The 70,942-nt window shown below is 41.8% G+C and overlaps 1 protein-coding gene across 1 annotated transcript; it reads left to right on the forward strand.

The window, feature by feature from the left end:
* Nucleotides 1-12,079: 12,079 nt before the first annotated feature.
* On the forward strand, nt 12,080-56,344 carry TXNRD3 (thioredoxin reductase 3). The gene is made up of 16 exons (XM_053720841.1): nt 12,080-12,262; nt 15,321-15,381; nt 26,305-26,414; nt 26,983-27,090; nt 32,687-32,759; nt 32,999-33,118; nt 34,439-34,581; nt 34,668-34,783; nt 41,567-41,792; nt 43,377-43,469; nt 43,691-43,767; nt 47,661-47,817; nt 48,601-48,708; nt 48,842-48,937; nt 49,065-49,199; nt 55,455-56,344. The coding sequence occupies exons 1-16, from the start codon at nt 12,158-12,160 to the stop codon at nt 55,515-55,517; spliced, it is 1,791 nt and encodes a 596-aa protein (XP_053576816.1). The 5' UTR covers nt 12,080-12,157; the 3' UTR covers nt 55,518-56,344.
* Nucleotides 56,345-70,942: the final 14,598 nt, after the last annotated feature.

A 70,942-nucleotide genomic window follows, 5' to 3' on the forward strand; every position in this document is an offset into this window, starting at 1 on the left:
CGATGCAGCTGGGATTCACGCGCCTCTCCGCGGTGGAGAGGGCCTTTAGGAGGAGGGAGGGGCTCTGCCTCTATTGTGGGTTACAGGGCCACCTTTCGAAGTCTTGTCCTACACAGCCGGGAAACGCTCACACCTAAGGTCCTGTCGGGGGCAGACCTTGGGTGGTTTATCCTCGTCCCCGGAACTGCTTAAGGAGAAATCTTTGGTCACGGTTGTCCTTTCCTGGGTGGACTCCTCCATAGTCGCCCAGGCTCTTGTTGACTCCAGTGCTGCAGGCTATTTCATTGACAGTGCTTTTGTATCAAAGCACTCCATTCCTGTTTTGCCTCGGTCCGTTCCACTTGCTATTGAGGCCATTGATGGCAGGCCCCTTCAACCTGCACTCGTTACTCACAAAACTGCTCTGTTGTCCATGGCTGTTGGGGCTCTCCATTTTGAAACCCTCCAGTTCCAGGTGATAAACTCTCTGCATTTTCCAGTTGTTCTGGGTTATCTAAAAGCACAATCCCAGTCTCGACAGGCACAGGTCCAAAATTTTGTCGTGGTCCCCGCAATGTATTTCCACTTGTCTTCGGAAACCAGTTAAGGTCTTGTGCACTTCTTTGGTTTCTCAATTGCCAGAGGAGTACCGAGAGTTCCTAGACGTGTTTGACAAGGTGCGTGCTGGTACGTTGCCTCCTCACCGGTCTTACGATTGTGCCATAGACCTGCAACCCTGAGCCATTCCTACTCGGGGCCGGGTGTACCCTATGTCTGTTGCAGAGAATTGTGCTATGGAGGAGTATGTTGCCGATGCTTTGTCGTGTGGGATCATCCGCAAATCCTGCTCTCCTGCAGGGGCTGGCTTCTTCTTTGTGAAGGAAAAGGGTGGCGAGTTAAGACCATGTATCGATTATAGGGGACTTAATCGTCTTACCATTAAGAATGCTTACCCTATTCCGCTTATTACGGAACTCTTTGACCGCCTCAAGGGAGCTACGGTCTTTACTAAACTTGATTTGAGAGGAGCATACAATCTCGTTAGGATTAAGGAGTGCCACGAATGGAAAACAGCATTTAACACCAGGAGCGGGCATTATGAGTATCTTGTAATGCCCTTTGGCCTATGTAATGCTCCTGCTATTTTTCAAGAATTTATTAATGATATCCTACGAGATATGTTGCAACAGTGTGTTGTGGTGTACTTAGACAACATCCTCATACACTCACCCACACTTGAGGCTCATCGTTCTGATGTTACACAGGTTCTTCAGAGACTACGTGAGAATGGCCTGTTTTGTAAACTCGAGAAATGTGAGTTCGATCAGACTCAAGTAACCTTCCTAGGTTATGTTATCTCCGTTGCAGGGTTCTCCATGGATCCTGACAAGTTATCTGCAGTTCTGCAGTGGCCTCGCCCAGTTGGTCTTCGGTCTATTCAACGTTTTTTGGGGTTCGCCAATTACTATAGAAAGTTTATTAAAAACTTTTTTTCCTTGGTCAAACCTATCACAGACATGACCCGTAAAGAGAATGATCCACTCCATTGATCACCTACTGCCATTAAGGCCTTTGATAGTCTTAAGACTGCCTTTGCTGCCGCTCCAGTTCTGGCTCATCCTAACCCTGTCCTGCCTTTCGTTCTTGAGGTTGATGCGTCTGAGACTGGAGTAGGTGCCCTCTTGTCTCAACGTCCTACGCCTGACGGTTCCTTGCATCCGTGTGGTTTCTTCTCTAAGAAATTGTCTCCAGCGGATTGCAATTATGAAATTGGCGACAGGGAATTACTGGCCATAATTTTGGCACTTATGGAATGAAGGCATCTTCTCGAGGGTACTAACGTACCAGTGCTCATTCTTACTGACCACAAGAATTTAACTTATCTATCTGAAGCAAAACATTTGTCGCCCCAACAGGCCAGATGGGCGCTATTTTTGTCTTGGTTTAATTATGTGGTCTCTTACCTGCCTGGTAGTAAGAATGTTAGGGCTGATGCCCTCTCTCGACAATTTTCACCTCTGTCCAAGGAGGAGTCTGTACCTACTCCTGTTATACCTCCTGACCATATTTTGGCTACCATACATACTAATTTGACTTCTCCCTTGGGGGAGGAGATCCTGGCTGCACAAACCAATGCACCACCTGAGAAACCTAGTGGTAAGTGTTTTGTTCCTGAGAATCTTCGAACTAAACTTTTGTACACTTACCACTATCCTAAAGCCGCAGGTCACCCAGGCAAGAAACAAATGATTTGGTCTGTCACTTGACAATTCTGGTGGCCAGGTTTCGTTCTGATGTTGCTGCGTATGTTGCCTCCTGCTCAGTTTGTGCACAAAATAAGACTCCTCAACGTCTTCCTGTGGGTCTTCTTCAACCTATTGCTAATGGTGAGCGTCCTTGGACACATCTTTCCATGGACTTCATTGTCGAGCTCCCTGTTTCCAATGGCAATACTGTTATACTTATGGTGGTTGATTGTTTTTCTAAAATGTCACATTGCATTCCCTTGATGAAGCTGCCTACCGCTCAGAAGCTTGCTTCAATTTTTGCCCGGGAGGTCTTCCGTTTACATAGGTTACCCAAGGAGATAGTGTCGGACCGGGGTAGCCAGTTTGTCTCCAGATTTTGGCGTTCCTTTTGTGCTCAAATAGGGATCCAGCTTTCCTTCTCCTCGGCATATCACCCTCAATCCAAAGGGGCTGCGGAACGGTCTAATCAAGCTCTGGAACAGTTCCTCCGTTGCTATGTCTCAGATCACCACAATAATTAGTCTGAACTGTTACCTTGGGCAGAGTTTGCTCGTAATAGTGCTATTAATGCTTCCTCCAAGATATCCCCGTTCATGGCGAATTATGGGTTTCAACCATCCTTCTTGCCCGATTCATTCATGTCTCAGGGTATTCCGGCTTTGGAGGAGCATCTCCGGCAACTCCGTTCCACGTGGGTGCAGATTCAGGATTGCCTTCATCGTTCTATGCAGCGCCAAAAGTTCCAGGCTGATCGTAGGCGTTTGCCCGCACCTTCTTACCAGGTTGGTGAGAGAGTTTGGCTGTCCTCCCGCAACTTGAACCTTTGTGTGCCTTCTAATAAATTGGCTCACCGTTATGTTGGTCCTTTTCGAATACTCCGACGAGTTAATCCTGTGGCCTACGCTCTTGACCTTCCTCCTGCTATGCGCATCTCCAATATTTTTCATGTCTCCCTCTTGAAACCATTGGTTTGTAATCAGTTTACCACTGTGTTGCCTCGTCCCCGTCCTATCTTTGTTGACAACCATGAGGAGTATGAGGTCAGCAGCATTATTGACTCTCGTATGTCCAGGGGCCGTGTACAGTATTTGGTTCACTGGAGAGGCTACAGTCCGGAGGAGCGTTCTTGGGTTCCCTCCTCTTATGTTCATGCTCCTGCCCTCCTCTGTGCCTTCCATACTCGTTTCCCCAATAAGCCTTTTGTCCTCCAGCTGGGGAGGGGTCGTTGAGGGGAGGGTACTGTCAGGATTTTTTCCCTGTTGTGTTTGCCATGTGCTGCTGGCAGCCATTTTACTCACCTCTCTTCCTGACTATGGTGCATTGTGTGGGATGCTGCTCAATTCCTGCACTTCCTTTTATGGCCAGACTGGTGTGCATCATCCATGTGAGACAGGATGCAGTCTCAGAATTGTGATGTCATCACTTATTATTTAAAGGGCCTCTGTTCAGTATGCTTTGCCTTTGTGTTGTCTCAGACCTGTTTGTGAGAGTTCCTGTGTATTACCTGGCTGCCTGACGTCCTTCCTGGTTCCTGATCCCTGGCTTGTTCCTGACTCTGCTGTTTTCCTTGTTCCTGATTCTGGCTGGTCTGACTATTCGCTTTGGCTCCTGACTCGGCTCGTCTGACTACCAGCTCTGGTTTTGATTCCTGGCTTGTTATTTTACTTGTGGACTTTTTATTAATTTTTGCTATTAATAAAAGTGTGATTATTTTTGCACTTCTCGTCTCAGTCTGATTCCTGGCAACCTGACTGTACATTTATTCTGAATTTCTGGTCTGACATCGTCTCTGCTAACCCCTACCTGCCTGATTACACGTTGCTGGACATTGCTTGCTTGATTACTCTGTTGGTTAACCCCTACCTCCCTGATTACACGTTGCTGGACATTGCTTGCTTGATTACTCTGTTGATTAACCCCTACCTGCCTGATTACATGTTGCTGGACATTGTCTGCTTGATTACTATGTTGGTTAACCCCTACCTGCCTGATTACACGTTGCTGGACATTGCTTGCTTGATTACTTGGTTGGTTAACCCCTACCTGCCTGATTACATGTTGCTGGACATTGCCTGCTTGATTACTCAGTTGGTTAACCCCTACCTGCCTGATTACACGTTGCTGAACATTGCTTGCTTGATTACTCTGTTGGTTAACCACTACCTGCCTGATTACACGTTGCTGGACATTACTTGCTTGACTACTCTTTTGGTTAACCCCTACCTGCCTGAATACTCGTTGCCTGATCCTGCTGTGCCTACTACCATCCTATATCAGTGAGTACTGTGTTGTATTCTTTCATTGAAGCTGTCGTAGGATCAGGTCATGGTTTACACTCAGAGTGCTAGGGTGTAATTAGGTTCATTCTAGCATTTGGGTCTGATTCTGGACTTTTCCTAACCTGACATTACACGGGCCAATATGGACCCTGATGAGTTATCCAGGACTGTGGCTCTACAGGGACAGCTTCTTGGAACCCACTCTGCACACCTGCAATCTCTGGATTCAAAATTAGATCAAATTACAGCTCTTTTCCATAACCTCTCTCCTTCTGCTCAAGCTTCAGCAACTCCTATCGTGCCTGCGGCCAGTTCTAATATTGCATACAATCCGCCACAACCTGCAGAACATTGAATTCCTAGAATTCCACTACCTGACAAATATGATGGCAATCCTGAAGACTGCCGAGGATTCCTTAACCAATGCCATCTTCACTTCAGAAATAACCCTCAGATGTTTATTTCCTCCTCTTCCAAGATCACCTTTTTAATTTCTCTCATGAAAGGTAAAGCCTTAGCCTGGGTTTCTCCTCTGTTGGAAAAAGATGATCCTTTGCTCAATGATATTGATTCTTTTGTATCCATTTTTTCTTCTGTGTTTGATAAACCTGGAAGGTCTGCGGCAGCCGAGGCTGGGCTGTTGTATTTAAGACAGGGTTCTCTTTCTGTAGCTCAATACACTATAGAATTCCGGACTTTAGCTGCTGAAACTATGTGGAATCATTGGGCCCTGTGTGCAGCCTTCCGCAAAGGTCTTTGTGAACGTTTAAAAGATGAGCTGGTCTATAGGGATCTTCCTGATTCTCTGGAAGAACTCATCAACTTATGTATCAAACTGGATGCCTGCTATTCTGAGCGTCTACATGAAAGAGACTGTAACAGGAGATCTTTTACCAAACCAACTTTTCGTCTGATGACCCGTTCTCCTAATCTTCCTGGTCCTAGCTCTTCTGTTTCTGAATCAGTAGAACCCATGGAAGTTGGAGCCATTAAGCTAACTGAAGCTGAATGCCTCAGAAGGCGCAATCTTGGACTGTGTCTTTACTGTGGTACTAAGGGACATTTGTTGAAAGATTGCCCAACACGTCCAGTAAAGGCCAGGGCTTAACTTCTGAAAGAGGGACTAAGTTAAGCCAAAACCCCTTGTCAACCCTCAATCCTAAACTGTTTGTTCCGGTCACTCTTAGATGTGGTAACACGGTCTAACACCAAGTTTCAAGCTCAAGCACTGTCAGGGTTTCTTGTCACTCATCACCTATATCCCTTTAAGGATTCTCTGGAGTCAGATTCCAAGCTTATATTAACCTGGTCACGCCCCTTCCACCTTGCTTCAGTATTGTTTTGAGGTTACTAGAACAAGTTCCTATTCTCTGCAGCTGAACCTTTCCAGGCTCTCTGTATTATTCTAAGTCACGGACTACCACCATTACCCACAGAACAGGATTGTTTGTGTTTGAAAGGATTTCCCCAACTGGTTCTACACTTAACCGCTACAGAAATCAATACCTCTTACAGCAGCACCTCCTAACAACAAGTGAGACCGGAGCTATAAACTACCTACTTCATCTTCTCTCTGAATAATCCTTCCTCCTTGTCTCTGACCTCCGGTTTATGTAATAAGCCTCCTGAACCATTTCAACATGTACCCAGCACTAGAGCTCTCCTTACCTGCTCTCACCAAATCACCTCTGCCATTTTCAGAACGCAGCTCCTGCACGCTGCACACGCTACTCACAGCGTGTCCATTCCTCTGCAGCACACACGCCTGTCAACACAGGCAGAACTGACTCACCGCTAACACAGACTTGCACTGAACTCAGTTACACAGGTGCCTGTTACCTTGCATCAGAAGCCAAGTTACGCTCTGCTAATAATTATTAATTCAAGTTAAGCAATATCTCTGGGAACTTCCTTATTTACTCATTATCCTGATTCAGAAATACTGATCAGGATAGACACTTAACAGCAACTTTCTTTTGCCTTGTTGGGAATACTTAGCAACAATTAGCTTTGTATTTAACCCTCACTGGCATACATTCAAACGTATTAGCTCCGCAGCTGAGATCCACAATCTAGCTAACTGTGATCCTTACAAGCACTTTTTGACTCTGGAGCTGCAGGAATATTTATGGATTCAGATTGTGTCAACTCACTCCAGATTCCACTTCTTTCCAAGAGTTAAATGATTAAAGTTACTACTGTCAGTGGTCAACCTCTGGGTTCTGGAATCATCCAAAATTCCACGATAGCGCTTCTTATGTCTGTAGGTATTCTTCACTCTGAAACCATCAGTTTTGATATCATCTCCTCTCCTCAGTTTCCTTTGATTTTGGGACTTCCTTGGTTACAACTTCATGATCCGTTTTTCTCTTGGTCTAAAGGGGAACTTGTTGCTTGGGGTAGTTCTTGTTTCAAACAATGTCTGCAGAGTCCTCACAAACCTACAAGTTCTGTTTTGGCTGTTTTGGACATTCCTGATTCTTTACCTGTACAATATCACTCTTTTCTTGATGTCTTTTCTAAAAAGGATGCTGAAATTCTACCCCCTCATCTGACTTTTGATTGTCCTATTGATCTATTACCTGGAGCACCTCTTCCTAGAGGTAAAACTTATCCTCTTTCATGTCAAGAAAATGTCTCTCTCGAAGAATACATCAAGGATAATTTGGCCAGAGGTTTTATTCGTCCTTCATCCTCATCTGTAGGAGCAGGTTTTTTCTTTGTTGAAAAAAAAGATGGGGGTCTTCGACCGTGCATCGATTATCCTGCTCTTAACCAAATAAACATCAAGAATTGTTATCCTCTTCCGCTCATCCCTGAGTTGTTTGATCGTCTTCAGGGTGCTTCCATTTTTACCAAATTGGATCTGCGTGGGGCATACAATTTGCTCAGAATTCGTAAGGGGGATGAGTGGAAAACTGCATTCAACACTAGATTTGGCCACTATGAATATCTAGTTATGCCTTTTGGGTTGTGCAATGCCCCTGCTGTTTTCAACACTTTGTTAATGAAATCTTCAGAGACTACCTTAATCAATTCGTCATCATCTATCTTGACGATATTCTGATATACTCCCAGACTTCGCAGGAACATCTTCACCATGTAAAGCTAGTACTCCAGAGATTATGTGAGAATTCTCTCTTCGCCAAACTTGAAAAGTGCTCTTTCCACCAAGATTCTATTCCCTTCTTGGGTTATATTATTTCACAGTGTGGTTTTGAGATGGATCCCGATAAGCTCTCGGCTATTAAAGAATGGCCTAGACCTACCTCCTTAAAATCTATTCAAAGGTTTCTTGGCTTTGAAAATTACTATCGAAAATTCATAAAAGACTTTGTTAACATCACTTCACCCCTTCTCTTACTAAGAAAGGTCAAGACTGCAGAAATTGGTCTAGTTCTAGTATATAGCCTTACAGGCCTTTGAAATCTTGAAATCAGCATTTTCTTCCTGTCTCATTCTATGTCATCCTGTTCCTGAACTCCAATTCATCCTAGAAGTGGATGCCTCTTCTATAGCTGCAGGAGCTGTGTTATCTCAACGGAATCCAGTCACTAGTAAAATTCATCCTGTAGGGTTCTTCTATAAGAAGTTTAATTCTGCAGAACAGAACTATGATGTTGGTAACAAAGAGTTGCTTGCCATAAAATTGGCTTTGGAAGAATGGAGACATTTGCTGGAAGGCACAGTTCAACCTTTTCTTAGTTTAACGGATCATAAGAATCTTCTGTATCTCCATACTGCTAAACGCCTCAACTCATGTCATGCCCAATGGGCTTTGTTCTTTTCCAGATTTAATTTTGTCCTCTCTTATGTTCCTGGTTCTAAGTACTCCAAGGCGGATGCTTTATCTAGACAATTTCAGTCCTCTGATTATGTATTGTTGGATTCTGAACCTATTCTACGTCCCATCAGTGTTCTTGCTCAGTTGTCCACTTTTCAGTTCAAGCTCTACGGTCTGCTCAAGCTAAGTTATTATCTTCCTACAAACTACCTCCTGGAATCCTCTATGTACCTCCTGAATTCCGTCTCAAACTTCTACGTTGGGCTCATGATAATATTTTGGCCAGACATCCTGGGGTGAACAATACGTTATGGAAACTCAAACAACATGTTTGGTGGTCCTCCATGATCAAGGACATTTAGGATTATATTGCTGCTTGTAATTCTTGTGCCTCTAATAAACAGACTTCTTGTTTACCTTTTGGGCTATTACAACCTCTTCCTGTACCATACTATCCCTGGTCTCATATTTCCATGGACTTTATTACTGACCTTCCTAATTCAGCTGGAAACAAGACCATATGGGTAGTGGTTGACAGATTCTCCAAATCAGCCCATTTTGTTCCATTACCTGGATTACTTTCTGCCCAGAGACTCTCTGAACTTTTTATCCTCCATATCACTAGATTACATGGATTTCCTTTGGACATAGTTTCTGACCGAGGAGTTCAATTCGTCTCAAGATTCTGGAGGTCTCTTTGCAAACAATTCAGAGTTACCATTTCTCTGTCTACTGCCCATCATCCTCAGTCTAACGGTCAAACTGAACGTGTAAACCAGTCTCTTGAGTCTTTTCTCAGGCACAATGTTAACCATCAGCACTCTAACTGGTCTCAACTTCTTCCTTTAGCAGAACTAGCCCACAATTCTCGCTTCAATTCTTCCTTACAGACTTCTTCCTTAAAGGCAGCCTATGGATTCAAACCTAGAACTTTTCCTGTGTCTACTAGTACTTCTGGAGTTCCTGGAGCTGATCATACCATGAAGAATCTTTGCAAACATTGGAAACGTATTCGGGAAATCCTTCTCCTTTCTTCTCAAAAGTATAAAAGGTTTGCTGATCGCAAACGCCGTAAGACTCCTTTATTCCGCACTGGAGACAAAGTTTGGATATCCACCAGATTCATTCGTCTTAAGCAACCTTGTGCTAAGTTGGGTCCCAAATACATTGGACCATTTAGGATTGTTTCCAAAGTCTGTTCTTCTGCTTACCGTGTGGCTTTACCCAAAATCCTGAAGATTCATCCTGTATTTCACGTATCTCTTCTCAAACCGGTAGTTACAAACCGATTTTCCATGAAATTCACAGTCCCTCCACCTTTTCTTATGGATGGTACTTCTGAATTTGAGATCAGTCAGATTCTTGACTCCAAATTGCGGGTTAACCGCTTGTATTATTTGGTTAATTGGAAGGGATATCCCATTACTGAAGTTCCTGGGAACCTGCTTCTCATGTCCGTGCCTCTGCTTTGATCAAATAATTCCACGTCCGGAATCCTTCTAAACCTGGTCGGGTCTCCCGGAGGAGTCCTTGAGGAGGGGGCATTGTCACGATCACTCAACTGATCGCTCTCTCTCTCCGCTGTTTTCTTTTTTCTTCTGCGCTTTTGCACTACGCTGCGTTGCCTAGAAACATCTTGGCACTGAAGCCGTCCCACTCTGCTGACGTCAGAGTGGCTTCTTATTCCGTTGTCTCCACTCCTCCGGTGCCTGTTTGTTTTTCCTTCTGTGGCTGCTGTGAGTACATTTATTCTAAATTTCTGGTTAACGATCTTTTGCCTGTCTGACATTGTCTCTTCAAACCCCAACCTGCCTGATTACACGTTGCTGGACATTGCTTGCTTGATTACTCTGTTGGTTAACCCCTACCTGCCTGATTACACGTTGCTGGACATTGCTTGTTTGATTACTCTGTTGGTTAACCCCTACCTGCCTGATTACACGTTGCTGGACATTGCTTGCTTGATTACTTTGTTGGTTAACCCCTACCTGCCTGATTACACATTGCTGGACATTGCCTGCTTGATTACTCTGTTGGTTAACCCCTACCTGCCTGATTACACGTTGCTGGACATTGCTTGCTTGATTACTCAGATTGGTTAACCCTTACCTGCCTGATTACACGTTGCTGGACATTGCTTGCTTGATTACTCTGTTGGTTAACCCCTACCTGCCTGATTGCATGTTGCTGGACATTACTTGCTTGACTACTCTTTTGGTTAACCCCTACCTGCCTGAATACTCGTTGCCTGATTCTGCTGTGCCTACTACCATCCTATATCAGTGAGTACTGTGTTGTATTCTTTCATTGAAGCTGTCGTAGGATCAGGTCCTGGTTTACATTCAGAGTGCTAGGGTGTAATTAAGTTCATTCTAGCATTTGGGTCTGATTCTGGACTTTTCCTAACCTGACAGTTTTTTTTAAGTTTTCGTGTTACTTTAATAAATTAGGATCATACTTTGTATATTTTTGTGTATATTTTACAAATTACATTGTACTTTGTATTTGCTCTGTTGTAAAATAAAACTGACAGCTTCAGAAAGTGGGATAGGGGAGTTCCTTCAGCTGAATAATGGAGTATATGCAGACTAATAGCACACAATTTAGCCATTGTCTTCCGTTTTATCAGCTCCATGGTGCTTCACCAAGTTCAAGTCAATAGTGACCTGATGGGAATAATACCGGACGACCTATAGGTGATAGGATACGGGACATAGCTGGGTTCACACAATGGGGCTGAATTATCAAACTCCGATTTTAGCTTGATGCCCCTGTTTCCGCTGCTCCATAACTTGTCCCCTGCTCTGAGGCCGCGGACATCAAGGCTGATTGACACCCCCTGCTAGCGGCCGATTGGCTGCGAATCTGCAGGGGGCGGCGTTGCACAAACAGTTCACCTGAACTGCTTGTGCAATGATAAATGTCAACAGTGTATGCTGTCTGCATTTATCGATGTGCAGCGGACATGATATACTACAGTGGATCATGTCCGCTCGCACTTTGGTAAATTGGCTCCAAAGTCTCCACAAAAGCTCAACCTTAGGCCCCAACCTTGATCCAACCACATATATTTTCACAACTAAGCAGTCATTTTATCCCCTTGGTTGTCAGTAACACATACACAGAGAAGTGATGTAAACCCCTTGTCTGCTAGAGGTACATACCCAGCAATGGGTTTTCTTTTTGATCCATATTTCTAATGCATAAAGGCCTAGAAGGCCCTTTACATTTAGCTGACAGGGGTCTTTAAAAATACAGGACATTTAATAGTATTTTTGTACAGATTTTACTAGACAGCCTGCTAAAATATTGGACTGCCTGGTTGAATACTAGACACCTGACAACCACCTTTTGACACCTGGTAATGGTATATCAGACCCTAGCCCCCCCATTTGTGGGGGGTATATATATGACCCTCCCAGACAGGGACCCTAGCACCCACATTGTGACCCTGTGCAGTGGTGTATAAGTTCCTACACCACATTGTGACTCTGAGCAGTGGTTTATTAGACCGTAACCCCTCGGGGAATTTAGTCACAGCAAGCGTGGGCCCGGTTAGTCAGTAATCACATACACTAAGCAAGCACTAATACATTGTTACTGATACATTGTTGCTATGACGGAGACACACGGGGTTGCTGGGGTCATACCCTGAGGTAACCGAGGAAAGGGTGCCTTTAAGGTCACGTGGTAGGACAGATAAAATCACGTGGTCAGATTTTGCCAGTTCACGGTTACTAGGCAAGATGACGTAGATCAGGGGCGTGTCTATTGTCACGTGGTTGCAAAACTCTCGGCGTTACAGGGCGGGAAGTCCCGGTGCAGTAGTATATGGTGTTAGCGCGTTCAGCACAGCTGCCATCATCATGCCGCCCCCCGGCCGCGAGCAGTGGCACAGCCTTGTCCGGGATCTAATCGACAGCAACGCGGTTATGGTCTTCAGCAAAAGTTACTGTCCGTATTGTATCCGGGTGCGTAATACCGCGCGTGTGTATATATGTGATTGGTGAGACCTAGAGGTCCCCCCCCCCTTGGTGTGTGACGGGAGAGACCTAGAGGTGCCCCCCTTGGTGTGCGACAGGAGAGACCTAGAGGTGCCCCCCCCCCTTGGTGTGTGACAGGAGAGACCTAGAGGTGCCCCCCCCCCCCCCCTTGGTGTGTGATAGGAGAGACCTAGAGGTGTTTCCTCCCCCTTGGTGTGTAACAGAAGAGACCTAGAGGTGTGTGTCCCCCTTGGTGTGTGACAGAAGAGACCTAGAGGTGTCCCCCCCCCCCCCTTGGTGTGTGATAGAAGAGACCTAGAGGTGTCCCCCCCCCCCCCTTGGTGTGTGACAGAAGAGACCTAGAGGTGTCCCCCCCCCCCCCTTGGTGTGTGTGACAGAGGAGACCTAGAGGTGTGTCCCCCCCTTGGTGTGTGACAGAGGAGACCTAGAGGTGTGCCCCCCCCCCTTGGTGTGTGACAGAGGAGACCTAGAGGTGTGTCCCCCCCCCCTTGGTGTGTGACAGAGGAGACCTAGAGGTGTGTCCCCCCCCCTTGGTGTGTGACAGAGGAGACCTAGAGGTGTGTCCCCCCCCCTTGGTGTGTGACAGAGGAGACCTAGAGGTGTGTCCCCCCCCCTTGGTGTGTGACAGAGGAGACCTAGAGGTGTGTCCCCCCCCCCTTGGTGTGTGACAGAGGAGACCTAGTGGTGTGTCCCCCCCCCCTTGGTGTGTGACAGAGGAGACCTAGAGGTGTGTCCCCCCCCCTTGGTGTGTGACAGAGGAGACCTAGAGGTGTGTCCCCCCCCCTTGGTGTGTGACAGAGGAGACCTAGAGGTGTGTGTCCCCCCCCCTTGGTGTGTGACAGAGGAGGCCTAGAGGTGTGTGTCCCCCCCCCTTGGTGTGTGACAGAGGAGGCCTAGAGGTGTCCCCCCCCCCCTTGGTGTGTGACAGAGGAGACCTAGAGGTGTCCCCCCCCCCTTGGTGTGTGACAGAGGAGACCTAGAGGTGTCCCCCCCCCCCTTGGTGTGTGACAGAGGAGACCTAGAGGTGTCCCCCCCCCCTTGGTGTGTGACAGAGGAGACCTAGAGGTGTCCCCCCCCCCTTGGTGTGTGACAGAGGAGACCTAGTGGTGTCCCCCCCCCCTTGGTGTGTGACAGAGGAGACCTAGAGGTGCCCCCCCCCCCCTTGGTGTGTGACAGAGGAGACCTAGAGGTGCCCCCCCCCCCTTGGTGTGTGACAGAGGAGACCTAGAGGTGTGTGTCCCCCCCCCCCCCTTGGTGTGTGACAGAGGAGACCTAGAGGTGTGTCCCCCCCCCCCCCCCCCCCCTTGGTGTGTGACAGAGGAGACCTAGAGGTGTGTGTCCCCCCCCCCCCCCCTTGGTGTGTGACAGAGGAGACCTAGAGGTGTGTGTCCCCCCCCCCTTGGTGTGTGACAGAGGAGACCTAGAGGTGTGTGTCCCCCCCCCCTTGGTGTGTGACAGAGGAGACCTAGAGGTGTGTGTCCCCCCCCCCCCCCCCCTTGGTGTGTGACAGAGGAGACCTAGAGGTGTGTGTCCCCCCCCCCCCCCCTTGGTGTGTGACAGAGGAGACCTAGAGGTGTGTGTCCCCCCCCCCTTGGTGTGTGACAGAGGAGACCTAGAGGTGTGTGTGTCTGTCCCCCTTGGTGTGTGACAGAGGAGACCTAGAGGTGTGTCCGTCCCCCCCCCCCCTTGGTGTGTGACAGAGGAGACCTAGAGGTGTGTGTCCCCCCCCCCCCCCCCTTGGTGTGTGACAGAGGAGACCTAGAGGTGTGTCCGTCCCCCCCCCCCCCCCTTGGTGTGTGACAGAGGAGACCTAGAGGTGTGTCCGTCCCCCCCCCCTTGGTGTGTGACAGAGGAGACCTAGAGGTGTCCCCCCCCTTGGTGTGTGACAGAGGAGACCTAGAGGTGTCCCCCCCCCCCCCTTGGTGTGTGACAGAGGAGACCTAGAGGTGTCCCCCCCCCCCCCCTTGGTGTGTGACAGAGGAGACCTAGAGGTGTCCCCCCCCCCCCCTTGGTGTGTGACAGAGGAGACCTAGAGGTGTCCGTCCCCCCCTCTTGGTGTGTGACAGGAGAGACCTAGAGGTGTCCCCCCCCTTGGTGTGTGACAGGAGAGACCTAGAGGTCCCCCCCCCCCCTGGTGTGACAGGAGACCTAAAGGTCCGCCCGTCCCCCCTTGGTGTGTGATTGGAGAGACCTAAAGCTCGTTCCCCCCCCCTGGGTTTGTGACTAAGCACTCATGTTAAAAAGCAAGAGTAAAAACACAAATTAACTGCTCCCTGTATGTGTTTAACAAGAAGCCTTAGGCTCTCCAAACTGTTTAGTGTAGAAACAAAATTTGTACTAGTAAGGCGATCCTAAATAAATATTTGTTTTTACTCTTGCTTTTTAACATGAGTGCTTAGTCACTTCTTATATTAATTAAATTCAGTAAAAGTTGAGTTTTAATTAATTAACCGGTCTTCCCATCCTCTTACTGTAAACATTTATTTTGAGCATTCACACTATCCTCATATAGTACAAGTGTGCAATTAAAGTGCTTTCTTTTTGTCTTTCTATCTCCCTTTTTTTTCTTTCCTAATATATTTAGCACTAGGCACTGCCCCCCAATATGTATATATTACTATAAGGGGGATCTTGGATGTGTGTTCAGTAACCCTCGCCCTCCCTGGTCTTCTTGTCAGGGAACTTTCTTTTCTCTCTTCAGTATTAGAGGAGAGACCTAGAGGTGCCCCCCCCCCTCGGTGTGTGACAGGAGAGAGCTAGAGGGCGCCCCCCCCTTGGTGTGTGACAGGAGAGACTTAGAGGTTCTCCCCCCCCCTTGGTGTGTGGCAGGAGAGACCTAGAGGTGTGTGCCTCCCCCCCTTGGTGTTTTTAGAGGTGTCGCCCCACCCCCTGTTGGTTTGACAGGAAAGCCTCTGGGCTTGCGCATTTCCTTATATCCCATAAATAACACGTTCTTGTAGCTTCTGAGAAAGTAAATAGTTTTTCAGTTGCATAAGGTCTTATGTTAATGTGTTTGCTTTTGCAGGTTAAAGACCTTTTTACCTCTCTGGGCAGAGAGTATAAAGCCCTTGAATTGGATCAGTGCGGTAAGGAACAAATTACTTTTGCTTAATGGTTTCACTGAAGTCACTGCTCTGTCATATACACTGTAAATGTTTCACACACTAACTTCCATACAGGAGTGAAAACTGAGTCATTTCTTAGTTTTATTCTGATATACAACAAACTTCGTACTCAAGTCATAGCTTGTGTAGATTTTTCTATAGGAATGTCTTGTTGGGGTTTAGGACATCGCTTCCCTAGATCCGTGTGCATGAAAGTATATTTTATATAAGAAACAATAAAACCGCCATGCTGTGTAGGAACACCCATATTGCCTCAGATTGTTTTCTGCCAGTAAAAGTTGTTACTGTGCTAGTATTTATATGTATGGGATCTATGAGCGAGCTGTGTGTAAGTAACATTGCACAAATAGAACTTTGCTCTTGTGACTGTGCTTAATTAAATAGCCTTTATGGGATGCCTCACAATATTGCTTCTGACTGTAGAAAAAAACTGTAGTTTTCTTGTACAATGAGCACTTGGGAGAACTTGAATAATTTTTGAGAATTTCTATTTGGCGCCTATTAATGCGCACACTATTGTAATCTCGTATTTATCATTCTAAAATGTTTGTGTGTAAAATGTTACCAGGCTCATTGTGCTTGCCTAGTTGCTTAAAGGGATATTCCAGCCAAAATTGGAAACCACATGTGGGTGCATTTCGGTATTGCTATAGCTGTTACAAGTGTGTATTTAAAGGGACACTGAACACAAATGTTTTCTTTTGTGATGATTCAGATAGAGCATGACATTTTAAGCAACTTTCTAATTTACTCCTATTATCAAATGTTCTTTATTTGAAATGCAAGAATGTAAGTTTAGATGCCGGCCCATTTTTAGTGAACAACCTAGGTTGTCCTTGCTGGTTGGTGGATAAATTCATCCACCAATCAAAAACTGCTGTCTACTACTGAATCAAGGAAAAAAACTTAGATGCATTTTTCATATAAAGATAGCTAGAGAACGAAGAAATATTGATAATAGGAGAAAATTAGAAAGTTGCTTAAAATTGCATGCTCTATCTCAATTACGAAAGAAAAAAAATGGGTTCCGTGTCCCTTTAAGTATGCACTGTGCACCAGCATTTTAAACACAGCACTTAATAAGAGAGCCTAAGGTTCTTGTACCATCTGTTAATGACTCAATTTGTTAGTTGCTGACATGATACAAGCTCCACTGATCTGAGCAGCTGCAATATTTAAAATGCGGGTGCAGTGACAATATCTAGCTATGCTTCACATGCACGTGCAGAGAAAAATGTTAACACTAAAACGGTGATAACTTTTACTAGAAGCATTTTCTAATACATGTACTGTATATTGCAAATATGTTTCTTTTCAGATGTAATTTAATCTGTACATTTATATTTTGACTGGAATGTCCCTTTTTAAAGGGACGTACACTAGATTTTTTTTTTTTTTTTTTTCTTAAATGTTTTGTAGACGATACATCTATATAGCCTATCTAGCAGTAATTTTCTTCTTAAAGACACGATGAGTCCACGTATCATCTTCATTACTTATGGGATATTCACCTCCTGGTCAGCAGGAGGAGGCAAAGAGCACCACAGCAGAGCTGTTAAATAGCTTCTCCCTTCCCTCCCACTCTAGTCATTCTCTTTGCCTACGTTAGTGATAGGAATAAGTAAAGTGAGGTATTAGATTCTTCTATCAAGAGTGACCTTTCTAGGGACCATCTTAGTCTGTCTATGAAGATTTTTCTGACAGGAGTCGGGAAATTAAAGATTACCGATAATGTCGAGCTATGCAATCTTCTCCTCGTCCTTCAGTGGTCTAGAGTTAATAGGTCTGATGGTAGCGGCAATGGACATTGTCCCGTTTGCTTGCTTTCATCTCAGAGCTTTGCAGTTGGACATGCTCAAACAACGGAACCCTCGACTTCTATTGGCACAGGAGACAAAGGAGTCTCTTCTTTGGTGGTCGTCTCTAGATCATCTCTCCCAGGGAACGTGTTTTCGCAGACCCTCCTGGGAGATTGTGACAACATATGCCAGCCTGCTGGGGAGCAGTTTGTGGCTCCCTAAGAGTTCAGGGGATATGGTCTCATAAACATTCTGGAACTGAGAGCGTTCTACAATGCTCTCCTGACCTGGCCTCATCTAGGTTCGGTTTATCAGGTTCCTGACGGACAACATAACTTCAGTGGCCTATATCAATCATCGGGGAGGAACAAGGAGTTCCTTGGCGATGATAGAGGTTTCCAAAATAATTCAGTGGGCGGAGGCCATTCTTGTCTGTCGACAATCCACATCCCAGGGGTGGACAACCGGGAGGTAGATTTTCTGAGCAGACCGACTTTTCATCCGGGGGAGTGGGAACTTCATCCAGATGTGTTCCACAGTCTGATCCTCAAATTGGGGTCAGCTGGAGTTGGATTTAATGGTATCCAGGCAGAATGCCAAACTTCCGAGCTATGGGTCGAGATCCAGAGATCCTCAGGCGGCGCTGATAGATGCTCTGGCGGCCCCTTGGTCCTTCAATCTAGCATATCTGTTTCCTCCGTTTGCTCTCCTTCCGTGAGTGATTGCCCGGATCAAACAGGAAAGGGCTTCAGTGATTCTCATAGCACTGGCCTGGCCTCACAGGATCTGGTATACAGACCTGGTAGAGATGTCGTCTCTACCTCCTTGGAGGCTTCTGTTTCGAAAGGATCTTCTGATACAGGGACCCTTCCTTCATCTAAATCTAGATTCTCTGAAGCTGTCTGGGGATTGAACGGCTGATTCTAGCCAAGCGAGGTTTTCAGACTCTTGTCAGACATTTTGCTTCAGGCTTGCAAGCCTTTTACTAGGGAAATTTATCACAAGCTTTGGTGTAGATACCTTTTTTATTGGTGTGAATCCAAGGGCTACTCTTGGAGTAGTTAGGATTCTTAGGATGTTGTCGTTTCTCCAGAAAGGATTGGAGAAAGGATTATCTTCAAGTTCTTTAAAGGGTCACATTTTCAGCATTTTCTATCCTGTTACACAAGCGTCTCACTGATGTTCAGTCTTTTTGTCAGGCCTTAACCAGAATCAGGCTTGGGTTTAGACCAGTTACTCCTCCATGGAGTCTTAATTTAGTTTTCAAAGTTCAAGGAGTTCCGTTTGAACCTATGCATTCCTTAGATATCAAGTTGTTATCTTGGAAGGTTTCGTTTCTGGTAACTTTATTCTGCTCTGTGTGTCTGAGCTTTCAGCGTTTCAATGTGAGCCCCCTTACCTTATTTTTCATGCGGATAAGGTTGTCTTACGTTCAAAATTTGGATTTATCTCCAAGGTTGTTACTGATAGGAACATTAATCAGGAGATTGTTGTAACTTCTTTGTGTCCTAATCCTCCTAAGAAGGAGAGGCTCTTACAGTTTGGATGTGGTTCGTGCTTTAAAGTTCTATTTACAGGCGACTAAAGACTTTCGCCAGTCTTCATGTTTGTGGTATTTTCAGGCAAACGTAGGGGGACAGAAAACTACAGCTGTTTCTCTTTTTGGCTGAAGATTATTATACGTTTGACGTACAAGACTGCTGGACAGCAGCCTCCTGAATGGATTGCGGTTCATTCCACTAGGGCTGTTGCTGCTTCATGGGCATTCAAAAATGAAGCTTCTGTGGAACAGATTTGCAAGGCTGCAACTTGGTCTTCTCTTCACACATTTTTTACAAATTTGATTCTTTTGCCTCGGCTGAGGCTGCTTTTGGGAGAGAGGTTCTTCATGCAGTGGTGCCTTTCGTTTAGGTATCCTGTATTGACCCTCCCGTATCATCTGTGTACTCTAGCTTGGGTATTGGATCCCATAAGTAATGAAGATGATCCGTGGACTCATCGTGTCTTTAAGAAGAAAAGAAAATTTATGCTTACCTGATAAATGTATTTCTTCTTAGACACGGCCCGCCCTGTCCTTTTTAAGACAGGATGTTACTTATTGTAAACTTCAGTCACCTCTGCACCTTGGCTTTTCCTTTCTCTTCCTAACTTCGGTCGAGTGACTGGAGTGGGAGGGAAGGGAGGAGCTATTTAACAGCTGTGCTGCTCTTTGTCTCCTTCTGCTGACCAGGAGGTGAATATCCCATAAGTAATGAAGATGATCTGTGGACTCGTGTCTAAGAAGAAATACATTTATCAGGTAAGCATAAATTTTCTTTTGTAAAAAATGTATAGTTTTGCTTATTTATAAATAATATTGTGCTGATTTTCAGACTCCTAACCAACCTCCAAAGTTTTAGATCTGTATTGATGTATACAGACATCTGTTTGTTTAATCTGTCTTTTCATATTGAGGGGGAGCAGAGAGTATCTGTCCCTGTTTCCCCAGCCCCTTTCACTGGGTGTCACAATCTCATTGACAGTGTTAACTGGGAGCTTCTAAGTTTTTTTTTTTTTTTTTTAAAAGGTTTTATACTGGATTTTTAGATTAGTATCTGTGCATATTCTTCTTTATAGTAGTGTCTATTACATGCAGTTATATAAATATTTGTGTATACTGTCACTTTAAGTGCGCCAAAAAAGTTTCTCCTGTTAGTCTATTATACGCTTTGTTTACTGACATAAAATTCACTTCCTCATGCATGCAAATAAGTTCTCCATAAATACTGTGTGGGACTGCAGTAGAAGTCATTTGTCTTGGAGCTTCTCTGGTGGTCACATCCTTATGGAATATTTCAGAATTTCTATTTCCTGCCGAGTGGAAAAGGGATAAGGAAATTAAAAAAACAAAGCATAAAATCCTGTAAACTTTAGCATTTTTCAACACAATTTTTAAGTTTAAAATATTATTAAACTAATCCCCCATTAGTCTCAAACAAGGTGCATATCAAAAATAAAAACAAACTTTTCTTTATAGCCTTGAAACAGGAGCAAACATTAAATGTTGTTGCTAGAGAAAAAGCCGACTTCTTCATTAGAAGTTAGGACAAAATAATTTAAATATCCAAACGGGCGCAATACATTATAATAAAGGAGTAGAGTTAAATTCGCTTGGATATATTTCTTTTCTTCGCCTGTTGAAAGGCAAATTTTTTTGGTTTTTTTGTTCTTGTTTTGTTTATCTAACCGAATTTTCTGGGTCTGAGATGTTATTTGAGTAGTGACCTAGCCGAACAATCATGTCTTGTCTTGGTCTTTGGACATTAAGGTCAGGTATATTTGCTATTAATCGCTGCTTTGCAAAAGATTTGCATAAAAAAGAAAATTTATGCTTACCTGATAAATTTATTTATTTTTTGACACGATGTATCCACGGATCATCTAATTTTTATTAGGGAATATCACTCCTGCCCAGCAGGAGGCGGCAAAGAGCACCACAGCAAAGCTGTTCAATATCACCTCCCTCAATCGACCGAAGTAAAGGAGAGAAAGGAAGTAACAAGGTGCAGAGGTGTCTGAAGTTTATAATAACCAACAACCTGTCTTTCAAAAACTGAGCGGGCCGTGAACTCATCATGTCAAAAAAGAAAAAAATTTATCAGGTAAGCATAACATTTCTTTTTAATGACATGAGTCCACGGATCATCTAATTACTATTGGGTATCAATACCCAAGCTAGAGTACACAGATGATACGGGATGGACAAGACAGAGAACCTAAACGGAAGGCACCACTGCTTGAAGAACCTTTCTCCCAAAAGCGGCCTCAGCCGAGGCAAAAGTGTCAAATTTGTCGAATTTTGAAAAAGTGTGAAGAGGACCAAGTTGCAGCCTTGCAAATCTGTTCCTCATGGGCATTCAAAAATGAAGCTTCTGTGGAAGCAACAGCTCGTGGAATGAACCGTAACTTTCTCTGGAGGCTGCTGGCCAGCAGTCTCATATGCAAAACATATGATACTTTTCAGCCAAAAAGGAAGTAGCCGTAGCTTTCTGTCACTTACGTTTTCCTGAAAAAATCACAAACAAAGCAGAACACTTTAAGAAGGCACGAACCACGTCCAAATTGTGCAGAAGCCGTTCCTTCTGAGAGGTAAGATTAGGATACAAGGAAGGAACAACAATCTCCTTATTAATGTTCCGATCAGAAACCACTTTAGGAAGAAATCCTAATTTAGTTCGTAAAACTACCTTATCTGAATGAAAAATAAGGTAAGGGGACTTGTACTGCAATGCCGAGAGCTCTGACACTCGAGACACTCTGCGAGCAGAAGAAATAGCAACAAGAAATAAAACTTTCCAAGATAACAACTTAATATCTAAGGAATGCATAGGCTCAAACGGAGCCCCTTGAAGAACTTTGAGAACTAAATTAATACTCCATGGAGGAGTAACTGGCTTGAACACAGGCCTGATCCTGACCAAAAAGATTGTACATCTGGAACATGTGCCAGACGTTTGTGTAACAAAATAGATAAGGCAGAAATTTGGCCCTTTAGGGAACTTGTCGATAATCCTTTCTCAAAACCCTCTTGGAGAAAGGACAACAATCTAGGAATACTAACTCTACTCCAGGAGTAGCCCTTGGATTCACACCAGTAGAGATATTTACGCCATATCTTATGGTAAATCCTTCTAGTTACATGTTTACGAACCTGAATCATGGTCTCTGACCAATTCTGAAAAGCCCCGCTTGGATAAAATTAAGCGTTCAATCTCCAAGCAGTCAGCTTCAGAGAAACTAGATTTGGGTGAAGGCAGGGCCCTTGAATTAGAAGGTTCTTCCTCAACGGAAGTCTCCAAGGTGGCAGAGATGACATGTCCACCAGATCTGCATACCAAATTCTGCGAGGCCAAGCCGGTGCAATGAGGATCACCGAGGCCCTCTCCTGCTTGATTCGAGCAATGACCCAAAGAAGAGCAAACAGAGGAAATAGGTATGCTAGACTGAAGGTCCAAGGTACCGCCAGGGCGTCTATCAGTACCGCCTGAGGGTCCCTGGACCTCGACCCGTACCTCGGAAGCTTGGCATTCTGCCGAGATGCCATGAGATCCAATTCCAGCTGACCCCATTTGAGAATCAGGCTGGAAAAGTCTTCCGGATGGAGTTCCCACTCCCCCGGATAAAAGGTCTGCCTGCTCAGGAAGTCCGCCTCCCAGTTGTCCACCCCTGGGATGTGGATCGCCGACAGACAGCAAGAGTGGGTTTCCGCACACTGAATTATTTTGGTTACCTCTGTCATCGCTCAGCTCCTGAATGTTTATAGGTAGAACAGACTCTGACTGAGTCAAAACTCCCTGAGCCTTTAGGGAGCCCCAGACTGCTCCCAATCCTAGAAGGCTGGTGTCTGTTGTCACAATAACCCAAGATGGTCTGTGAAAGCAGGTTCCCTGGGAGAGATGATCCAGAGACAACCAGCATTGAAGAGAATCCCTTGTCTCCTGCTCCAGTAGTATTCGAGGAGACAAGTCCGCATAATCTCCGTTCCATTGCCTGAGCATGTTTAACTGCAGAGGTCTGAGGTGGAACCGAGCAAACAGGATGATGTCCATTGCCGCCACCATCAGCCCGATTACCTCCATGCACTGAGCCACTGATGGCCGAGTAGTGGACTGCAGAACTAGACAAGTATCGAAAATCTTTGATTTCCTGACTTCTGTCAGAAGAATCTTCATTGATAGGGAATCTATTATTGTTCCTAAGAAAGATATCCTTGTATTTGGAACTAAGGAGCTCTTTTCCAAATTTACCTTCCAACCGTGAGATTATAGGAAGGATAACCTTTCCGTGTGGGATCTTGCTAGCTGTAAGGAACTATCACTCCCAGGTCAGAGAGGTCTCTTATACAGTGTAAGAACGCCTCTCTTTGTCTGGTCTACAGATAATCTTGAAAGCAGAAACCTGCCTCTGGGAGGTAAACTTTTGAACTCTAGTTTGTATCCCTGTGACACTGTCTACTGCCCAAGAATTTGGAACCTCTTGAACCCAAGCCTGAGCGAAGAAGAAAAGTCTGCTCCCTATAAGATCCGGTCTTGGATCAGGGGCATGCCCTTCATGCTGTCTTTGACTCAATAGCAGGCTTCTTGGATTGTTTACCCTTATTCCAAAACTGACTGGGTCTCCATTAAGGTTTAGACTGTTCCTGCTTGGAAGAGGAAGAATTTCCCTTGAAATTTCGAAAGGAAAGAAAATTGCTCTGACGTCCCTTTTTTGTTTCTCTTATCCTGAGGTAGATGATCCTTACCTCCTGTAATATCGGAGTTTATTTCCGTCAATCCAGGTCCAAACAAGGTCTTCCCCTTGTAAGGAATCTCTAAAACCTTAGACTCAGAGGATACATCCGCAGACCAAGTCTCTAACCATAAGGCTCTGCGAGCTAGAACAGAGAAACCTGAAATCTTTGCTCCCAGTTTGATAACTTGAAGGGAAGCATCCGTAATAAAGTAATTGGCTAATTTTAAGAGCTTTTATCCTATCCTGGATCTCATCCAGGGGAGTTTCTGTCCTAATAGCATCAGACAACGCATCAAACCAATATGCTGCCGCACTGGTGACGGTAGCAATGCACACAGCTGGTTGCCATTGTAAACCCTGGTGTACATCTTTTTGAGTAACCCCTCTAATTTTTTGTCCATAGGATCTTTAAAAGCACAACTATCCTCAGAGTATAGTAGTTCTCTTAGACAGAGTGGAAACCGCTCCTTCCATCTTGGGAACTGTTTGCCAAGCCTCCTTGACAGTCAGTCAGCTATGGGGAACATCTTTTTAAATATAGGAGATGGAGAAAAAGGGATACCCAGTCTCTCCCACTCCTTAGTAATGAGCTCTGTCTGGTACCGGAAAAACATCTATTGAGGAAGGAACCTCAAAATATTTGTTAAGCTTACTGGATTTCTTAGGATTAATAACGACCGTGGAGTAATTGCCGTCCAATGTAGCTAAAACCTCCTTTAGTAGCAGAGGAAGGTGTTCTAGCTTAAACCTGAAGGATACCACTTCAGTATCAGTAAGAGGGATTACACTGTCGGAATCTGTAATTTCACCTTCAGGTGCTACTACTGTATCCCCCTCCTCAGACTTCTGGGAGGGGGCATCTGCAATTGCAAGAACTGCGTCAGAAACCTCGCTTATTGAATGTCTGCTTTTCCTCTTACGCTTTCCCTGCAACATTGAAAAAGCAGGAAACTCTTCTGAAACTGCAGAAGACATGAGAAAAGTGATGTCTTGTAAAGTAACCCCAGCAGGAGCTATAGAGGAAGCGCAGGGCACTGTATGTGAGGGCGGTAAAATTTGGGACGCTTGTGGAGAAAGCTGCGGCATAAATTGAACATTGTCATTGGATTCCTGAACAGTATCCTCTTGAAAAAGTTGGCTCAGAAAACGTCTATCCCTATAGTTTTAAAGTTCTCTCAATGCATGAGGAACAGAAAGGGATTGGTGGTTCCACATTGGCATCAAAACATAAAGGACAAGTGACACCTTGTAAGGCCTATTGGTCCGTTCTGACTCGCAATGAAAACAATTTTTCATAAAGTATAAATCTTTTGAAAATCAAAGCATACAAAAAACGTTACTATCCCTTTAAATTTTAAAGTGTAAATTTTTTTTTTTTTTTTCCCCCTCTCATTTATTAAAGCTAGACAGGACAGAAGTCTTAACTAACACTGCAGATCACCTCTACACCTCAGGAAAACTTTGAGGTGGCTACCTGATCGTTGAACCCTCTGAGCAGGAGCCGTTCCCACACTGTCAGATCTGGAACTCACAGTAGAAAGTCTGACTAAACACACATATTGTGAGATGCGTTATAGGAATCGGCATAAGAACTTCACCTTTCATTGTTAGGAATTGAGAGGAAAAAGGCACGCAACACAATTGCCACCTCTTGTACCGCCCATCGTGGGTGTGTCCAATACAAATCTCCTGGTCGGCCTATTCGTTAAGTAAACGCCGGGAGATGTAAACGCTGCCAAATGAATTACCTGCCCCAGAGCCTGCGTCTATGCTGTCCCCATAAGGTCTCCTGAGTACAAAGGAGAATTTGTGCCAAAATATTGTGCCCAATTATAATAAAGGCTTTCTTATATGTCCCTCTTATGAAATAAGGTGCCCAACTTTTTCTAAGTTCCGTTGATCCCAGAAATTTAAAGTCAGCACTTGCCTCATATTCTGCCTGACAGCAAGGCAGTTCCCAGGTTTGAGAGGTCCACTCCCTCACATGGACCTGCGACAAAAAAAGAAAGGACTGAGTAAGATCTCTGTTTTTCATAGTTAGGGCAGCATCAGTATGGGAGGCGCAGTGAGAATTATGTCGCACAAGTTCCCATTGCTCTAAAGCCACCACTGCTCTACTGAAGAGACTGATATGGACTACGGCTACACCCCAGGACAAAGCAGCACAATCTCTTACTAATTTAAAATAATAAACTCTTGATTGAAGAATCTTTTCTAACACCTACATTTACCACATCCTTGCTCTTAACGTAGGCAAAGAGAGTGACTGGGTTGGGAGGGAAGGGAGGTGATATTTAACAGCTTTGCTGTGGTGCTCTTTGCCGCCTCCTGCTGGGCAGGAGTGATATTCCCCAATAGTAATTAGATGATCCGTGGACTCATCGTGTCATTAGAAAGAAATAAATGCTTTAAAAGCATTTAAACCAGTAATGTTAAGTAAGATGCACTCTTTGTCGTCAGGGACACACCACCATAAAGACATTTGAATAAGCTTCTCTCCTCTGCTGTGACCAGTAGGCACTGATATAACCGAACTCTTATGCACCTCAATCACTGGGCAAAATGTATGATGATCGGAATGCGCTCTAAGCTGTCAGCGTAGTAGAAAAACTACAACAAAACCAGGAAGAATAAATAGTGTGGTACAATGTAGTAGTTTTTTTTTTTTTTTTTTTTTTTTAAGCTCGTATTCAATTTTTTTTTTAATTTTTTTTTTTTTTTTTTGTGAAATCAAGTTTAGCTTATTCAATTTAGTATTTACAGTATACTGGTGATGTGCTGCTTTATTTATGTGTGCTATATCTTGTGTCTGTAGACGATGGTGCCAGTATTCAGGGCGTGCTTCATGAAATGACCGGACAGAAGACTGTCCCTTGTGTGTTTGTAAATAAAACGCATGTTGGTGGTTGTGATAAAACACTTCAGGTAAGTCTTGTACATATTCTTTGTCACTAGATGTTGCGCTGCATGAGAATACTTTTTATACCTCGTTGTTTTAGTTAAACACATAGGGGCCTATTTACTATGTGCGAGCGGACATGATCCGATATTGCAGATCATGTCCGCTGCACATCGATAAATGCCGACAGTATACGCTGTCTGCATTTATCATTAAACCAGCAGTTCTTGTGAACTGCTGGTGCAATGCCACCCCCTTCAATTTTGCAGCCAATCAGACACTAGCAGGGGGTGTCAATCAACCCGATCGTATTGGATCGGGTTGATTTTTCGGCGATGTCTGTCCGCCGCCTCAGAGCAGACGGACAGATTATGGAGCAGCAGTCTTTAGCCCACTGCTTCATAACTTGTGGTGTTCGCCAGAAACACAGGGCTTCAAGCTCCATACGGAGCTTGATAAATATGCCCCATAGTGTGGTTGTCATGCACATAACCACTTCTATATTGTACCGAATAGGATGTATACTTGTTCTCTCTGGCTGTACCACTCTGTATTTGTACCAGCACCTCACCTCTTCTGTTAAACGTTTCACAGGCTCATCAAGACGGGACCCTGGCGAAGTTACTGGGTGACGACAGTGTGACCTATGACTACGATCTTATTGTCATTGGCGGTGGCTCGGGAGGCCTGGCTTGTTCTAAGGTATGACCTAGTGCAGTGGTTCTCAACCTAAGTGACCTCAAGGCCCGGTAAGTTTTAACCGGACCTGTCCAGGGCCCGGTAAGCATCGGGAGTGGGTATATATATATATCTATATCTATATCTATATCTCTATCTATATATCTCTATCTATATCTATATATCTCTATCTCTATCTATATATCTATCTCTATCTATATATCTATCTCTATCTATCTCTATCTATATATATATCTCTATCTATCTCTATCTCTCTCTATCTCTCTCTATCTCTCTCTATATCTCTCTATCTCTCTCTATCTCTCTCTATATCTCTCTATATCTCTCTATATCTCTCTATATCTCTCTCTATATCTCTCTATATATCTCTCTATATATATCTCTATCTCTATCTCTATCTCTATCTCTATCTCTATCTCTATCTCTATCTCTATCTCTATCTCTATCTCTATCTCTATCTCTATCTCTATCTCTATCTCTATCTCTATCTCTATCTCTATCTCTATCTCTATCTCTATCTCTATCTCTATCTCTATCTCTATCTCTATCTCTATCTCTATCTCTATCTCTATCTCTATCTCTATCTCTATCTCTATCTCTATCTCTATCTCTATCTCTATCTCTATCTCTATCTCTATCTCTATCTCTATCTCTATCTCTATCTCTATCTCTATCTCTATCTCTATCTCTATCTCTATCTCTATCTCTATCTCTATCTCTATCTCTATCTCTATCTCTATCTCTATCTCTATCTCTATCTCTATCTCTATCTCTATCTCTATCTCTATCTCTATCTCTATCTCTATCTCTATCTCTATCTCTATCTCTATCTCTATCTCTATCTCTATCTCTATCTCTATCTCTATCTCTATCTCTATCTCTATCTCTATCTCTATCTCTATCTCTATCTCTATCTCTATCTCTATCTCTATCTCTATCTCTATCTCTATCTCTATCTCTATCTCTATCTCTATCTCTATCTCTATCTCTATCTCTATCTCTATCTCTATCTCTATCTCTATCTCTATCTCTATCTCTATCTCTATCTCTATCTCTATCTCTATCTCTATCTCTATCTCTATCTCTATCTCTATCTCTATCTCTATCTCTATCTCTATCTCTATCTCTATCTCTATCTCTATCTCTATCTCTATCTCTATCTCTATCTCTATCTCTATCTCTATCTCTATCTCTATCTCTATCTCTATCTCTATCTCTATCTCTATCTCTATCTCTATCTCTATCTCTATCTCTATCTCTATCTCTATCTCTATCTCTATCTCTATCTCTATCTCTATCTCTATCTCTATCTCTATCTCTATCTCTATCTCTATCTCTATCTCTATCTCTATCTCTATCTCTATCTCTATCTCTATCTCTATCTCTATCTCTATCTCTATCTCTATCTCTATCTCTATCTCTATCTCTATCTCTATCTCTATCTCTATCTCTATCTCTATCTCTATCTCTATCTCTATCTCTATCTCTATCTCTATCTCTATCTCTATCTCTATCTCTATCTCTATCTCTATCTCTATCTCTATCTCTATCTCTATCTCTATCTCTATCTCTATCTCTATCTCTATCTCTATCTCTATCCTATCTCTATCTCTATCTCTATCTCTATCTCTATCTCTATCTCTATCTCTATCTCTATCTCTATCTCTATCTCTATCTCTATCTCTATCTCTATCTCTATCTCTATCTCTATCTCTATCTCTATCTCTATCTCTATCTCTATCTCTATCGCTATCTCTATCTCTATCTCTATCTCTATCTCTATCTCTATCTCTATCTCTATCTCTATCTCTATCTCTATCTCTATCTCTATCTCTATCTCTATCTCTATCTCTATCTCTATCTCTATCTCTATCTCTATCTCTATCTCTATCTCTATCTCTATCTCTATCTCTATCTCTATCTCTATCTCTATCTCTATCTCTATCTCTATCTCTATCTCTATCTCTATCTCTATCTCTATCTCTATCTCTATCTCTATCTCTATCTCTATCTCTATCTCTATCTCTATCTCTATCTCTATCTCTATCTCTATCTCTATCTCTATCTCTATCTCTATCTCTATCTCTATCTCTATCTCTATCTCTATCTCTATCTCTATCTCTATCTCTATCTCTATCTCTATCTCTATCTCTATCTCTATCTCTATCTCTATCTCTATCTCTATCTCTATCTCTATCTCTATCTCTATCTCTATCTCTATCTCTATCTCTATCTCTATCTCTATCTCTATCTCTATCTCTATCTCTATCTCTATCTCTATCTCTATCTCTATCTCTATCTCTATCTCTATCTCTATCTCTATCTCTATCTCTATCTCTATCTCTATCTCTATCTCTATCTCTATCTCTATCTCTATCTCTATCTCTATCTCTATCTCTATCTCTATCTCTATCTCTATCTCTATCTCTATCTCTATCTCTATCTCTATCTCTATCTCTATCTCTATCTCTATCTCTATCTCTATCTCTATCTCTATCTCTATCTCTATCTCTATCTCTATCTCTATCTCTATCTCTATCTCTATCTCTATCTCTATCTCTATCTCTATCTCTATCTCTATCTCTATCTCTATCTCTATCTCTATCTCTATCTCTATCTCTATCTCTATCTCTATCTCTATCTCTATCTCTATCTCTATCTCTATCTCTATCTCTATCTCTATCTCTATCTCTATCTCTATCTCTATCTCTATCTCTATCTCTATCTCTATCTCTATCTCTATCTCTATCTCTATCTCTATCTCTATCTCTATCTCTATCTCTATCTCTATCTCTATCTCTATCTCTATCTCTATCTCTATCTCTATCTCTATCTCTATCTCTATCTCTATCTCTATCTCTATCTCTATCTCTATCTCTATCTCTATCTCTATCTCTATCTCTATCTCTATCTCTATCTCTATCTCTATCTCTATCTCTATCTCTATCTCTATCTCTATCTCTATCTCTATCTCTATCTCTATCTCTATCTCTATCTCTATCTCTATCTCTATCTCTATCTCTATCTCTATCTCTATCTCTATCTCTATCTCTATCTCTATCTCTATCTCTATCTCTATCTCTATCTCTATCTCTATCTCTATCTCTATCTCTATCTCTATCTCTATCTCTATCTCTATCTCTATCTCTATCTCTATCTCTATCTCTATCTCTATCTCTATCTCTATCTCTATCTCTATCTCTATCTCTATCTCTATCTCTATCTCTATCTCTATCTCTATCTCTATCTCTATCTCTATCTCTATCTCTATCTCTATCTCTATCTCTATCTCTATCTCTATCTCTATCTCTATCTCTATCTCTATCTCTATCTCTATCTCTATCTCTATCTCTATCTCTATCTCTATCTCTATCTCTATCTCTATCTCTATCTCTATCTCTATCTCTATCTCTATCTCTATCTCTATCTCTATCTCTATCTCTATCTCTATCTCTATCTCTATCTCTATCTCTATCTCTATCTCTATCTCTATCTCTATCTCTATCTCTATCTCTATCTCTATCTCTATCTCTATCTCTATCTCTATCTCTATCTCTATCTCTATCTCTATCTCTATCTCTATCTCTATCTCTATCTCTATCTCTATCTCTATCTCTATCTCTATCTCTATCTCTATCTCTATCTCTATCTCTATCTCTATCTCTATCTCTATCTCTATCTCTATCTCTATCTCTATCTCTATCTCTATCTCTATCTCTATCTCTATCTCTATCATCTCTATCTCTATCATCTCTATCTCTATCATCTCTATCTCTATCATCTCTATCTCTATCTCTATCATCTCTATCTCTATCATCTCTATCTCTATCTCTATCATCTCTATCTCTATCTCTATCATCTCTATCTCTATCTCTATCATCTCTATCTCTATCATCTCTATCTCTATCATCTCTATCTCTATCATCTCTATCTCTATCATCTCTATCTCTATCATCTCTATCTCTATCATCTCTATCTCTATCATCTCTATCTCTATCTCTATCATCTCTATCATCTCTATCTCTATCTCTATCATCTCTATCTCTATCTCTATCATCTCTATCTCTATCTCTATCATCTCTATCTCTACACAGTATATGTATGGTTTACAGTTGTTTATGTAATAATTAATGTGTGTCAGTGGGATCTATAAATATCCCACTGACACCAATGAATTATCATAAAATTAACCCACTGTAAACTATGTATGTGTGTATATATATATATATTGTATATGGATCCCACTGAATTATCATATAATTATAATAAATATATTACAGTGGGTTAATTATGTGCTAATTCATTGGTGTTAGTGGGATATATATATATATATATATATATATATATATATATATATATATATATATATATATATAATTATATATAATATATGTACACATTGGAGTCCAGTGGCCGTCCTAAATATCAATGTTAGTGTCAGTGGCCTTAATTATTTAACATTGGTGACAGTGGAGTTCCCTACCTGTGAGCCGATCTGCTCTGCACGCCGCCCGCCATTCCTCACAGTGCGCCGCTAGCCATTCACACTGCGCATACAGACATGAGCAGTGGCGCATACAAACATGCGCAGTGGCACTCTAACAGGCCCGTCCGAAATTTTGGACATGTGTAAAGACGGGCCTGTCAGAGTGAGTGTCTGGAGGCTATGTCGGGTCGCGGCCCACCAGCAGGGCCGTCGCGGCCCGGTAGTGGGCCGCGGCCCGGCTGTTGAGAAACACTGACCTAGTGTACACTGGTGTTAGTACATAAAATCCACTAATGTGAGAGCAAACGGCCAGGACTCTTCTTGATCGCAAGTGCGTGTATTATTCTTTTTTTTTTTCTGATCCTCGTTTTAATAGACGAGGTTCAAGCAATAAGGCTTTTTATCCAGTTAATTATCTGCTGTACAACACTTGCCTTGTGTCTGAACGTCAGTGTGATGACAAATAACTAGTCAGCTGAATAAAATGTCTGCCAGCAGGTTAATGGTTCTCTCAGGTGGTATACAACAGTATTGTGCTGTCCCGTTAACCTTGTTCTCTGTGAAATGATTAGTCCAATATTAGAAAACTTGCTATGGTGAAATAATTCAGTAGTTACTTCTGGTTCCATTCTGCACATTCACCTGTATAGCTGTTTTGGTAAACTGGAGCTTTTGTACTGTTGTACCCATCCTATATATTGCCCTGCAAAAAATCTCACGGTTGATATAACTGAAATCAGAAAGCTTGTGCATATAGCCAATCGTAGAATAAAAGGGGCATGGCACTCAGATTTGCATCTAAAAGGCAGCTTTTGGTCATGTTATGTGGCTGGTGCACATTTTTGTCCTGAACTAACCAGCAACACTCTGCACCACAATAAGCATATAGTGGTCTCATTATATCATGCAGCACATTACCCAGAGTCCCTGCTAACTCCACTTCCCACAAAGGTTTTCTTCTAAGTATGTTTAATAAAGAACCAGTTGTATCACTAATCATCTTAGTCCCATCATTTACTGATATAATCTGGAATATTTATGGCATTACCCATGCAGGGCAAGAGAAAAAAAGTGTATGTTCAGTCTACTAAAATGAGTTTACTTGTTGCACAGGAAGCTTCGTCCATGGGAAAGAAGGTCATGGTCTTAGATTATGTTGTTCCCACCCCACTTGGCACCTCTTGGGGTAAGTTATCATTGTGGCTCTTGCTATTCCATTTACTGACTTGCTATACCTTACACAGCGGTAACAGAGGTGACTCGCACGGATTTAATGTTGGTTTGCTAGAAGTAAAATGATTGGCCAGGCACACCCTCAGCTACAGGGACTAGCTACAGAGGGATTCTTTGATGTGCTGTGATCTCACGTTGTACACACCTAAAATCACTTGTCTTGTGGGGTTTATAGTTGTGGCTTTATTGCAGGACTTGGTGGAACGTGCGTGAATGTTGGGTGCATTCCTAAGAAGTTAATGCACCAAGCTGCCATTTTGGGCCAGTCACTTAAAGATTCTGAGAAGTTTGGCTGGGAATATGATAAACAAGGTAAGACAAATCGGATTTGATTATTTCATGATATCAGTGTGACATTTTGTGTCTGAAGCTTCTTTACCTTTCTACATTTTACTGATTTTGGATTTTGGCAACACAAAGTTAAAATGTGTTTACATTCTATTCTGTCTCTGGGTGCAATCTGGGTTTGCTTAAAGGGACACTCTACTCCAGAATTGTTTAAAAAAAAAAAAAAAAAAAAAATCCCTTTACCATTCCCCAGTTTTGCATAACCAACAGTTATATTAATATACTTTTTACCTCTGATTACCTTGTATCTAAGCCTCTGCAAATTGCCCCCCTTATTTCAGTTCTTTTTACAAACTTAGATTTTAGCCAAGCAGTGCGGGCTCATAAATAACTCCATAGGAGTGAGCACAATGGTATCTTTATAGTACACATGAACTAGCGCTGTCTAGTTGTGAAAAACTATCAAAATGCATTTGGATAAGAGGGGGCCTTCAAGGGCTTATAAATTAGCACATGAGCCTACCTAGGTTTAGCTTTCAACTAAGAATAACAAGAGAACAAAGCAAATTTGATAAATGTAAATTGGAAAGTTGTTTAAATAGCATGCCTTATCTGAATCATGAAAGTTTAAATTTGACTAGACTATCACTTTAATACATATGCATGTACCTACATACAAATGGTTATACAACTTATCTGTTTGAGGTAGCACAGAACTGAATTTAAAGGGATAGTTCACCCAAAAACTTTCTCCCCTTTAAATTATTCCAAATGATCCTTTTTACCTGCTAGAGTGTATTAAACTGGTTGGAAGTAGCTCCTTTACTCATATTTCAGCATTTGAAATAGCTGATTTAGCTTGTGGTTTCCCAACCTATACTGAAAGTTTTGATACTGGCGTATACGCTATTGAATAGCCTAAGTAAACACAGCCAGCAGAAGAGATTACACCCTCAGTGGGGGGCATGATAGTTAAGTAATAAAATGATAATTTTCCATTGTTCTCTCTATGTATTGAGCTTTGGTGTTGCAGACAAATATAGGATAAGGAAGCAAGTCTGTTTACATAAAAGTGATAACATAATGAGATCTGATATTAACTGAAGCTCAACCCATTGTAATAGGCTGTGGTTTCAAAGCACAAAACCAGCTACTTCAGATACACAAACCCGAAAATGCAATTTCTCAAATATTTTATACTCTGCAGTTGGTATAACAAGTCAATTAAAATACATTTATGGAAAAACTATTTTACAGTGTACTGTCCCTTTAAATGGTTTACAAAATGTGTAAAGGAAGCTTTTTTTTTTTTTTTTTTTAAATGTGGCAATATTTTGTTTACAGTTAAACATAACTGGTCTACAATGACAGACGAAATCCAGAACTACATCGGCTCCTTGAATTGGGGATACAGGGTCTCCCTGAGGGACAAAAATGTCCGTTATGAAAATGCCTACGGGGAATTTGTGGAGCCCCATAAAATAAAGGTGCGTTCAGTAGTGTTTGGCCGGCTCACATTGGTTTGGTGTGCACACTTCATGCAACGCTGCACTTCTCTTTTCTTGCTGTTTAGGCAACAAACAAGAAGGGGAAAGAAGTTTTCTACACTGCAGAGAAGTTTGTGATTGCAACAGGGGAACGACCTCGATATTTGGACATACCTGGTGACAAGGAGTATTGCATCACCAGGTGAGTGCTGGATCACCGCATTGTCTTGGCACGCTCCCGGTTAATCTTACTGAAGATAAAAGTGTTTTGTAATCGCTCCCTGCTTGTTAAGTAGGACACAGATTTCATCATTTTAATATGTAAGGAAATACTTCATGAGCATTCTGTAGTCTCCACCCACAGATACAAAGGGAATGTTTTTACATTCCTTGCAGGGAGCAGCCTTAAAATGGCCTCTAAATCATTTAGAGCATTGTTGATCCTAGGTAAAGATATATATATATATATATATATATATATATATATATATATATATATATATATATATATGTATGTATATATATATATATATATATATATATATATATATATATATATATATATATATATATATATATATATATATATATATATATACATACATACATATATACATACATATATACATACATATACATATATACATACATATACATATATACATACATATACATATATACATATATACATACATATACATATATACATACATATACATATATACATACATATCTGCTAGGCCAGGGGATTTCAAACCAGGCCTCCCTAACAGGCCAGATTTTGAACTGGAGCACAGGTGAATCAGCTGATTAGTAAACGTGCTTATTAATCCTGAAAATATAGCCTGTTGAGGAGGTCTGTGGACAGGTTTGAGAACCCCTGTGCTGGAGCATGATATTGCACTGTTGCTTACTGCATATAACTGTGTTAAACCCCGGCAAAGGGTTAGTCCGCTGCAGAGAAGTGCTTAGTCAGTTCCCAGTAGTGCACATCGGTTGAGCCAATGACAAGACACTTTCATGTGCAGCAACCAATCAGAAGCTAGCTACCAGTAACTCATTGCTGCTCCTGAGTCTACCTAGGTATGTTTTTCAACAACGAACACCTGGAGAACTAGGCAAATGTTATGATAAAAGTAAATTGAGACGTCATTTAAAATTACTGCTCTATCTGAATCATGAAAACTTAATTTGGACTTTCATCGCTCTTTAAAATGCTTTTGTGTGGAATGTCTTCAGCTCCCAATCGGAGCACAGCTTGACAACCAATCAGGAGCAACTGTTGCAAATAGCCACCAATCACCTGCTGTTTTCTTCACTGGAGCTAAAATACTTGGGGCTCCTGGGAGAGACTTTACCTATGTGTTAACTCCTTAATAAGCCAGGGCCAGCAGTGCAAAGCTTGCATGTCCCCTAACCAGTTAGTGTCCCTTTAATACTACTACAGGAAGACAAAACCAGACAATCACAACTGCTGCTTGCCGCACCTTGACCTTTATATGGAGTTAGGGACTTATAGTGAAAGTTGCTAATGGCATGTTGAATAATGATTAACTAAACTGTCTGTAATGTCACATAAGCACCTTCTGTTTACCTGATTTTCTGAGGGTGGGGTGGTCGCTCAAACAAATGTTTAACCCATTGCGGTAAATGGGTCTTTAAGAATGTATTTACAGTCAGTTTAGATGTGAATTATGTGAGCATGTGTCACTCTATAAGGGGGGCTGGCTCTTGCATTGTGTACCTAATTATCATTGTTTAACTTTTATATATGCTGACGGAAAGTTAGTCATTGTTTTGTTTTTTTCCTGTATGGAGGTCATTTTACAATATATTGCAGTTTTGTTTTTGAAAAACTGATGTTCCTCAGCTGAAACTACTGTAATTTAGAGGTATCCCAGTCGGCCATACCGTTACAAAAGCTCCAAGCATAACCTGCTGTAATCTGAGATGTCATTGCAGAAAATGCAGTATGTCTGCAGAAAGTACCAGACACCTGCACTGTGCTGTGTCTGCACTGTGTGTGTTTTCCTTAATACATTTCATCCAGAGCAAAGCACTGTTTGCAGCACTGCTCTGTATTTGACTGTTCTCTTCAAAGTTGCAACACATTGATGACTGGCTGTCAGGGATTTAATAAGCTTGCCCCTAGGCTTTTCTAATCTTCAAAGCTGTGACTCTTGAATGTAAAGGATGGGAGACCAAGTGCCAAGGAAAAGAGTACCTATAGCTCTGAACAAATAGTTACCTAGCTATTTAGAGAGACTTATAATAAGGGGTGTGTCCAGAGCGCCTCTTCAGAGAGGCAAGGTAACTGAGGTAAAATGAATAGGAAATAGCTTAAAAATAAAAAATACGTAGATATGTATAAAACGTGCATAAATCTATTACAATAGATATATCACAAAAGTAGTAAGAAATCCTAATTATCAAGTCAATGTAATAAAACGCATGGATCCATGTGCTAATAAGACATTAAAACGAGGTGTCTCTTGACTGACAGCAATTATAAGAGTGTTATCATATTTCAAACTTGGGTATCAGCCCTGATAAGGACTAGATATGATACTCACAAGCTACAAATAACGGGATAGTGGATATAAATCAATCCTAGGTACTTAACAATGTGCTCATCATAATAAAACAGAATATCATCCCAGCTACAGGAGTGTATATGAACAGTGTCAATTGATGGTGTCCAAAGGGAAAAAAAGGGGAGGGAAAAAACAAATTAAAAATCAGTTAGCTAGTGATTCCAAGTGACAAATGTCTATCAAAAATGGGGGGGAAGGAATCAAACTTTTGTATTCCTAGTGAATCCTGTGTCGCAGAAGTCTGTCAGAGTCCCTGGAATATCCTGCGAAAAATAGATCAAAATAGTGCAAAAAGTCTCCGATTATATATTGTTTAAACTGGTAAGCTCTTTTTTAAGTCGACGCGTTTCGGCCTCTATATACAGGCCTTTCTCAAGACTCTTGAATGAATGTAAGACATTCTTGTGAGCAATGCACTTTTTTTTTTTCTTCTTAATTTTTACCTTATAATTCTGTGATGTCAGATCAAGAGCAAAGGAGAAATATTATTCAAGAGAAACTTTAAAACTTTTTTTTTTTTTTTTTTTCACTGCAGCTAATTTGCAATGCAATTTTAAATGCTGCAATCCTATATAATAAAAGGCCAAGTGTGTTTATCCGAAGCTGTCATGCGCAGTAGACTGCGCGCAAGGACAAACACACCTGGCGTGTGGTGAAGTGGGTGGGACCCGGGCATGACGCAGGCGGGCCAGATGCTGGGGCCGACTGCCGAGAGACGGAGAGCTCTAAAGAGGGGATAGAGAGAGCAGAAGAGGGGGGGATAAAGAGAGAGACGGCAAAAGAGGAGAGAGAGAGACGGCAAAAGAGGAGAGAGAGAGAGACGGCAAAAGAGGAGAGAGAGAGAGACGGCAAAAGAGGAGAGAGAGAGACGGCAAAAGAGGAGAGAGAGAGAGAGACGGCAAAAGAGGAGAGAGAGACGGCAAAAGAGGAGAGAGAGACGGCAAAAGAGGAGAGAGAGACGGCAAAAGAGGAGAGAGAGAGACGGCAAAAGAGGAGAGAGAGAGAGAGACGGCAAAAGAGGAGAGAGAGAGAGAGACGGCAAAAGAGGAGAGAGAGAGAGAGACGGCAAAAGAGGAGAGAGAGAGAGAGACGGCAAAAGAGGAGAGAGAGAGAGAGACGGCAAAAGAGGAGAGAGAGAGAGAGACGGCAAAAGAGGAGAGAGAGAGAGAGACGGCAAAAGAGGAGAGAGAGAGAGAGACGGCAAAAGAGGAGAGAGAGAGAGAGACGGCAAAAGAGGAGAGAGAGAGAGAGACGGCAAAAGAGGAGAGAGAGAGAGAGACGGCAAAAGAGGAGAGAGAGAGAGAGACGGCAAAAGAGGAGAGAGAGAGAGAGACGGCAAAAGAGGAGAGAGAGAGAGAGACGGCAAAAGAGGAGAGAGAGAGAGAGACGGCAAAAGAGGAGAGAGAGAGAGAGACGGCAAAAGAGGAGAGAGAGAGAGAGACGGCAAAAGAGGAGAGAGAGAGAGAGACGGCAAAAGAGGAGAGAGAGAGAGAGACGGCAAAAGAGGAGAGAGAGAGAGACGGCAAAAGAGGAGAGAGAGAGAGAGACGGCAAAAGAGGAGAGAGAGAGAGAGACGGCAAAAGAGGAGAGAGAGAGAGAGACGGCAAAAGAGGAGAGAGAGAGAGAGACGGCAAAAGAGGGGAGAGAGAGAGAGACGGCAAAAGAGGAGAGAGAGAGAGAGACGGCAAAAGAGGAGAGAGAGAGAGAGACGGCAAAAGAGGAGAGAGAGAGAGAGACGGCAAAAGAGGAGAGAGAGAGAGAGACGGCAAAAGAGGAGAGAGAGAGAGACGGCAAAAGAGGAGAGAGAGAGAGAGACGGCAAAAGAGGAGAGAGAGAGAGAGACGGCAAAAGAGGAGAGAGAGAGAGAGACGGCAAAAGAGGAGAGAGAGAGAGAGACGGCAAAAGAGGAGAGAGAGAGAGAGACGGCAAAAGAGGAGAGAGAGAGAGAGAGAGACGGCAAAAGAGGAGAGAGAGAGAGAGACGGCAAAAGAGGAGAGAGAGAGAGAGACGGCAAAAGAGGAGAGAGAGAGAGAGACGGCAAAAGAGGAGAGAGAGAGAGAGACGGCAAAAGAGGAGAGAGAGAGAGAGACGGCAAAAGAGGAGAGAGAGAGAGAGACGGCAAAAGAGGAGAGAGAGAGAGAGACGGCAAAAGAGGAGAGAGAGAGAGAGACGGCAAAAGAGGAGAGAGAGAGAGAGACGGCAAAAGAGGAGAGAGAGAGAGAGACGGCAAAAGAGGAGAGAGAGAGAGAGACGGCAAAAGAGGAGAGAGAGAGAGAGACGGCAAAAGAGGAGAGAGAGAGAGAGACGGCAAAAGAGGAGAGAGAGAGAGAGACGGCAAAAGAGGAGAGAGAGAGAGAGACGGCAAAAGAGGAGAGAGAGAGAGAGACGGCAAAAGAGGAGAGAGAGAGAGAGACGGCAAAAGAGGAGAGAGAGAGAGAGACGGCAAAAGAGGAGAGAGAGAGAGAGACGGCAAAAGAGGAGAGAGAGAGAGAGACGGCAAAAGAGGAGAGAGAGAGAGAGACGGCAAAAGAGGAGAGAGAGAGAGAGACGGCAAAAGAGGAGAGAGAGAGAGAGACGGCAAAAGAGGAGAGAGAGAGGGACGGCAAAAGAGGGGGGGGAGAGGGAGACGGCAAAAGAGGGGGGGGAGGGAGAGACGGCAAAAGAGAGGGGGGGTTAGAGAGAGCAAAGGGTTGGACCGCTGTACTGCAAAAAATGGCCCGTGTACACGGGCTTTAGGACAAGTATATTATAAAATGTATTCTTAAGTTAACACATCGCACTTGAGCTGGTGTTTTAGTTTAACTACCTAGTTTAAAACTGAATTTCATTTTAGAATGACTTACCTGCAGAAAATCTCATCACAGAAAGTGAAAAAGTCTCTCTGGGCACAAAAGTAGCCCTTTTTTTAGCTAGTGAAATGTCAATACCTAGGTGTCATTTGTGCCAAATATCTACATATTTACTGGACCTCAATCCTGTTCTTGATCCTGGAAGTAGCGGATCTATTGCAGTTTGTAATTCATTCTGCACCCTGTGCTTTACTACAGTGTGAGGCGTGACCGCTGGCTGCTTGTGATGTACTGTACATTGTGCACCCCCGGTGCTTTATATCAGTGTGAGACGTAACCACTGGCTGTGTGTGATGTAGTGTAGTACTTTCTGCACCCTGTGCTTTACTACAGTGTGAGACGTAACCACTGGCTGCCTGTAGTGTAGTACATTCTGCAGCCTGTGCTTTACATCAGTGTGAGACGTAACCGCTGGCTGCCTGTAGTGTAGTACATTCTGCAGCCTGTGCTTTACATCAGTGTGAGACGTAACCGCTGGCTGCATGTGATGTAGTACATTCTGCACCCGGTGCTTTACATCAGTGTGAGACGTAACCACTGGCTGTGTGTGATGTAGTGTAGTACTTTCTGCACCCTGTGCTTTACTACAGTGTGAGACGTAACCGCTGGCTGCCTGTAGTGTAGTACATTCTGCAGCCTGTGCTTTACATCAGTGTGAGACGTAACCGCTGGCTGCATGTGATGTTGTACATTCTGCACCCGGTGCTTTACTACAGTGTGAGACTTAACCGCTGGCGGCCTGTAGTGTAGTACATTCTGCACCCGGTGCTTTACTACAGTGTGAGACTTAACCGCTGGCGGCCTGTAGTGTAGTACATTCTGCACCCGGTGCTTTACTACAGTGTGAGACGTAACCGCTGGCTGCCTGTAGTGTAGTACATTCTGCAGCCTGTGACGGCTATTGTCCCATTTGGCATAGACATATATGCTGGATAGATCATGTGCACAAAGCTTGTTTGTGAACTCGGTTCAGCTACTTTCTAAAATGGAGCAACCAACAATCCTGAAATTAAATTCAGAAACAGACTAATACTTAAGAACTTTGTAAAATGCTTCTAGCTTAGTGGATGTCGTGTCTGGTTCACGTTCTTAGAAATCTGGGTTTAAATTCAATATTTTTGTTATTTTGCCAATATTGTGCCTGTGTTTTGCCTTTCTGTGGTTGCAGCATAAACTATTTAAAGTGCTTATTTTTAATCCATTTAAAAGCCTTTGAAGTTGCTGCTTGTACGGCTCACATGTATCGCTAATGCTTATAACATTTCATTAGTAAGATTACTGCTTTTAATTAGCCCTGGCTGAATGTCTCATGAGATCCCTACTCATAACAGTGCTACATCACAACACAGCAAACTGTCATTCACAAGCTGCCATTTAGTCATTTAAAATCCCCAATATCTGTTTTATAGATCAGGTACTGCTTTTATGTGGCTTGTTTCTGAACTGTATCGGAAGCTGTTTATAGAAATGTTATTGCTAGTGGTCTGACTGATTTGTGTTTAACTTTTTCTTCGTTTTTTGTTTTTTTTTTCCCCTTTTCAGTGATGACCTTTTCTCTTTACCCTACTGCCCTGGAAAGACACTAGTTGTTGGAGCATCATATGTGGCATTAGAGTGTGCTGGATTTCTGGCCGGAATTGGATGTGACGTCACTGTAATGGTGCGATCCATATTTCTTCGCGGTTTTGACCAAGAAATGGCTAATAAAGCTGGCACGTACATGGAAACGCATGGTGTGAAATTCATCAAGAAATTTGTGCCAATCTCTGTAAGTAACAGGATCTTAATCTGGTCTGGCTGTGTGAGGGTCCAGCTAGTGTGTTTAGGGGTGCAGATAGCCTAGGATTGGGGACCTCTGCCACAAGAACCAGTATTCTGTAAGATCTTTAGTTTCTGATGGGTTTATGATACTCAGATGTAGGGCTGCAACTAACTATTATTTTCATAATCGATTAATCTGCCGATTATTTTTTCGATTAATCGACTAATCGGATAAAAAGAGAATCAATAATAGTTTTCTATGTTTTAAATAAAATCCACATAATGAGTGTTACAAATATAAACTTCAGACTAAAACTGTACATTAACACAACAGTTTCTTCAATTTTTAATCAGCAGAGCACAGTTTTATAATTAAACAAAACCACAAACTGTTTGAAAAGAGGTAGAACTAGAAAGAGACTATCACTGTTAATAACATTCTGTTGTTCACTCTCTCAGAAACTTTGCATTGAAATGCAAACATCTCAGCATGTCCACATGCTTCTGGCTAAGTCTGGTTCTCTGTTTGCAGCTATATTTCCTGCAGCAGAGAAAAGGCTGTTGAGGTGTATAAGTAGGGTTTTGCCAATTTCACCAAAGTGGGATATTTATCTTTGTTAGCTCTTCACCAATGCTAAGTGTTTTCTACCTTGGCAAGGGGCCTCTCAATAAAGTAACCCTTGACTTCATTCTAACATAAAAATATCTTGAATATCTATGTGCAATGGTAAATAACCAGCTATAAGGTTAGGGGAAATATCTAGTCCGCTCTAAAAATAATGGATATATACTTATAAAGGTTGAATCTAGTACATATCACAATTTATTAAAAATATAAAAAAAAAAAAAAATCGCTAAGGACTGTATATCAATTACAGGACACAGCCTTACACATTTATTTTTACAGTACATATAATCGGCAATAGCAAGCAATACGCTAATAATTGTGCAAACAGATAATAGTGCACGTCAATTTAAATAACTCCCATCAATCTAGGGGCAAGGTGTAAACAACAAGCTTGGCACTATATCATGAAAAGCATAGTTCCAAATCACCAGATTTAATATAAACAATCCAAATGACTATTATATCTGTGTTGCACATAAGCCAGGGGTAGTTGTAAACTTATACTGTCCTGAAAAAGTGAAAAGTAAAATGTCTGTAGACGTCCTTTAGGCTAAGGACATAACCATAAAACACAATACCATATGCAGGAGTTCATTGGAGTGAAGCAGCTGGTGTTGTGCACAGACCAACTAATTGCAACTCGATTAATCGATTATGAGATTCGTTGACAACTATTTTCATAATCGATTATTATCGATTATGACGATTAGTTGTTGCAGCTCTACTCAGATGAGTCAGAATAGACTTTACCGTCACTACATAAGGTTATATCCGCAAAAATATTTAGAGGTGTTTTTGTTTTTTTCTATATTGGAAAGGATCAGTTTGCTTCATGCTCGCAAAAAAATTCTGCACACATGAATCTTTTTTTCTAGCTAACCTTCTGAATTGTTCTGTGAGACAGGCGCTGGATCGGCATTCTGAGGTTCAGTATTTTAAGTCATTGTGATGGTTTTTTTGCAGGTTGAGAAATTAGAGGACGGTGCTCCAGGAAAACTCAAAGTTGTCGCAAAAGCAACAGAGGGAGATCAGATTATCGAAGGAGAATATAACACCGTACGTTATTTATGTTCTGATAAAACACACTTGTGTGATGTATTTATAGGAGATCATAAAACTCCAAACTTAAATGCTTCTACTTTTAAAACTGAAACATGCTCATGTGCTTTGCCCGTTAAAGCCTGAGAGGTCTAGAGTACTTGTTCTTGCACAATATTTTGCTTAAGTACAGTGTCGCGTAAATGAACAATTGTCCTTTGTCACTTTCTCTTCCGTAGGTTTTAGTTGCTGTGGGAAGAGACTCGTGTACCAAAAATATTGGCCTTGAGAAGGTTGGTGTTAAAGTTAATGAGAGGTAAGTTCTGTGTGTTGTGTACAACATGGTTGTCAAACGCATGATTTCCAGTAATAGTTTAATAAATAAACAAGTTTGGTACATTCTAAAAATAGTCTTAATCTTTAGTCTGACCATGATTTGCCTTAAAGGGACCTGAAGCCTAACATTTTTTCCTTCATGAATCGGTGCATGTAGTTTTAAATTTACTTCTATTTAATCTTCATTCTCTTGGTATTCTATATTGAAAAGCATAGCTAGGTAGGTTCAGGAGCAGCAATGCATTACTGGGAGCTAACTGCTGATTGGTGGCTGCACATTTATGCCTCTTGTTTCTGGCTCACCAGATGTATTGAGCTAGTTCTAAGTAATGCGCTGCTGCTCCTTCAACTAAGAGAATGGTGCAGATTTCTAAAATAAAGTGCATTTTAAGCTGTATAAAATAGCATGCTCTGTCAATCCTGAAAGTGTTCATGTCCCTTTTAATTACAGCTTAACTCTGTCATTGATTGTACAACTGTAGAAGTCTACAGCTTATCCCGGCACTCTGTGGTCATCTGTAGACACTTTCTTTAGTTTGCCTTTCCAATTATTCCCAAAGATGTTCAGTGGGGTTGAGGTCCTTGCTCTTCTGTAGACTTCAGATACACCTGGCACAGCTTAGGATCATTGTCCTGCTGAACAAGGGATGGGTATGCCCCTGCACTAGTGGCACTTCTCTTTGTGATTTTGTTCAAGTCAACAACTCCAGAATAGGCAAAGCACCCCCATGCCTGATTATTTCCTACACCACATTTTAAAGGGATACTAAACTCAATTATTTTTTTCTTTTGTGATACAGATAGCGTAGCAATTTTAAGCAACTTTCTAATTTACTACTTTTTTTTTCAAGTTTTCTTGCCATCTTTATTTGAAAAGCAGGAATGCAAAGCTTATGAGTCGGACCATTTTTGGTTCACCTGGGTAGTGCTTGCTGATTGGTGGCTACATTCCCCAATGCAGAACATAGTGCGATCTGCGATGTTATCGCAGAAACTGCAGCATGCCCGCAGAAAAAATAAGAAGGTCCGTTGTGCACTGTGCAGAGAATTTTCCTCAACTCCAATTTATTCAGCAGATTTTTTTTTTTTTCTCTGATTGGCCATTCTCATGAGCAGTGATTTCAAATACCTAGCAACAACTGACACGTACTACAAACAGTTTTTGTGCAGTGCAATTATTGGCGGCTGCTGAAATTGATTGATGCACTATTTTTGTGACTTAGTTTGAACCGCCAGAACGGGGGAGGAGTTGTTTTCACACTTGCTCTGTCTGTTTAAAACTTGAGTCCCTTCCCTGGATTGCTGTCGCCTTATCGTGTGCAGGAGGAGGTGGTGAGCAGTGCACTAATTAGTATGTCAATTGGTTATTGTCGTTGCCCTTCTATTCCTTTAACGATGCAGGGAAGAGCAGAATGGATTAATGTCCTGCAAGTGGGAGAGGTGTGAGTTATAGCCGCTCTTCTGAAAGTTGCTTCTGCCCACTATCTCCCTTGCCTTGTGCCTTTATCTCCCCAGCATGTCAGTGAAGTGTAACGGGAGGAGGAGGGGTTACCCTTATATTGGCATTTGAAATTGTTAATTTAGCATGTGGTATCCCCACCTATTCTTAAAGTTTGTGGCCGCGCGTACCAGCTATAGATAAGCTTTGTAAACACAGCCAGCAGAAGAAATTACACTCCCAGTGTGATAAAGCAGAGATAAGGTAATAAAATGTTGATTTTCCATTGTTCTCTCAAAGTATTGGTGATTGTTTTAAGGACAGATATAAGATAAAGAAGCAGGTATATTTGCACAATGTGATACAGTAATGAGATTGGATTATACCTACAAGCTCAACCCATTTTATTAGGCTGTGGCTTCAAAACACAAAATCAGAGCTTTAATATACAGAAATAAACCTTAAAAAGCTAATTTTCATACATTTTTTTTACTCTGCAGTTGGTAAAAAAAGCAATTGTAAACACATTAAGGGAAAAACTATTTTACAGTATACTGTCCCTTTTAACTCTGATTTCAGCAAGAGCATTGAGAGTTCTGTTTTGTTTAAAATTTATTTTCTGTGACCTGTGTCCCTCAGACAGGCAGCTGTTATTTTGTCCAACAGTTAACCCTTCCTACATAAAACTTTTGATGCTGTAAGGCTCGGGAGTTTGATATAGAGCACCAACTGCAAAGCAAATATTTAGATGTGTTTCTAATTTTTATTTTAAAATAGTTACTGTTGCCCTGTATTTTCAGAGGAGTTTTGGTTTTAGTCACAGCTTTACTGAAACTATTTTCATTAAAAGGCAGAGACGAGCTGTAAATCAGTCCCTTCTAGTCTTGTATTCATGCTAACCCCATGCATTGAATTCATGATTTGTCCCATTAAAATATATATAATATTCAATAGTTTTCAATGCAGGGGTAAAAATGTGTTTGTGTGTTCTAGTGTATGTATGTCATACATACATATACCGTGTGTGTGTGTATATATATATATATATATATATATATATATATATATATATATATATATTATTATTATTATTATTATTATTATTATTATTATTATTATTATTATTATTATTATTATTATTATTATTATTATTATTATTATTATTATTATTATTATTATTATTATTATTATTATTATTATTATTATTATTATTATTTATTATTATTATTTATTATTATTTATTATTATTTATTATTTATTATTTATTATTTATTATTTATTATTTATTATTTATTATTTATTATTATTATTTATTATTATTATTTATTATTATTATTTATTATTATTATTTATTATTATTATTTATTATTATTATTTATTATTTCAAAATGACCTGCAGAAATTTTTTTACTGCAAAAAATCTCATCGCAGAAAGTGAAAAAAGTTCTGCTTCTGGGGCTACATTTAGAAACCAATAAGCAGGTGCTATCCAGGGTGCTGAACCTAAAATGGGCTGGCTCCTAAGCTTTACATTCCTTCTTTACAAATAAAGATAGCAAGAGACTGAAGAAAAATTGATAATAGGAGTACATTAGGGCAGCAAATTTAAGCAACTTTCTATCTGAACCATTAACCTTTTAATGCCGTTGTGTTCCGTCACAACAGCACTGGGCTTTAAAGCCGTTATGACGGAATACGTCATCCCAAATGGCTGTCCTGAAGCCTACTAGGCTTGCAGGATTTGATTGCGGTCTGGAGGGCGTTCCTAGCGTCATAGGGACGCCCCCCAGACCCGATCCCATAATTGAAATCTCGCGATCGTGATTTCAATTTGTCTACATCGGAACGTTGTTCTGGTGTAGACTTTATAACCCTGTCATGAAAGGGTTAAATAACTTTTTGGGGGGTTAGTATCCCTTTAATTCTACTTCTTACACACTGGTGTTAGGGTTTGATATGGACATCCTTTTAAATAAACTCTGCAACCAGATGATTAGTAATGATCTTCTGTAAAAGCCTTAACAGGCGCACTAGTAGAATTAATGTCGTGGTAATTGTTAAATAGAATTCATGGGTGTTGAGATGATACCCTTTGAATTGAATTAGTGTCATAACTAGATATGTGCATTTGGGTTGTTATAACTTTTAAAAACGAATGCTGACTATAATGGCCACCATCAGCATTCGGCTCTTTTCAGAGCCTGATTTGCGCTTGTGAATGTGCCACACACAAATCGGTTTATAATACATGCTTCTCTGGTTACAAATATGTAAGTTACTGTTACTTGTAAATTTGTATTTTGCAGTAATGTAAAGATCTTTTTCATTTTAAGTCATGTGAAATCTGTCTACCTGTAGATTTTAGTTGTTTATATCTCATGGTATTTGTTTTTTTTTTTTTTTTTTTGTTCTTTCCCCTCTTCCATCTATGACAGAAACGGGAAGATTCCAGTGAATGATCAGGAGCAAACAAACGTGCCTCATATTTACGCTATTGGGGACATCTTAGATGGAAAGTGGGAACTGACTCCAGTGGCTATCCAGGCCGGGAGACTGTTGGCCCGGAGACTATATGGCGGCTCCACCATTAAGGTATAGTTTCTCTCTTTAATATCTATAGAAAAATGTGCTGCCTGAGCTCAAGACTTCAGTTACAGATATCCCAAGAGCACTAATTTGTGCAGATGTTTATTATAATATGCCAACAAGTTCCTGAGAGAATTCATAAGATGAAGTCCCTGAATAAGGTTTTTACCATAGAATAGAAAAGGGAAGGCACAGGTGACACAAAGCTAGTGGGGTGTATGAAACAAAACGGTATCCGCCCCAAATCCACTAACAACCCTCTCCAGTCTCACTAGGTCCTGTATTATGTGCAGCTGGTTTTCTTGCGCTCTCCTATCGTTCTCTTCTTTAGTGAGTTGGCTTCATAGACCCAGGAACTGCTGACGGTTAAGGGGGCTTTTATTTTTTTTTAAACTGTTAAGTTTTAGTTTTGCTACCATATTGTTATGCAATTGTCCCTAATTTTAAAGGCCTCTTATATAATCGCCTCTGCTGAGAACAAATTAGGGAAAGAGCTACTCGCAATATTTTCTGCTCCTTTTAATTATAAATTGGCCCACAGCAAGAACAGAAGAGTTGATAAAGCATATGTACAAGAATACTGCCTTTATGTCCTACTGATCATACGTTTAGTGTAATGTCCTCAGCAGCAGACATACAGTTAAGGAAGTTAGTAAATGGAATTCCTCCAGTTTGTGGCATCACTTGGGAAGATGCTGAAGCCGCGCTGCCTGGATCTGAGTCACAATAGTAATAGGCAGCTATTACTAAATGTGTATATCCCTTAACTCTCTTCTCTGTCTGTTACAGTGTGATTATATCAATGTTCCTACAACTGTGTTTACGCCCCTGGAGTACGGCTGCTGCGGGTATTCTGAGGAGAAGGCCACTGAAATCTTTGGAGAAGAAAACTTGGAGGTATCTGAAGCTTAAATACTAAACCTTTGTGCATTTTGTAGGCCTTTAATTCTATGTTCCACATAAGTGTTCCCATTGTTCTGTATTGACAATGTCACATCCCTTTCTTTCCTCTATTTTTTTTTTTTTTTAGATTTATCACACTCTGTTTTGGCCCCTTGAATGGACAGTCCCAAGTCGTGATAACAACACTTGTTTTGCAAAGATTATCTGCAATAAACAGGATCAGGTAAGTACCTTGGATATGTGCAGTAAACTTTATAATTTTGTTTGTCAAATGGTGCAGCTCGGCCAGTGATTGGGAGCCATAGGACGATGTACATGACATTATGCTGCCTGATATTATATTTTTGCAGGAACGAGTGATCGGGTTCCATGTTTTGGGTCCAAATGCTGGAGAGATTACTCAGGGCTTTGGTGTTGCAATGAAGTGTGGTTTGACAAAAGAGAAACTTGATGAAACCATTGGCATCCATCCCACATGTGCAGAGGTAAGCCTGGGGGGGCAATATTTAGAGCCTGGGGCACAGTCTAAAGTCTGGGGCATGGGCATTACAGAAAGTCAATGGGGCACTAGCTATATGCTTGCACATGCTGACAGTTTTGCTTATGCATTTGCAGTTACAATGAACTAAAACAAGTCAAACCTTTCCTAGTGATGAATTAAAAAAATTATATATATATATGTGTATATATATATATATATATATATATATATATATATGTGTGTATACGTGTGTGTGTGTATATATATATATATATATATATATATATTTTATTTTACACAATTGAACTTGGAAATATTAGATTTTCTCCAACATAGGTGTGTCCGGTCCACGGCGTCATCCTTACTTGTGGGATATTCTCTTCCCCAACAGGAAATGGCAAAGAGCCCAGCAAAGCTGGTCACATGATCCCTCCTAGGCTCCGCCTACCCCAGTCATTCTCTTTGCCGTTGTACAGGCAACATCTCCACGGAGATGGCTTAGAGTTTTTTAGTGTTTAACTGTAGTTTTTATTATTCAATCAAGAGTTTGTTATTTTGAAATAGTGCTGGTATGTACTATTTACTCAGAAACAGAAAAGAGATGAAGATTTCTGTTTGTATGAGGAAAATGATTTTAGCAACCGTAACTAAAATCCATGGCTGTTCCACACAGGACTGTTGAGAGCAATTAACTTCAGTTGGGGGAACAGTGTGCAGTCTCTTGCTGCTTGAGGTATGACACATTCTAACAAGACGATGTAATGCTGGAAGCTGTCATTTTCCCTATGGGATCCGGTAAGCCATGTTTATTACGATCATAAATAAGGGCTTCACAAGGGCTTTTTAAGACTGTAGACTGTTTCTGGGCTAAATCGATTCATTATTAACACATATTTAGCCTTGAGGAATCATTTTATCTGGGTATTTTTGATATAATAATATCGGCAGGCACTGTATTAGACACCTTATTCCTTAGGGGCTTTCCCAAAGCTTAAGCAGAGCCTCATTTTCGCGCCGGTGTGGCGCACTTGTTTTTGAGAGGCATGGCATGCAGTCGCATGTGAGAGGAGCTCTGATACTTAGAAAAGACTTTCTGAAGGCGTCATTTGGTATCGTATTCCCCTTTGGGCTTGGTTGGGTCTCAGCAAAGCAGATACCAGGGACTGTAAAGGGGTTAAAGTTTTAAACGGCTCCGGTTCCGTTATTTTAAGGGTTAAAGCTTCCAAATTTGGTGTGCAATACTTTTAAGGCTTTAAGACACTGTGGTGAAAATTTGGTGAATTTTGAATTTTTCGCAATTGCAGTAATAAAGTGTGTTCAGTTTAAAATTTAAAGTGACAGTAACGGTTTTATTTTAAAACGTTTTTGTACTTTGTTATCAAGTTTATGCCTGTTTAACATGTCTGAACTACCAGATAGACTGTGTTCTGAATGTGGGGAAGCCAGAATTCCTATTCATTTAAATAAATGTGATTTATGTGATAATGACAATGATGCCCAAGATGATTCCTCAAGTGAGGGGAGTAAGCATGGTACTGCATCATTCCCTCCTTCGTCTACACGAGTCTTGCCCACTCAGGAGGCCCCTAGTACATCTAGCGCGCCAATACTCCTTACTATGCAACAATTAACGGCTGTAATGGATAATTCTGTCAAAAACATTTTAGCCAAAATGAACCCTTGTCAGCGTAAGCGTGGCTGCTCTGTTTTAGATACTGAAGAGCATGACGACGCTGATATTAATATCTCTGAAGGGCCCCTAACCCAGTCTGATGGGGCCAGGGAGGTTTTGTCTGAGGGAGAAATTACTGATTCAGGGAACATTTCTCAACAGGCTGAACCTGATGTGATTGCATTTAAATTTAAGTTGGAACATCTCCGCATTCTGCTTAAGGAGGTATTATCCACTCTGGATGATTGTGAAAAGTTGGTCATCCCAGAGAAACTATGTAAAATGGACAAGTTCCTAGAGGTGCCGGGGCTCCCAGAAGCTTTTCCTATACCCAAGCGGGTGGCGGACATTGTTAATAAAGAATGGGAAAGGCCCGGTATTCCTTTCGTCCCTCCCCCCATATTTAAAAAATTGTTTCCTATGGTCGACCCCAGAAAGGACTTATGGCAGACAGTCCCCAAGGTCGAGGGAGCGGTTTCCACTTTAAACAAACGCACCACTATACCCATAGAGGATAGTTGTGCTTTCAAAGATCCTATGGATAAAAAATTAGAAGGTTTGCTTAAAAAGATGTTTGTTCAGCAGGGTTACCTTCTACAACCAATTTCATGCATTGTCCCTGTCGCTACAGCCGCATGTTTCTGGTTCGATGAGCTGATAAAGACGCTCGATAGTGATTCTCCTCCTTATGAGGAGATTATGGACAGAATCAATGCTCTCAAATTGGCTAATTCTTTCACCCTAGACGCCACTTTGCAATTGGCTAGGTTAGCGGCTAAGAATTCTGGGTTTGCTATTGTGGCGCGCAGAGCGCTTTGGTTGAAATCTTGGTCGGCTGATGCGTCTTCCAAGAACAAGCTACTTAACATTCCTTTCAAGGGGAAAACGCTGTTTGGCCCTGACTTGAAAGAGATTATCTCTGATATCACTGGGGGTAAGGGCCACGCCCTTCCTCAGGATCGGCCTTTCAAGGCAAAAAATAGACCTAATTTTCGTCCCTTTCGTAAAAACGGACCAGCCCAAAGTGCTACGTCCTCTAAGCAAGAGGGTAATACTTCTCAAGCCAAGCCAGCTTGGAGACCAATGCAAGGCTGGAACAAGGGAAAGCAGGCCAAGAAACCTGCCACTGCTACCAAGACAGCATGAAATGTTGGCCCCCGATCCGGGACCGGATCTGGTGGGGGGCAGACTCTCTCTCTTCGCTCAGGCTTGGGCAAGAGATGTTCTGGATCCTTGGGCGCTAGAAATAGTCTCCCAAGGTTATCTTCTGGAATTCAAGGGACTTCCCCCAAGGGGGAGGTTCCACAGGTCTCAGTTGTCTTCAGACCACATAAAAAGACAGGCGTTCTTACATTGTGTAGAAGACCTGTTAAAAATGGGAGTGATTCATCCAGTTCCATTAAGAGAACAAGGGATGGGGTTCTACTCCAATCTGTTCATAGTTCCCAAAAAAGAGGGAACGTTCAGACCAATCTTAGATCTCAAGATCTTAAACAAGTTTCTCAAGGTTCCATCGTTCAAGATGGAAACCATTCGAACTATTCTTCCTTCCATCCAGGAAGGTCAATTCATGACCACGGTGGATTTAAAGGATGCGTATCTACATATTCCTATCCACAAGGAACATCATCGGTTCCTAAGGTTCGCATTCCTGGACAAACATTACCAGTTCGTGGCGCTTCCTTTCGGATTAGCCACTGCTCCAAGGATTTTCACAAAGGTACTAGGGTCCCTTCTAGCTGTGCTACGACCAAGGGGCGTTGCGGTAGTACCTTACTTGGACGACATTCTGATTCAAGCGTCGTCCCTTCCTCAAGCAAAGGCTCACACGGACATCGTCCTGGCCTTTCTCAGATCTCACGGATGGAAAGTGAACGTGGAAAAGAGTTCTCTATCCCCGTCAACAAGGGTTCCCTTCTTGGGAACAATTATAGACTCCTTAGAAATGAGGATTTTTCTGACAGAGGTCAGAAAAACAAAACTTCTAGACTCTTGTCGGATACTTCATTCCGTTCCTCTTCCTTCCATAGCTCAGTGCATGGAAGTGATCGGGTTGATGGTAGCGGCAATGGACATAGTTCCTTTTGCGCGCATTCATCTAAGACCATTACAACTGTGCATGCTCAGTCAGTGGAATGGGGACTATACAGACTTGTCTCCGAAGATACAAGTAAATCAGAGGACCAGAGACTCACTCCGTTGGTGGCTGTCCCTGGACAACCTGTCACAAGGGATGACATTCCGCAGACCAGAGTGGGTCATTGTCACGACCGACGCCAGTCTGATGGGCTGGGGCGCGGTCTGGGGATCCCTGAAAGCTCAGGGTCTTTGGTCTCGGGAAGAATCTCTTCTACCGATAAATATTCTGGAACTGAGAGCGATATTCAATGCTCTCAAGGCCTGGCCTCAGCTAGCGAGGACCAAGTTCATACGGTTTCAATCAGACAACATGACAACTGTTGCGTACATCAACCATCAGGGGGGAACAAGGAGTTCCCTAGCGATGGAAGAAGTGACCAAAATCATTCTATGGGCGGAGTCTCACTCCTGCCACCTGTCTGCTATCCACATCCCAGGAGTGGAAAATTGGGAAGCGGATTTTCTGAGTCGTCAGACATTGCATCCGGGGGAGTGGGAACTCCATCCGGAAATCTTTGCCCAAGTCACTCACCTGTGGGGCATTCCAGACATGGATCTGATGGCCTCTCGTCAGAACTTCAAAGTTCCTTGCTACGGGGCCAGATCCAGGGATCCCTAGGCGGCTCTAGTGGATGCACTAGTAGCACCTTGGACCTTCAAACTAGCTTATGTGTTCCCGCCATTTCCTCTCATCCCCAGGCTGGTAGCCAGGATCAATCAGGAGAGGGCGTCGGTGATCTTGATAGCTCCTGCGTGGCCACGCAGGACTTGGTATGCAGATCTGGTGAATATGTCATCGGCTCCACCTTGGAAGCTACCTTTGAGACGAGACCTTCTTGTTCAGGGTCCGTTCGAACATCCGAATCTGGTTTCACTCCAGCTGACTGCTTGGAGATTGAACGCTTGATTTTATCGAAGCGAGGATTCTCAGATTCTGTTATCGATACTCTTGTTCAGGCCAGAAAGCCTGTAACTAGAAAGATTTACCACAAAATTTGGAAAAAAATATATCTGTTGGTGTGAATCTAAAGGATTCCCTTGGGACAAGGTTAAGATTCCTAGGATTCTATCCTTCCTTCAAGAAGGATTGGAAAAAGGATTATCTGCAAGTTCCCTGAAGGGACAGATTTCTGCCTTGTCGGTGTTACTTCACAAAAAGCTGGCAGCTGTGCCAGATGTTCAAGCCTTTGTTCAGGCTCTGGTTAGAATCAAGCCTGTTTACAAACCTTTGACTCCTCCTTGGAGTCTCAATTTAGTTCTTCCAAAAGTTGTTTCTAACAAAAACATTAACCAGGAGATTATCGTACCTTCTCTGTGTCCGAAACCAGTTTCAAAGAAGGAACGTTTGTTGCACAATTTGGATGTTGTTCGCGCTCTAAAATTCTATTTAGATGCTACAAAGGATTTTAGACAAACATCTTCCTTGTTTGTTGTTTATTCAGGTAAAAGGAGAGGTCAAAAAGCAACTTCTACCTCTCTCTCTTTTTGGATTAAAAGCATCATCAGATTGGCTTACGAGACTGCCGGACGGCAGCCTCCCGAAAGAATCACAGCTCATTCCACTAGGGCTGTGGCTTCCACATGGGCCTTCAAGAACGAGGCTTCTGTTGATCAGATATGTAGGGCAGCGACTTGGTCTTCACTGCACACTTTTACCAAATTTTACAAGTTTGATACTTTTGCTTCTTCTGAGGCTATTTTTGGGAGAAAGGTTTTGCAAGCCGTGGTGCCTTCCATTTAGGTGACCTGATTTGCTCCCTCCCTTCATCCGTGTCCTAAAGCTTTGGTATTGGTTCCCACAAGTAAGGATGACGCCGTGGACCGGACACACCTATGTTGGAGAAAACAGAATTTATGTTTACCTGATAAATTTCTTTCTCCAACGGTGTGTCCGGTCCACGGCCCGCCCTGGTTTTTTAATCAGGTCTGATAATTTATTTTCTTTAACTACAGTCACCACGGTACCATATGGTTTCTCCTATGCAAATATTCCTCCTTAACGTCGGTCGAATGACTGGGGTAGGCGGAGCCTAGGAGGGATCATGTGACCAGCTTTGCTGGGCTCTTTGCCATTTCCTGTTGGGGAAGAGAATATCCCACAAGTAAGGATGACGCCGTGGACCGGACACACCGTTGGAGAAAGAAATTTATCAGGTAAACATAAATTCTGTTTTTTTATAAACTAAGACAAGCTGCCTATTTTCATCCACTAATAACATTAACTGTTTAAATGCTAAACTTGCTGCCGAGCTTTACAGTTTTTACCTCTGCCACTTGATACATAACGAGGGAGTTTCATGATTTATCCAGTAGAATTAGGGATTTTCTGTATGTGCCTGATATGTGGGCAGTGCGTTTATGTTGGGGTGTAATGCGCCATGCATGGTGCAGAAGGCTCTGTCTTGGGGTGTAATGCGGTATGTATTGACACAGACTCTTACATTGCAGGTCTTCACTACTATGGATGTCACTAAATCATCTGGAGGAGACATCACTCAGAAGGGTTGCTGAGGTTAGACCCTGCTGTTACCTTCTCCCCAGGATTTCACCTGTGTTGCGCTAACACTATTCCAGCATCTGTTGGGCATGAGCTGCTCATGGGAGAGTTCTCATGAGCGTTGCTGATGTGTTGGCCGCAGTAGAGGTGTCCCTGGGTTTATGTAGCAGCAGGCGTTACTGTTGGATCTGGGCTTGCCTCGGTAGCATTTTACTTAAATGCATCTTTGAAGTCTTTGCTCACTACCCTAAGCTTAGGGAGAACTCTGACTGATCACCTGGGACGGCTCAGACCGTTTGTCATCTTGAATATAGAATATTTTTATTGTACTGTACGCACACACAGCACCTCTGTACATTCTTTGTATTCCGTTCTTTGTACATTTGGAAAGTTTCCATATAGGGAAAAATTGTTGCATTGTAGTTTTCCGTCTGATAGGTTGTGACTGCTGCCTGTTTTATCTAGGATTTATTTATGATCAGAAAAAGTTTCCTAATACCAGAGGATAGGGTTTACCAGAAGCTGAAATACTTTACTTGTCTGATTTAAGCACTGGTGTAATAGCAATGAGCCTGCGTTACTGTCGCCTGCTTGCCCAGCCAGTTCCGTTACTTGTGTGACAGTATGTAGCGAGGACTGTGCTGCAGGTTGTTCATTAGGAGTTTAATTTCTCTGTTGCTTCATTTTCATCTGTCTGAGGTTGCACTGTCCTACGTCTGTAACCTGATGCGCCCAACATCTACTGAAGTGATTCAACATCTTCGGCATTTTAGTTTTTGCTACGTTACTGTCTCTTGCCATTTGAGAGTCTACAAAAAACAATAAATAACAATGTTTTCAATCCTGTGGTGTTGTGTTTATTAACCAAACTATTCAACCCCTTCCTGCCGGTACTAATTTGTTACATCTGATGTTAACAAATCAGTAAAACATTGAAAGCATGTACGACCTTGTGATTTCAATGATGGGATCGGGTCTGGGGGGAGAGCCTATTATGCTAGGCACGCCTTTCAGTCCGAACTACCAGTTAGGAAGCCGTAGCTGCTTCAGAACAGGGTGTTCCATGTCATTGTAACTACGCTAAAACCAAGCACAGTTAGGACGGCAATGAACGTCTTAACTGAGTTAAGGGGTTAAGCAATGTTGTGGGTTTAAATTCAGCAATAAAGGTATGTATGTTTAGCACATCTAGGCAAGTTCTCCGCTTGCATTTCCCCAGTAAAACTCCACATACATTCTTGCTGATGCACAAGAGGATTCTGGGTAAGACTTGCCTAGATGTGCTAATTTGCTATGCAAAAATTTGTATTGATTAACTTTTGAGACATGGAGGATTTTAATCTCAGATTATCTCAACCATAATTTTAATGTTTGTGTCATTGCTATATTATAGCATTTTCTGATGGTTATAAATGTAACTTAAGCTATGCTAAAGCACATATTGATTTAAAGGGACTTGAAACACTTTTTTTTTTTTTTCATGATTTAGATGGAGAATACAATTTTTAACAACTTTCAACTTTGCTGAAAGGATTATCTAGGTATGCACAGAAGCGTCCAAGAACCTAGGTTCTAGCTGCTGATGGGTGGATATATAGATATATACATATAGATATATTGATGCTCCTTTGACAAATTTATACCAAAAGAATGAAGCAAATTGGATAATAAAAATAAATTAGAAAGTTGTTTAAAATTGTATTCTCTATCTGAATCATGGGAATTTTTGGGTTTCATGTCCCTTTAACCCTTTGAGTGCTAATGACGGCTCTGAACCTTTGCAAATTGTCCCAGTCAGGTGCTGAGGCTCAGAGCTGTCGTTGGCACTCACCTTGAGGGAAATCTGGGAGCTCCCACTCCCACCCTGGCGATCTGGCCTGTATAGTGACGGGCATCGCCGGGGCTTCAGGTTTGGTGCAGTGATGTCACATGCAATGACGTGATGTCACCACACAAATTTATTTCAAGTTGACAATGGACAAGTGTAGGGAGATGGGGGCATGCTGCTTAGAAGCCTGTATCTCAGGCATCTAAGCAGCTACAGACCCACCGTTGGAAAGGTAATTGCCTAACCTTTCCAACGGTATAAGTCTTGGGGTTCTGGAGGGAAAAAAAAGTTTAAAAAATTAAAAATATATATTTTTAAAAAAGCTCAAAATGGCTTAGCAAAGGGTTTGATATATGCAACAAATATTGAAAATGTTTAAAATTTTAGCTATTTTTTAGTTTAAAGGGACATTAAGCATTAAATACATTTGATTCAGCCTGCTCTAATCATGGTGCTGCCATATTGGTACCTAGGTTACACTGCAGGTATGTGAAGGAGAGATACTGTGCGTTACACACTAAATACATCTCGTGCACCTCCTGCTAATCATGGTGCTGACATTGGTGCCTAGGTTACATATGTGCAAACATATTAGCACTGGAATGTAGTGACACAGCGAGCCTCATGATTTTAGGGGGCAGTAAATGACATCAATACTATGATTTTAAAGGTATCTAGTGTTTAATGTCCCTTTTTTAATATTGGCTTACATTTTAGCCAGGTAGTAATTAAAATCAGTTGGCTTGTATGCCTATTTAAAAAGCTCCTGGGGGAAAACACTTTCTCAATTGGCTGAATTATTTTGTTCCCCACTGTAAGCAGAGTAGCTAGAGTGTATCTTGCAAGTGTCTTCTTTCCTAACCTTCAGCATTCTATTCGCTTGATCAGTGCAGGAGTTTATCCTTTGACCATTGCAGGTGAGATAATTAAACCAAGACTTCTCAATGTTTTAAGATCGGTTAAATACATTAAAAAAAAACAAACAAAAAAAACTTATTCTACATCTAAACTGTTGGGGGGGGAGTAATCGCTTTGCATCTAATAAGCCATATTGTTATATGGATATCCTCATTTGTGGTGCTGGGATTCTGCACACATTTTCCTGACTTAATTGTTGTATAGTTAGCTTAACTCTTAACAGAAAAGAATAACAGTAAATTTAGATTGTGTATTAGTGGATCAACACATTTATTGAAAAGGAGTAGTTAAAATAAATATATTTAATGATCCATTAGGTAAGTTCCAAAGGCTCCAAAGAAGTTGTATATTGGGGAAACGCCCATAAAGTTGAGGTAAATTCTTGCTAAAGAAATTTGGCTCATGTTTATAAGCCCTTGTGAAATGAGCTGAGGTTATAAAGTATTGGTACATATTGCAACAAGATCCTCTTACAAGAGTAGTAATGAGGAAGCTTAATAGGAGACCGTTCTGAAATTTAAAGTATGTGCAGCATGTCATCAAGTATCAAAGGAAAACTTTTTATTGTGATTCAGAGTATATAAAGTTTAACCCTTTAAGGACACAGCTTTCAGTTTGCTCAATTGTTTTATGATGGAAAAATTCTGTCATATGTCCTTAAGAGGTTAAAGGGAGATAAGTGCAAACAATAAAACTGTCATGTGTTATAAGCAATAATAAAATGCTATAACTGTTTCACTCCGGCTGTAGAGCAGCAATGCACCACTGGGAATCGAGGTTAGCCAAAGACGAGGCGTATGTGTGTTGCAGCAAACACCAGCTAGCCCCCAGTAACACAAAACATATGCTTTTCAACAAAGTAAATTAAATAACAGAAGTACATTGAAAAGTATTTTAATATGTATACTTTATCCCAACCATGAAAGTTTAATTTGTTTCAGATTATTTATTCATGAATCCTCACGTGAAGTCTTAAACTTCCTGTCCACCAGGTGGAGCCAAAACTCCTACATTGCAGAGCTTTACTCCACCCCATCTCTCAGCATTTTTCAGTTATGTTTTAACTTTAGCAAACACTCTGAAGTGCTTTAAGGGGTTCTCCAACTGGGATCTGGTTTCCCATTCCAAAGTGCCTGCTAAACAGAGGGTTCAACAAAGATCAGCCAGTATGGAGATGTCACCGGACTCCCAGGTGAAATGCGGTTTTATCTGCCAATCCCCCTGGGTTTCGGCGAGCTGCGCTGACATTTTTAGACCATTGTAACAGTGCTTGCATTTTCTCAAATGTGCATTCTACTGAATACAGTCTGCTGCTGCCATGATGCAATGTAAAGGAAGGTGCTGCAGCTGAGTACATAATTACCTACTGGCTATTCCCAGGACATCTACACTTGGCGTTTACATGGGCATTAGATGCTGAATTTAGACCTAAGGCACACTGAGAAAAACCAGTACCGTCTCGGAGAGATTACTCATTCTGACATTGCATCAACCAAGCTGCAGCTCATTTAGTTTAGCTGAATTCAGGGGGTTTTATGCCCAAAACACCCCTATAATCTTTGCCAGCGGGGCCATAAGTAGTTAAGTCTTGTCAATTTGCTTGGCATTACAGGTAATTGACGCCCTCAGGTAGTGGTTACCATTGTCACTACTGGTTACGCTGTTTTTGGATAGTTTGGAGGTGATAAGTTGCATTAAATGCATGACAGCTGTGTGTAATTTCACAGTTAATGGTATATGAAGCACAATATTTTTCTTTCGTATACCCCTGTGCATGCAAGTGGGCATGCCTCTGCTGCACTTTCGTCTTATTGTAACAAGACGAGCATCGGGTGTCAGCAGTATCACAGAGAGATGTCTGGTGCCAGGTGTAGAGTATACCACAGTAGATGATAGTGGTCATGCCTCCTGCCCCTATACCTGATTGTAATGAAACCAGGATCGGGTGTCAGCAGTATCACAGAGAGATGTCTGGTGCCAGGTCTAGTGTATACCACAGTAGATGATAGTGGTAATGCCTCCTGCCCCTATACCTTATTGTAACGTGACAAGCGTCCAGTTTCAGCAGTATATAGAGAGATGTCTGGTGTATACCACTGTACATGATAGTGGTCATGCATCTTGCCCCTATACCTTATTGTTATGAAACAGGTGGCAGCAGTATATAGAGAGATGTCGGGTATTGCCCAGTACATGCTCGTGGGCATGCCTCTCCTGCGCCAATATCTTTCGCATTGTTTTCTTATTGCAGATTGTCATTAGCAGGGACTGGTAGAATATCTACTATAGGCAAACAAGAACAGATGTAGGAGCGAATCACATAGCAGTATCAGGGATTTCACAAATTACATTTTAATACAGTCATTTAAAAAAAAAAAAAAGTATTTGTTTTAAAGGAAGGATATTAACAAAATATAGCACAAAAATGTGTATAATCCTTTTTCTTTTTAATGACACGATGAGTCCACGGATCATCTAATTACTATTGGGAATATCACTCCTACCCAGCAGAAGGCAGCAAAGAGCACCACAGCAAAGCTGTTAAATATCACCTCCCTCCCAACCCAGTCATTCTTTTTGCCTACATTAAGAACAAGGAAGTGGTAAAGTTAGGTGTTAAACATCATCCCGCTTGCTCGGTTCCACCTCAAACCTCTTCAGTTAAACATGCTCAGGCAATGGAACAGAGATTTATGCGGATTTGTTTCCTTGAATGCAGGAGACAAAGGATTCTCTTCAATGGTGGTTGTCTCTGGATCATCTCTTTCCAGGGAATCTGCTTTCGCAGACCATCTTGGGTGATTGTGACAACAGACGCCAGCCTTCTAGGATGGGGAGCAGTCTGGGGCTCCCTTAAGACTCAGGGAGTTTGGACTCGGAGTCTGTTCTACCTATAAACATTCTGAAGCTGAGAGCGATCTTCAATGCTCTTCTGGCCTGGCCCCAGTTAGCTTCGTTCCAGTCGGACAGAATAACTTCAGTGGCTTACATCAATCATCAGGGAGGAACGAGGAGTTCCTTAGCGATGACGGAGGTAACCTCTTGCTGTCGGTCGGCGATCCACATCCCAGGAATGGACTTCCTGAGCAGGCAGACCTTTCATCCGGGGGAGTGGGAACTCCATCCGGAAGTGTTTTCCAGCCTGATTCTCAAATGGGGTCAGCTAGAATTTGATCTCATGGCATCTCGGCAGAATGCCAAGCTTCCAAGGTACTGGTCGAGGTCCAGGGACCCTCAGGCGGTACTGATAGACACCCTGGCGGTACCTTGGACCTTCAGTCTAGCATACCTATTTCCTCCATTTGCTCTTCTTCCTCAGGTCATTGCTCGAGTCAAGCAGGAGAGGGCATCAGTAATCTTCATTGCGCCGACTTGGCCTCGCAGGATTTGGTATGCAGATCTGGTGGACATGTCGTCTCTTCCACCTTCCTTCACCCAAATCTAGTTTCTCTGAAGCTGACTGCTTGGAGATTGAACGCTTCATTTTATCCAAGCAGGGCTTTTCAGAATTGGTCATAGAGACCATGATTCAGGCTCGTAAATCTGTAACTAGGAGGATTTACTACAAGATATGGCGTAAATATCTCTATTGGTGTGAATCCAAGGGCTATTCTTGGAGTAGTTAGGATTCCTAGAATTTTGTCTTTTCTCCAAGAGGGTTTGGAGAAAGGATTATCAACAAGTTCCCTAAAGGGTCAAATTTCTGCCTTGTCTAGTTTTGTTACATAAACGTCTGACAGGTGTTCTGGATGTGCAATCATTTTGTCAGGCCTTGGTCAGGATCAGGCCTGTGTTCAAACCAGTTACTCCTCCATGGAGTCTTAATTTAGTTCTTAAAGTTCTTCAAGGGGCTCAGTTTGAGCCTATGCATTCCTTAGATATTAAGTTGTTATCTTGGAAAGTTTAGTGTCTTGTTGCTATTTCTTCTGCTCGTAGCGTGTCAGAGCTCTCAGCATTGCAGTATGAGTCTCCTTACCTTATTTTTCATTTGAATAAGGTAGTTTTACGTACTAAATTAGGATTTCGTCCTAAAGTAGTTTCTGACCGGAACATTAATCGGGAGATTGTTGTTCCTTCCTTGTGTCCTAATCCTACCTCTCAGAAGGAACGGCTTCTGCACTATTTGGACGTAGTTCGTGCCTTAAAGTTTTAACTGCAGGCGACTAAGGAATTTAGTCAGTCTTCTGCCTTGTTTGTGGTTTTCTCAGAAAAACGTAAGGCTCAGAAAGCTACAGCTTTTTTTTTTTTTGGCTGAAGAGTATCATAAGTTTTACATATGAAACTGCTGGACAATAACCTCCAGAGAGAGTTAGGCTCATTCTACGAGGGCTGTTGCTTCCTCATGGGAATTCAAGAATGAGGCTTCTGTGGAACAGATTTGCAAGGCTGCAACTTGGTCCTCTCCACACTTTTTCAAAGTTCTAAAAATGTGACACTTTTTTTCCTCGACTGAGGCCGCTTTTGGGAGAAAGGTTCTACAAGCAGTGGTGTCTTCCGTTTAGGTTCCCTGTCTTGTCCCTCCCATATCATCTGTGTACTCTAGCTTGGGTATTGATTCCCAGTAGTAATTAGAAGATCCGTGGACTCGTGTCATTAAAAAGAAGATAATGTATGCTTACCTGATAAATTTTTCTTTTTTGACACGATGAGTCCAGGGCCCGCCCTGTTTTGTTAGACAGGTTGTTGGTCTATTATAAACTTCAGACACCTCTGCACCTTGTTGCTTCCTTTCTCTCCTTTACTTCGGTTGAATGACTGGATTGGGAGGGAAGGGAGGTGATATTTAACAGCTTTGCTGCCTCCTGCTGGGCAGGAGTGATATTCCCAATAGTAAGTAATGATCTGTGAACTCATCGTGTCAAAAAAGAAACAACTTTATCAGGTTAAGCATAAATTTCCTTCTTTTTTTTTTTTTTTTTTTTTTTTTTTTTTACATCTTTGTGGCCATACAGTGCTGTAAATCATTGCCAGGACGAATCTGCTGCTTTACGTTTAGTCTGGGGTTGCATAAGGTGAGAAAGGTGCCGTGTGATCTCTGCTATCCGGTTAATCACAAAGTAACAAGGTCATTCGCTGATCAACACAAATCTGGTTGATATATTGCAATAAAACAAAATAATTATGTAGATTATTTCTCAGTAATCAAATCAGTCATTTTACCTTCTCACAGAGAGCTTTTTTTTTTTTTTTAATCTAGCGTACAAATGGATTGCAGTGCCCTCTGTACCACAACCTGTGCTGGCAATTTTATGGTTATTTTATGGCTGGTAGTTTACTGATGTCCCTTTTTTATTACAGAATCATTCAATTACTAGTGACTAGACAATGTACTAATTCATATGGTAACTGCTGATAAACAGCAAGTAGGGCTGAATGCTTTATCAAGGTAACTCAAGTATATGCATCTCTGTGATAGCAGCACCACCACCAAAGCCTGGACAAGTACAGAGATAAAGTGAATGAGGTCACAGTTCACTCAGGTTTAGCCAATAGGATACACTATGCAGGCATGTGGGTGAGGGTCGTCAGGGCGCGCAGCATGTAGGTGAGGGTCAGCAGCATGTAGGTGAAAAGCTATGAGGATTACTGAAGCTGAATCCTGTTTGATTCTTTCAATGACTATTGAAAGAAGAGCAAATTGGGAAAATAGGAATGTTAAATTAAAGGGATACTGAACCCAATTTTGTTTCCTGATTCAGATAGCGCATGAAATTTTAAGCAACTTTCTAATTAACTCCTATTATCAAATGTTCTTTATTCTCTTGGTATCTTTATTTAAAATGCAAGAATGTAAGTTTAGATGCGGGCCTATTTTTGGTGAACAACCTGGGTTGTCCTTGCTGATTGGTGGATAAATTCATCCACCAATAAAGAAAATGCTGTTCGATGTCTGAACCAAAAAGCTTAGATGTCTATTTTTCAAACAAAGATAGCAAGAGAACGAAGAAAAATTGATACTAGGACTAAACTAGAAAGTTGCTTATAATTGCATGTTCTATCTGAATCATGAAAGAAAAAATTTGGGTTCAGTGACAAACTAAGGCATCTATCATAAAGCTTTGGAGTCTCTATATCTGGCACAATATTCTTGAAGCTCTTATTCTGCTTGTACACCATTAGATCTATACATGTTAAAATCCAATTTAGAATAAACTGGTAGAATATGTCGTGATGAAGAACCCATTCTCCTGACTCAACAAATTAAAGAAAGTAGTCTGTGTCCCAGTTGTTCACTCTTTGAATATCAGTCATTTTACCTTCTTACATTTTTTTTTTTTTAATCCAGCGTACAAATAGATTGCAGTGTCCTCTGCTCTTCTTTCAATAACCATAAATTGACAGCACAGGTTGTAGTACAAATTTTGAAAACGGGAATGTTAAATGAAATATTCAGGGAAAAACTATGGCATCTGTCATAGAGCTTTGGAGTCTCTATTTCTTGCACAATATACGTGAAGCTCTGATTCAGCTTGTACACCATTAAATCTATACATGGTAAAACCCAACTTAGTATAAACTAGTCGAATATGTCTTGGTAAAAACCCCTTCTAACTGAACAGATTAAGGAAAGTAGTCTGCATCCCAATTGTTCACTCCTTGAATATGAATTTGACAGAGAACAGCTTTCCTTCTCTATTCATAACAGAGACATTTCTTGCATGGTGAGGGAGATGCAAGTCCCTCCTTGAGTTAATTTAAGCAACCATTGTAAGGATGTCTTTTCAGAAACGGAGATGGGACTTGCCTGAGAGAGGCCATGGCCTGAAGAGCTCTACGAAATGCTAGGAGCTCCAAAATGTTAAATGGTAACCTCGCCTCCAGAGGGTGAGGGGTTCCCGGTCCAGGCGAGTGCTGATGAGAGCATGAAAACAAAGAAAGGAAAGCAAAAAAGTTACCTTTGAGATAGCCATAATGAAAATAGAAACTTGGTAAGACACAGTAAAAGCAACCCGAGCATTAGGGATTACCTTCCACATTTGCTAGGTAGACTCATGAATTCGAAGTGAAATACTGAGCATAGCACCTTGTCACTCCTGAGAATGGGTCTGTGATTCCTGGTTTGCAGCCTCTGCTTTGTCCTTGAAGCACAGGAGGGCTGAGAAAAAACTTGCATCAGATACTTTCTGTATAATAAAAAAATATGTTAAAACACACATATAATAGATTACTGTAGAGGAAAACAGGATCCACTGGTCTAATCAACGCTGTACAGCGCTGCAGAATCTGTTGGTGCTCTACAAATACCTGATAATAATAATCAAACTCTAGATTCCGTATTTGTGAACTATGTTAACACTAAACTTGACATACAGGTGAAACTCGAAAAATTAGAATATCGTGCAAAAGTTAATTTATTTCACTAATGCAACTTAAAAGGTGAAGCTAATATGAGACTCATTACATGCAAAGCAAGATAGTTCAAGCCGTGATTTGTCATAATTGTTATGATTATGGCTTACAGCTCATGAAAACCCCAAATCCACAATCTCAGAAATTTAGAATATTATGAAAAGGTGCAATATTCTAGCCTCAAAGTGTCCCACTCTAATCAGCTAATTAAGCCATAACACCTGCAAAGGGTTCCTGAGCCTTTAAATGGTCTCTCAGTCTGGTTCAGTAGGAATCACAATCATGGGAAAGACTGCTGACCTGACAGTTGTGCAGAAAACCATCATTGACACCCTCCATAAGGAGGGAAAGCCTCAAAAGGTAATTGCAAAAGAAGTTGGATGTTCCCAAAGTGCTGTATCAAAGCACATTAATAGAAAGTTGTGTGGAAGAAAAAAGTTGCACAAGCAGCAGGGCAGGGATGACCGCAGCCTGGAGAGGATTGTCAGGAAAAGGCCATTCAAAAGTGTTGGGGACTTTCACAAGGAGTAAACTGAGGCTGGAGTCAGTGCATCAAGAGCCACCACACACAGACGGATCCTGGACATGGACTTCAAATGTCGTATTCCTCTTGTCAAGTCACTTCTGAACATCAAACAACGTCGGAAGCGTCTTACCTGGGCTAAAGAAAAACAGACCTGGTCTGTTGCTCAGTGGTCCAAAGTCCTCTTTTCTGATAAAAGCAAATTTCTTTTGCATGATGTGCCGAGTCCACGGATTCATCCTAACTTGTGGGATATTGTCCTTCCTGACAGGAAGTAGCAAAGAGAGCACCACAGCAGAGCTGTCTATATAGCTCCCCCCTTAACTCCACCCCCCAGTCATTCTCTTTGCTGGCTCTAAGCAGGAAGGGTAAAGAGAAGAGGTGTTAAACTGTTAGTTTTATTTTATCTTCAATCAAGTGTTTGTTATTTTTAAATGGTACCATTGTTGTACTATTTACTCTCAGGCAGGACATAGATGACGATTTCTGCCTGGAGGATGATGATCTTCGCATTTGTAACTAAGGTCCACTGCTGTTCCCACAGAAGCTGAGGAGTACAGGAAAACTTCAGTGTGAGGAACAGTTTCTTGCTATACAGCAATGAGGTATGTTCAGTCATATTTTCTGCAGAGACTCAGAAAGGCTGACAGTGTCCCCATTAGGGGAAGGGGAAGTAGTAATCCTAGTGTTATCAGAGGTTTTTACTAGCTTGCATAAAGGGTTAATTTTTTGTGGGCACTCAGTTTATGTGAATTTGGGACAAACGTTTTTGTGTCTGGGAGTAACGTTTTCTGTTTTATGGGACATTTGTTTGAGGGTTCTTTGGGGTTGTTTATAACCCACATGGCTTTTAGGCAAGGTTTGTTAGTTTTGTGTAGGCCCCAGCAACATCGAGTGAAGTGGGCGGGGCCTACATTTACAAGCAGCAAGCAACTTCTCCTGAAGTCCTGAGAGTCTTCTGAGCGACTAATTGAAGTTTTAAACCCCATATTATCGCTTCCTATGGGCAGGTGCTAACGGGTTTTAATCCGTTTTAGGCATATTTCAATTCGTTTTTTTCATTTGGGGGGTTTATTGCTTATTAACTTGTGGTGCAATCCTTCTAAAGCTTAGTGGGTACACTGTTAAAATTTCAGAAAAATTGAAGCAATTTTAACCTGTTTTGCAGTTTGTGTATGCCTTTTTTTTCCTCTTAAAGGCACAGTACCGTTTTTTGCAAATTGTGTTTTTTTCATTAAATAAAGTGTTTTCTAAGCTTGCTTGCTTTATTACTAGTCTGTTAAACATGTCTGACACTGAGGAAACTCATTGTTCAATTTGTTTAGAAGCCATTGTGGAACCCCCTCTTAGAATGTGTCCCACTTGTACTGATATGTCTATAAATTGCAAACAGCATATTTTGACTTATAAAAGTTTGGCATTAGATGATTCTCAGACAGAAGGAAATCAGGTTTTGCCATCTAGTTCTCCCCAAGTGTTACAACCAGTAACGCCCGCAACAAGCGACGCCAAGTACTTTTTAGTGTGTCTAATTCTTTCAACCTTGCAAGATATGGCTTCAGTTATGAATACTACCCTTACAGAGGTTTTATCTAAGCTGCCTGGGTTGCAAGGGAAGCGCAGTAGCTCTGGGTTAAGAACAAATGCTGAGCCTTCTGACGCTTTAGTTGCCGTATCCGATATTCCCTCACAATGTTCTGAGGTAGGTATGAGGGATTTGCTGTCTGAGGGAGAGATTTCTGATTCAGGAAAGATGTTCTCTCAGACAGATTCAGATATGACGGCATTTAAATTTAAGCTAGAGCACCTCCGCTTATTGCTCAGGGAGGTTTTAGCTACTCTGGATGATTGTGACCCTATTGTAGTTCCAGAGAAATTGTGTAAAATGGACAAATATTTAGAGGTTCCTGTTTACACTGATGTGTTTCCGGTCCCTAAGAGGATTTCGGACATTGTTACTAAGATATGAGATAAACCAGGTATTACGTTCTCTCCCCCTCCTGTTTTTAAGAAAATGTTTCCCATTTCTGACACCATAGGTCCCTAAGGTGGAGGGAGCTATTTCTACCCTGGCTAAGCGTACAACTATACCTATTGAAGACAGTTGAGCTTTCATTGATCCTATGGATAAAAAATTAGAGGGTCTCCTAAAGAAAATTTTTGTTCATCAAGGTTTTCTTCTTCAACCTATAGCATGCATTGTTCCTGTAACCACTGCAGCTGTCTTTTGGTTTGAGGCTCTAGAAGAGGCTCTTCAGATGGAGACCCCACTAGATGATATTTTGGACAGAATTAAAGTGAAGTTAAACTTACCTTTATGTGAAGCAGTAATACTATTAGTCCCCCAAAATGAATATGACTTTCATTCATGATTTTTTTAGATTATGAGTCTAAAGTAAGTTTTTGCTGTTCTTATTCCCTTTGTGTTGGTCCGCAATTTCCACCCATTGATATGTTTTTTTTTTCCCTAATTGAAAATATGGCCGTTAGGCGGCTGGCAATCGACGTCATCCGCCTCCCGGATGATCTGCGCATGCGCTAAAGTTAATGTATTGATCTCGGACTTCGCGCGCGCTCCTGTTTCGCCTATGCCTATTGGTGTTATTATGGATTTCCCATAATACGTAATAGGCTTCCTACAGAAGGCATGCGCAGTAGTGAGAGATATCGCCGCTTTGTGCATGCGCTGTTCAAGAACGCGCTTTGGAGACACGTATAGAGTGGGTGGGACCGCTCTATACGTCACTGAATAGAAAATTAGGAAATAGAAGTTAGGAGGAGTCAAAATCTGAAGGGTAAGGAATTCTAAAAAAGATTTATATCATAAATAAATAACAAATGGTGGAAAAACGTTAGCAATTACTTTATTTAAGTCATGTCAAATTCATTACTGAATTCAGCATATTAAAACTTTACCTTCACTTTAAGGCTGTTAAGTTGGCTAATTCTTTTATTACAGACGCTGCTTTTCATCTTGCTAAATTAGCGGCTAAGAATTCAGGTTTTGACATTTTAACGCGTAGGGCGTTATGGCTTAAGTCCTGGTCAGCTAATGTGTCATCTAAATCTAAGCTTTTGTCCATCCCTTTCAAAGGTAAGACCCTATTTGGGCCTGCATTGAAAGAGATCATTTCAGACATTACTGGAGGGAAGGGTCATACCCTCCCTCAGGATAAGTCAAATAAGACAAGGACCAAACAAAATAATTTTCGTTCCTTTCGAAACTTCAAGAGTGGTCCCTCTACCTCTTCCCCTGCTGCAAAACAAGAGGGGAACTTTGCTCAAACCAAGCCAACCTGGAGACCTAATCAGGCTTGGAACAAGGGTAAACAGGCCAAAAAGCCTGCTGCTGCCATTAAGTCAGCATGAAGGGGTAGCCCCCGATCCGGGACCGGATCTAGTAGGGGGCAGACTCTCTCTCTTTGCTCAGGCCTGGGCAAGAGACGTTCAGGATTCCTGGGCAGTAGAAATTGAAACCCAGGGATACCTTCTAGATTTCAAGGATTCCCCTCCAAGGGGGAGGTTCCATCTTTCTCAATTGTCTGTAAACCCGACAAAAAGAGAGGCATTCTTACGCTGTGTAGAAGACCTTTTTACCTTGGGAGTGATCGGCCCAGTTCCAAAAGCAGAACAGGGGCAGGGGTTCTACTCCAATCTGTTTATAGTTCCCAAAAAGGAGGGAACCTTCAGACCAATTCTGGATCTCAAGATCCTAAACCAATTCCTAAGAGTTCCATCTTTACAAGATGGAGACCATTCTGACTATCTTACCATTGATCCAGGAGAGTCAATATATGACCACCGTGGACTTAAAGGATGCGTATCTGCACATTCCTATCCACAAAGATCATCACCAGTTCCTCAGGTTCGCCTTTCTGGACAAGCATTATCAGTTTGTGGCTCTTCCTTTCGGTTTGGCCACGGCGCCGCAAATCTTCACGAAGGTGCTAGGGTCCCTTCTGGTGGTTCTAAGGCCACGGGGCATAGCAGTGGCGCCTTATCTAGACGACATTCTAATTCAAGCATCGTCCTTCCAACTAGCCAAGTCTCACACGGACTTAGTGTTGGCCTTTCTAAGGTCTCACGGGTGGAAAGTGAACGTAAAAAGGCTTGTCAAGCCTGATAAAACAGCCTAACTAGCTGAGAAACACATTGCTTGTTTTTGAATGTTTTAATAAATGTAAGCTATTTATCTTACACTTGCTATTTTATTCTTTGGATAAACCATTCATCCTACACTCTGATTCACCTAGGAGCATCGCCCTTCCTTGCTGGTGTTTTGCGGGAGAACTGTCTGCTGGACGATTGAATGGTTCCAGCTTGTCTTCTTTACACCTTTCTGCTACTGGTGCAACACCACATGGTACATCAAGGGTTAAAAATAGTGACAGCTTTGGGTTACCGAGTGTTAGCTAAGACGAGCAGGTCAGGAGTTTGCAGTGGAAACCGCCGACATTGGGAGATAAAGACCGCCGTTACAGAAGAACAGCTAACACTGTGAGTTTCCAAGACAGGACGCTATGGTCTGAAATTGGTGAACGAAAATTAACGGACAACCGCTGCCACATTCGTGATAGGCTGTTTAAACACTACAATCTTGTAAGTGTCATTTTTATCTTTTTGCGCACAAATAAATTGTTCTTAAGCTACTTTGAATCGGTGGGCGCTGTGTGTTTGTTGTATTTTTTCAGCTGTTTCCATTTGCCGGGACCAGGATACACGGACCACACACTGAGCAGCAACCATTCAAAGGAACAAAAGGCCTTTTTCTGTCTGGCTATTGGAGCTGAATTATGGATCGTTTTTAAATTAGTTATCCA

This window comes from Bombina bombina, chromosome 7 (assembly GCF_027579735.1).
Source record: "Bombina bombina isolate aBomBom1 chromosome 7, aBomBom1.pri, whole genome shotgun sequence".
Classification (NCBI taxonomy): Eukaryota; Metazoa; Chordata; class Amphibia; order Anura; family Bombinatoridae; genus Bombina; species Bombina bombina.

Excerpts from the sequence above, each read along its gene's own strand:
- TXNRD3 (XM_053720841.1), top strand. The coding sequence starts at position 12,158 with ATGCCGCCCCCCGGCCGCGAGCAGTGGCACAGCCTTGTCCGGGATCTA. Across the intron at positions 43,470-43,690 it reads TCGAAGGAGAATATAACACC|GTTTTAGTTGCTGTGGGAAG; the intron begins GTACGTTATTTA and ends TCTCTTCCGTAG. Across the intron at positions 43,768-47,660 it reads GGTGTTAAAGTTAATGAGAG|AAACGGGAAGATTCCAGTGA; the intron begins GTAAGTTCTGTG and ends CATCTATGACAG.